This window comes from Haliotis asinina, chromosome 11, assembly GCF_037392515.1.
Source record: "Haliotis asinina isolate JCU_RB_2024 chromosome 11, JCU_Hal_asi_v2, whole genome shotgun sequence".
NCBI lineage: Eukaryota > Metazoa > Mollusca > Gastropoda > Lepetellida > Haliotidae > Haliotis > Haliotis asinina.
Window position 1 is genome coordinate 38,771,400 of NC_090290.1, and position 72,089 is coordinate 38,843,488.

A 72,089-nucleotide genomic window follows, 5' to 3' on the forward strand; every position below is an offset into this window, starting at 1 on the left:
GAGTTGCTTATCCTTACTTAACTCTTCTAAATATAAATATATATATCCATCTCATGTCAGTATTTGGGATTTCACTTTCTTAGTAAAGTACAAATTCTAGTACTTTTTTTGGGTTGAGTCCCATCCGAGATTCGAACCCGCACCCTCAGCGTCAGGTCAGGCACCTAATCGCCAGCACACAAAGTCAGCCAAAAAAAGTACTAGTATACTAGAATTCGTACTTTACTAAGAAAGTGAAATCCCAAATATGACATATGTTGACCACTTTCTAAATGGCATCTTGTTATCATCCAACTCAACCGACCACACGTTTTAACTCATTGTCATATTGCCAAAGTCATTTCTAAATACTCAACTTGTGACTATTTGAGTAAATCCCGGGCAGTGGCTGCGGCTTTGATGGTATATGTGTATAATAAGCATCGCCTGCCATTACCTAATGCTGTTGTAGAATTTGGGCGCCGCGACGAATTATCATTCGCAAGCCAATTTGGTTAATTGAATAATGTACGCAAGGTATTATAGACCTAATGGGTTTTAAGTGATTCTTGTGCGGTGTTTTTGTACCCCCAGATTTGAATATAATTGAGTAAATGTGATTTTTTATTGAGTAAACTACGCAAATACGCTCCTTATCTGGACCTCTGCAGGTATGCTTCACACAAACCTCGAACCGTAATATGGTGGAACCGGATTTGAACCATCGATCACAGCGTATCCTTGCTTACTCGGCGGATGCATGAATGCTTACTCGGCGGATGCATGCATGCTTCCTCGGCGGGTGCATGCATGCTTCCTCGGCGGATGCATGCATGCTTCCTCGGCGGATGCAACTCTGCAGAGCGAATTGCGGCACTTGAGATGACTCTGTCGCTAGTGCCGCCTTGAATCATGTGGTTATATTGTCAGATGAAAAACTGTTACCCGACAACTCATCCGAATTCCGACATTTTCTGTTCCTTGATCGAATCCACTCTTTGCAAACAAACAGTATGTCTTGGTCGGGCGCATTATGTGATGACACACAATCTAATCTGATTACAGTCTAAGTAAACTTGGTCTCAGTACTTTTAGACTCAGTGGTGGAAAGTAACCAATAAACTGAGACTTACTTTACTTAGACTGTCGGAGAATGAGATCTTATTTCATCATAAATGAAAGAATGACCCTGTCCCCAGGACACAAGACAAGACAAGACAAGACAAGACTTAATTATCCCGGAGGAAATTATTTTTGTATCAAAAAACGGCCTCAAAATGAATGTATACAAAATTCACAAATAAATGTATACACTAATTAAATACACAAAATGAATCCCGATGATAAATGAATGCTGATTATAATTAACCACATAAGCAAAGAGTTTAAATTAGTGGTCATCGCATGCGTGATGACCATTCCAGAACATTTTTTTTGGGTTTAATAACAAGAACGCTGGATGCTATATGAAGGACTCTCGACTTCCTTTTGTTTTAAGTGAAGGTATCGAAAACTGAGTTCAGGTGGAGGTAATGTTCAAAATCGTGAGATAAAGTATGGGTGCTATCATTGCTTATTTTAGTTGCCTTTTTGACAATCTGGCATCATAAATACAAGAAATATACTCAGTGGACAGTAATTTTGCTGGCAATACATGTATTACCAATTTTGTAAAGTCGCTTTTTGTTGCTAGTGTAGCGGCCACAAAATTTCCGACTCCTGCTGGGATTCGAATGACGGACCTTCTGATCCGAAGTCGGACGCCTTGTCCACATGACCAAAGAGGTTAACGCCGTGAGCAAGCTTACAAGGTAAGGATGTAAACTTTGGGATGACTCCACGCCCTGCTACACTAGCATACAGACCCTCACACCAACATTCATTCATTCATTCATTCATTCCAGAGAGCCAAGGGCAATTATTAATTTTAGGGCCAAGCCAATCTATAGACATGTCGAAATTTTCTAGGCCTGTGTCTGACTGCATTCTTACTTCATCCTCTTGGGTTCTCAATGACTACTTACAGGACATTAACCCAGTACTTGGCCTAGTTCGTTGTTGGACAGACACTATTAAACTGTTAACTAGGTGAAGATAACAACTGATTGAAGAGACATAAAATATATTATAAATCAGTCACTGACGATCAGTCACTGAACAGCCTTCATTTCTGAATACATCAGATCAAGCATTCTTTCAAATTAAAACGATATGGAGAAATATAAAATCTCGATCTGAGGTATGATATAAAGATGTAAAGATTTCGACATTCTTATACTACCTAAAACCATAATTCGTATTTGTCAATGACTAGTTTTGTAATATTGATAGTTCATTATACTCGATAAAATGAGTATTCGTATAGTACAAAGTGCCTGTCAAAAGAAGGATATGTTTACACACAATGTTATATGTAATTGTAACGTAAATGTAGAGTAATCACTTCGCTGATATAAATATCGACTAGTGTATATTTCAATGATAGCAGCCAACATTCATCTTTTATCCATTTGACATCCTCCTTGGTCCTTCCAAAAATGGCGACACAGGTAAACAAGAGTTCAGCTGAGAATCAAAACATTGTTTGACATCGCAGATCTAGACATGTGTCATGTAATTTGAATGCTTCTATTGAGACACTTTGTGTTCGGTTGCCTTGCGATACAAGATCTTTACTTATGACTTTCAAAATATGCTCTTTTTGATAAGTCGTTTGACTCGTTTGCATTCGTGGAACATGACGCACTCGTCTTTCAGATCTGAGAGCGAGATGTTTTTATTTACACCAGTCCTAACATACTATGTGATCGTAATACCTTTCATCGACAACACGTTTATTTGCATGAACTGATATTCATGTTTATTTCCACATCTTCGATTTCCAGTTCTTCAAACTCGCTCGTAACAGAAATGATGATAAACATCATACTTGTCCACGTGTGAATCTGATCCATTTCCCCAAGACAAATTGTTGTAAGGCATTGTAATCAATGTAACTGTTAGAAGGGATTTCCTCAATATCTGTATCAGTAATATACTTAGAGGACATGAAGGATGATCATCTGTCAGCATCCTGGAGAATTAACTAGTCTGTAGTGTAAAGCTCTGTTTTGGCCAATTGCTGCGTATTCACAATTGTTCACTATTCTGTTCAAAATCTCCCATGGTAGAATATAAATGCTACTTTAGCAACATGAACATTGTCAGTAATCTAGTTCAGGTAGACGGTAGGTAAACGGTGTATGCCTTGACAGGAACAAGACATTTAGCTAGCTGAACTATCCGTAATCACGATAGATGAGCAACTGTCCGAAAATCCCATCCCGAAATGCATGGGACAAGTCAGTTTTCATTTCAGGCAATCAAATAATGGTATCTTACATGTCCATTGACTATTATATAATTACTACTTATAGATTTAGACTGCAAGTTAACTCGGATTTTATTTCATATCTGCTCAAAATGTAGCTATTGAATTTCACGAGGAATAGAACATGAAAGTATCTTTCATTGCTATATATCCTCTTTCCAATAAATAGTCCATTGAATTATTAGTAAATACTGACATCAAATACCATATTGATTTATTCTTTCATACTTACATCATCATGATTATGCCATAAGAGTCAGGGCAAGTGGAAAATTAGCCAGGGCAAGTTACTTTCATAAAGTCACTTGCCCTGTGGCAAGTGGCTTGTAGAAAACATTTTTGAACCCCTGATGAGAGCATTGTTACACATGGTAATTTATTGGTTGATTCGATAAATAATTATTTTTTTCTACATTTGTTCACAAATTGGTTAGTGATACTCTTGGGCCATATGTTTTTCTCTGTGAAATGTCACAAAATATGTTTCAAGTTCACTAGTAGAAAGGCTGCTGTTAACATGAGTCAAGTGTTAGATTTTTTTTGGAACCTGCTCTAAGGTATTTAGTCTCTGCTTGAGCACACATATTACGACCAATTATGTAGTGACCTATGTGCCAAACATGCTAGGATATTATATTTTATTACTAGTATATTATTTTTTATTTTTATATATAATGTTATATTTTTTATATTATGTTTGACTTTTATGCTAATGAGCAGCTTGTATAAAGTCCCGACCTACTGATTCCATTTCAGACGGTGGATGACATGATTGTCCAGCTCATGGCCATGGGTTTTGAGCTGCCTGACTGCCAAGATGCTGTACAGTATGGGAAAATCTCAGTCCAAGAAGCCGTGGAATGGTAGGCATTACATTGAAGTTAGAGTGTATATTTAGTTATATCATACGAAATCATACATCTTAACATTTTACTTTTGTCTACAGCATAGCTTTGTGGCTTTCATACAAGCAGGGGGACTGCTTCTGTGGTGTAGTGGTTAGAGTGTCCACCAAGAGAGCAGAGGGTCATGGGTTCCATCCCCGGCAGCGTCATACCAAAAGACGTTAAAATATGATCGTCGTTGCTCCCTGCTTAGTGCTCAGCATTAATGGGTAAAAGAAGGACTGGTTGGCTCGGAGTCAATATAAGAGCCTGAGTGGGGTATTCATGCTTAACTGTGGCATGTAATTGCAGTGAGCCGGCACTATAAAATTAGCTTGTTGGGCTAGTACTAACAGCCACAAATATAGAGTATAATGGACACGTGCACATTGCCATATGAGCACAATATTCTTAAGTAAGAAGTCAATCCCCATTTCGACATACAATCAGGAAATGTTTGAGGCATATGGCACTTCAACCTTTCTTCCCATATGAAACAGTGACCCCTGCATGACGGTTGAAATCATTGTTAAACTTGGTCCTTCTCACTTGCATTAGTGCCAGAGCGATTTTACACAATAATGCCATGTGATACGCATCCAGTCGTGACATGGGTATCATGATATGTATTGATTCATGAAACTTATGTATCATGACATCCCCACTGTTTCGTTTGCACAATGTTATGATTAAGTCATGTTATTGCCCACTTGAGTTTCATGGAGGTTTATATCTTTGAGTCTTTGATCGATTGCTCAGCTCCGATTATTGTTCTGATAAGCACTCAAATTGTGAGTGATAAGCACCACTAATCAGCATGATGGCTGCTCTCAGTTATTTTCATGCATGTTGAATTTCAGGATAATTGCTGGCAAACCTGGAATGACCAAAGTGACACAGCAACCAACGTTAAAGTTGTCCAAGGTAGGAACGTAAACCTGTGATCCTTGACTAGAGACACAAGTATGTAGAAACGTAATCAACAGAATGGCAGTGGTTCATTTGTTTTCAGTAACTTTGATGCAATCACATCTGAAGGGTCATACTGTAACACTTTCATTCCAGTGATAGTTCAATATATCCCTGTATTTATGTGCTATTGATACAAAAGCTTGTGATAATAGTTACATTTTGCAGTAAAAAGCAGTGCAACTGGAATTTTGCTGGTGCAGTTTGGTTTTTAACTTAGGTTGCACCTGGTGCAAGGAGGTTAACATCTCTTAAACCATGCCCTGGTTTGATATAATTTATGAATTATTACCCTAATGTGAGTGACATATTGTGAAGTGTAACACGAAGACAAATTCAGCACCTATATGCTTTGAGTATCAGATACTGTGTGTGAATTGCATGATCATTGCAGGCTGTTTCTGTTCGGACCTGTGAAGATCCGTGTTAGAATGTATGTTCAGTAAACTATGCATGTTGTAAGATGTGACTAACGGGGTGGTCAGACTCGCTGACTTGGTTGACACATGTCATTGCGTGTCGTCGTATCACAATTGCGGAGATCGACTGGATAATGGATTGTCTGCTCCAGACTCGATTATTTACAGACTGCCACCATGTAGCTGTGATATTGCAGCGCAAAACTAAACTCACTCACTCACTGTTTTGATTATGCCCTTGGAACAATACCACTTTAAGCAATTAGCAATAACCGTTAAGATGGATCTCACTAGTTTCTTGTTAGTCTCACCTACCATACATCAAAATTGTTAGAAGCAAGTCTTAGGTATGTAGCAGGGACAAATGAGTAATTAAATGAATTCATCCGCTATTACTTTCTTTTCAGGATGCCAATGCTACGGGTTTGGCAACTTCATCAAATCCCTTCGTCAACCCTGTTTCTCTAGCTGAACCTTCTATGAAGCCTGAACCAGTCACCCAGGAAGCATCCTCGTCAGCCAGTGATATTGATAAAGAGGTAGAGGACCCAGTGGTCAGTCGCCTCCATCTCACGTCACAGCAGAGGAAGGTAAAGAACAAGTTTGAAGAAAAAGTGAGAGAAGAAGCACAGAAGCAAGCGAGAGAGGAAAAGATGAAAGCAAAGCAGGTAGATGTGACTTTTTACCATTGTGTTTAGTTTTGGGAGCATGTTTGGATTTTGTTACCAGTTGCTATATTTTACATGGACATGTTCAACATCTTATGGGTGTGGAGGGTGTTATTTGGTGGTTGTTTTACATCGCACTGAGCAATATTCTGTAAATGATCCATTTTGGACCAGTTAGTCCAGTGATCAACAGCATGAACATCGATCTATGCAGTTGGGATCGATGACATGTTACCCAAATCAGCGAGCCTGACCACCCAATCTCGTTAGTTGCCTGTTACAACAAGAATGGATCAGGGCTTTGGTGAGGAGGGTGTGACTCTCTCTCTGAGGCATTTTTTGACATGATGGGGGTTTGGTAGTATGGCTGTTGAGTGGCCTAAATGGTTGTATGGCAGTATATTTTGATATAGTTTTGTGTATGTTATGTATTTTGTACAGTGTAGAGAGCTAAATGTGTGTGACAGTGACTTGCACTGACTGTGCATGCAGATCCTTCCTACAAAAGTAAACGTTACAATGTCAAGGTCACTTATCACAAGTTAGTTTTCATGAAGAGGGTTCATTAGTTTTGAAATTTTCCCATGGGGTACATATGAACATTAAAATGTCCAGTTTTAAAACCCTATCCCAGATGGAAATTATTTTGAAATTTCTGAGTTGTCTGTAGATTTAAATAATACAAATAATTTTTTTAACGGTCGTGTAATGTTTTAACTCTCAAATCCTTCATGCAGTTTCCCAGGCATATGGTTCTATATGATATTCATGACATCAAATACTCCGCACCTCTGGAAAACTTAAGACTCTCTTTCACTTTCTCTCTCGGTCAATGGTGTAGACTAGTGGTTAACATGGTGAAGACATTCGCACATCATGTCAACAACCTGGGTTCACTTCACCACAATGTGTGAAGCCCATTTCAGGTGTCCCCGCCTTGTTATTGCTTGAATATTGCTGAAACTCATTCACTCTCTCCATCAATCAAGGAACGTGCCAGAATCCTACAGCAGATTGCTGAGGACCGAGATAAGGTGAAAGTCATGAGGGTTCATGGCCCATCATCAGAGAACAGTGCTGAGTGTGAGTCTCCCAACAAGAAGGCTGCAACAGATAGTGCCACAGGAAGTGCTACAAGTCCTGAGACCAAACCAGCTGACAAATGCATGCTGCAGGTATAATGAGTTATGTTCTGTTGTTGAACGATTAGGAACACAAACAGTTTAGAACTTGCCTGTTCATGATCTGTCACTTTGGTTACTGGACTGTTTCAACAGACTTGTGTTCACTACTATACCTCTTTTATATAATAGGACATCTCTACCCACAAAGGCAATGCGGAGGTGTATCCCTCATGTTCCATGAATTAAGATAATTAAATTATTTTCTTGGAAGTAATGCATGACAGAGTAAATACTGATGTGACTTTTGGGTAAAGTATTTGTGACGGTTTTGGTTCTCCAGTGAAATCTGTCTAAACCGGCACCTCATAAGACCGAAATAAAATGCTGGTATAGGCAGGGTGCCGATTAGAGATTCACTATCATGTTCCAACACGAGTGCCATTTGCACATGTCAGTCTCTTTACCTCTATAATGCCTTTGATCTTTTGTTATTCAAAGTAAAACAGTTTTGATTACAAATCAACCTTTTGGCAAGAAAAAGTCAAATTGTCAATAGTAACGTCTTGGTGTATGGTCAGTGTGTGAATTAGTTTCCAAATTTTGCTAACCAGTCAGGCTAGCTGTGCCTTTAAGTTACTGGCCCTCAAAATAGTTCACTAGCTCAAAATATGAATGTAGAAACTAAAATAAAGATTACAAAAATGTAGATTGCAATAAAAAAACCAAATGACCCCACAAATATTCACTTGCCACTGTGACAGTGGAGATTTACTGGCCCAACTGGATTTTTACTTGCCACAGGCTAGCAGGCAAGTGGCGATTCTACACACTGTTTTCTGGTATATATCTCCGAAGTCAAGTCAAGTGTTTCATGTCATGCATTGTGTTGTGTCAAAATGTGCAGTGTGTCAAATTTACACTGGTCATGTGGTCCCTGGCTGGTAGATATTCACCAGGACCACAAAATGCTAAGTTTGCAGTGGTCCTTGTGCCCAGTGAATTTTGTATTGATAGTTAAGTAAATCTACGAATGTAATTTTGGACCAGTGAAGAAATGACAGGACTTTTAATTATTTTCTGCTCACTAGTCCTGTGGTCTATTTTAAAAATTATTTTGGAAATTTTAAAAGCTTTCTTTCCCTGATGTGTTGTTAAGCCTCAATGTGTGGTAAGATTTGTTGTTGTGAATTTGTTTCAGATCCGATTCCCCGATGGTCGAGTCCTGCGTCAGTCCTTCCAGCCTAATGACACCCTCAACACTGTGTGGGACTTTGTCTACAGCAAGAACAAAAGTATGACCAACATGACTTTTATACAGGTCAGTATTTTGTAGTGCATGTCCTAAATCACCCATGAATATGTATGTTAGAATTGGTTCTCAGGAACACGTCGTAAAAGGCGACTGACAGGGTCAGGTGGTCGGGCTTACTGATCAGTGTGACACGTCATCACTTCTCAAATGCATAGATCGAGGTTCATGCTGTTGGTCACTAGATCTCAGACTGGCGGCGGAAGTGCTGGAATTAGCCTTATTAAGGCTAGGATGGTTCATTGATGAACCAGTACATTGTGATACATTTAATGTTTGATACACCTACTGTATCGTTGACTGGTGTATCAATACATAATGATACACACATTTTTTTCAAAACAGTATTATCTTAAACATGTTAAAGTACTTATTTAGAGAAAAATGTGTACGTATGATCGAATAACTTGCTTGTTTATTACAATAACATCATTGTCATACACAAATACCTTGAAATAAATCATTTTAAATCTTAATACTGTGTCATTCTTTCAAGGTGTATGTATCGTGATATGTATCATATTGCAGGTAAAATATCCCGATATGTATCGTATTGTCCAAGCCCTGAAATACTGTCTTGTCAGTGTTAAACACCAAACAAACAAAAGCATGTCAGGAGTGCATCACGGCAGCCGTCATGCTAAAATCTGGATTTCACCATCCATAACCTGTGGTTTATGATGTACTAAGGGAAAGACTTCCACCAGTATCCCCCTAAATTTTATCATTGAGAATAACATTTTTAGAGTGTCATTTTTATCAGTTGGATATGTATTTCAGTTAAGATATAATTGAAGAAACAGATTAAAACGCATTGTTATCAGATGAGGAGTATATATTTGTGTGATATGATTTGACTAGAATGAAATTTAAGGGGGGATTCGGGCGGAAATCTTACCCTACCAAGCAGTAAATGCCTGAGACCTGCATCACTGTGATTTCCCACTACATTAGGTGTCATGCGGGGATACAACTGAAATATTGAAATAAAAAACCTCACCAGATATGCCTAGGGTCCATATCACAAAAGGGTCCAAATTCTAGAAATGTGTTGTTATGTTCCCAAGCCTTCCTGTGGCCAGACCAATTATATTTCTTGGTGTACAGATCCTTCTGCTATATTTTTTCAAGAATATGAAAAAAGTCTTTGCTATAAGATATAATCCTAATGTTGTTCTGGCCAAAAATCTAAACATTCATGATATTTTTTAGACTGTTTTTACCCCATATATACTTTTCACAAATCTTCCAGAAGTTTAATACTCTGAATATTTAGAAGGAGTAATACTTTGATTTGTGATTATCTTTTAAATTCTTTTTATTCCCTCCAGCCTTTAGGTGTTCTGAGGACAAAAATCCGTAAATCTAGAAATAAAATTGGTCTGGCCTAAAAAATGCGAAATATGCATACCTTAAACCACTGTTTTCACCAAAGTGGTAACCATCTGACACCTGCATCACTCCATCCCTTAGTTCCTCACTATATATATACTTGTAGGTAGAAACAAATTATCCATGTTTTGATATTGACCAATGTACAGTTGTACACTGTTTATCCGAACCTCACATATCCAGAAAACCCGCTTTCTGAACAAAAATTCCCTAAAATGAATTCACAACATTGTAAACTTACTCACCTACTAGTGTTTTGAAATCCGGGTTCATAACTGGGCGGTCATTTTCACATACAAAAAGCTAAAGTATATGCATTTTTGTCTCGCATATGGGGATGGCTGAGCTCATATCAGTATGTTTACACACGCAAATACCAATTGGCCTAGTGCGCTAACATGAAAGAAGACAGCAGTCTTTGAAGTGTGAGAAGATTAACTACCTGTAATTAGCAAGGTGACACAGGGTAAATTTGGAGGCATGTCAATTTGGCTGTCAGTGATGAAATGTTGATTGAACAAGCGCATACCTTTGGCGATAACATGGGTATGATAGACTTAAGCTATTCTCGTTGCTGGTTAACATGGTTTTAGTCTAGACATAGCGTATCGTGCAGGAAATATGAAGTTGAAATGTCGATGTGTTATCAAGATTACGCCCAAGGCCTTTGTTTCTTTGTATGTTTCTTTGTACATGTTCATGTGGTCCGTGGTTCAGATATCTGGAAATTAGTTTATCCGGATGGTTTTGACTCGAGGAAAACGCAAGTGTTCAGATAAACGAGCTTGACTGTAATGTAATGTTCCAATCAGTTGAAATAATCAGAGATTGGTCACAGTGGCCCAATGACCAAATAATCACATTTTATCATAATCAAACTCAAATGATTGTGGAAGTAATGTTTTAGTGTTTCAAACACTTCACGATGGAACATATCTTAGAAAGTGTTTGAGCCAGAAAATTGTGTAATTGTTAGAAAACTCACTTCACTTACTGACAAGTCATGACTGAATATTTCTTAAGGACTCCAGGAAGTTTCTGTTGTCTGCACTGTTAAGGAGCAAGTTGCATCAGTTCACGTTGAATATGAAATTTGCAGTTTCTAAATAAAACAAAACAAGAGAATATCCTGAATAGGGAAATCTGAAAAATGATGGTACGTTTTTTCTTTTAATATTTGTTATGGTAAGGAACCAAATGTCAGTTGTGTAATTCCCTTTGCTAATGTTTATGTTGAATAGAATTTTTTTCCATGCTCTCTATCTGTACAGCCATTTCCTCGACGAGAATTCAGTCAAGAAGAACAGAAGCAGAGCTTGTCAGAGCTAGGTCTGACCCCCACAGGGTCACTTGTGCTGCAGTGTAGAAGTCCAAATGCCTCTCAGACAGCATCACAAGCTGAACTGGCTAACAATGTCATTGGTGAGTGCCACAAACTGGGCTGTTATTCATACACTACATAATTTTGTATAGTATATTTTTTAGGACTCTCAATTCAGTTCATGTATATTCTTTAATAAAAAGTGAAAAAGTACATTGGAAACTGACCACTCTGGCAAGTTATTGATATCAGCATAAAATCTGATCATTTAAAAGTTCTGCAATGCAGCAGCTGCTAATTCTCTATCTTGGCAAGAAATGAGCTGCCCTAGTATGTGTTTGTACTGTAATCAGCAGTGTCTAATCTGATATGTTACGAGGGAATCTCATGTATGTGTCTTGTCACAAATTAATCATGCTCTGAAACTACACAGCCACTGACAGAGATAATTTAATCTGTTTTTTCTTGTCAGTGTGTACAGTAATTGAGAGAACCATGTGATAAAACAATGCGCATTGTGGGATAAGAGTGACAAAACTGGTTTCATTTTTGTCAGAGGTAACATATATACTAACAATGTCATGACTAGTAACCTGCACATTTATTTACTGGATTATTTCTTCAATCCCAACAAGTGCTTGTTTAGACAGCTTCCACTGTACTCATAAAAGTTTTGCCATGAACATTGTCTTGTGCATATGGTTCATATTCTTATTCACACTTATTCAATACTGATAATAATGTTTTGAGATAGATATATGTCCACATAACTGGTGGTGAAAGTGTTGACTGATCATGCTACAAATCCAGGTCTGATTCCCCACATGGGTACAATATAAGTTGTTCACAGGTCACAAGGGTACATGAGCCCATGGACCCTGTGGGACCAGTGAAGAGCGTATTTATCTTACCGCACACCTGAATTTTAATTTTGAACTGTTGGAAGCACTTCTGTTGATTGCGAGGCGAATTGCCATTTTACAGACGACACAAGGTCAACAGATTTAGAGTTATCTCCCTTCCATTGATTTTCAATTGTAAAACATCAGTAATTGCCGTGCTTGATACGTGATTCAATGTTATTCGAGATAAAAAAGTACTACCACGAAGTACCAGAAGAGTTCGGAATTCCCAGCGGTGTACATTGAAAATAATACATTGTCTGTAAGCGGGGAACATTGAAAATAATACATTGTCTGTAAGCGGGGAACATTGAAAATAATACATTGTCTGTAAGCGGGGAACATTGAAAATAATACATTGTCTGTAAGCGGGGAACATTGAAAATAATACATTGTCTGTAAGCGGGGAACAAAAATAATAAAATAGCAATTGTCCATTTCCGTATCGATTGATATTGGTCAAATATTTTTATATATGGCATAAGAAATTAGTCACTTTGTTTTACAATGAAGCGATTTTTAAGCAATGAGACAGTAGGGCTGCAATGATAAACTCAGACCTCTAGTTTTTATATTGGACCCTCTATTTTTTTATCTTGATAATTTTTTATTCAAATCTTTATTCAGTTAAAGAAATGAGATTTCATTTACAACAGAATCAGCATTGGCATGAAATCCAATTCGGCAGAGTGTGCTACAATTGTCATGGATAATTAGTCTGGCATCAACCAATCATGTGTCGCCTTATTCCAGAGCTCGAAACTGCTTGAGCTGGAGTCAAAATTATGTGCGACTGTTTGAAAATATTTAAATAGGTGTTCAAATATTGAACTGAAACAGTGACAGTGGTTATTGAAAATCAAATCAATGGTGTTAGATTCCATTGTCAGTGAATCGAATGAAATCATTCCAGCCTTACATGACCGCAGTAAATAAATAAATGGAAACTAGTAGTAAGGAGACTTGGGCAGACTAGTAGTGCATAATCATTCATGTACAATGCATCAATTAATACATTACAGTAATCATGAGTTCCTGACGACCATTTCTTTGAGGGAAAATCTTACATTATATTTTACAGGACCACCATCAGTGAACCCAGGAGAAGCAGTTGGCGATGCAGATGCTGCTGCAGATGCAGTTCCTGGGGAGGAGGAAGCCATGGAAGATGAAGATCCACCTCCTGTCCCTCCTCTTGTCCCACCCAACATGCCAGATATACTCCAGAACCCCGCCTACAGATGGGGTCGGGGCCAGAGGCTAGACAATGAGGAGGAACAAGGGGCAGGTAACTGGAATATATTAAGCTTTAAGTTTGTGTGTTGCAGAAGCATGCGTCTAAATCTTCAGTGCTCCTATTTTGGTAAATCTCATAATAATGATTGTGAATTTGTATTGTAATGCACCTTTTACATGTACAAGGCACATGCTTCAAGAGCTAAGATGCAATCTCATCATTATTACCCAAGATACCCCAAGCTGCCTGTTAGGTGCTGGAAGGTTACTGTCCGACCAGGTGTCCCACCGGGTACCCATTTTCTGCTGGGTGATCAGAGGCAATTTTGAATAAACTCACTTGCCAGCATTGAGTCCAGATGTATCACATGTGCTTCATTGTGGGACAGGACTGATGTCCAAGGAACTCTCACTCAGGTGTCAAGCTGCCAAACACAGTCACCAATCCAAAGACTCTCCATGTAAAGCATTGCTGAACTTGACTTCATTTATGAACTGAGCTCTATGCACAGGGCCCCGTTCCTCAAGGCAATCGTAGCACTACAATAGTTGTGAGTCAGTGTTTAAGTGTGGGAGTTACGACTGTCCTTGCACTTCAGTTGCCTTGAGGAAAGGGGCCTAGGACTTAAGCCTATGAAACACTGATGTAAGGGTAAGGGAGGTAACTTGTATTCCCAAGAAATCAAGGCCACACACTTTGATTTATGAAGTTCATTTTGGCTAAAATTTTACATGTTATGCCCATGAGTACTTTATATGTTAAAGCTATTGGTGTAGATGAAGAAGATGAAGATGAAGAAGAGGATGAAGACATCATGGGGAACATTCTTGGTGGTATGGGAGGGATGCCAAGAATGGGAGGTATGTACTTGTCTAGACCTTAGTTGTTCCATGCATGTTTAAACCTGTTGAACCTGTTTGTACTTTGTGCATTAGTTAGACCTTAGTTGTTCCATGCATGTTTAAACCTGTTGAGCCTGTATGTACTTGTGCATTGTTTAGACCTTAGTTGTTCCATACATGTTTAAACCTGTTGAGCATGTGTGGTCTAGTAGACAGAGGATCTGCTTGAAGAGCTACAGGCTTAGTGGTTCAATCCCAGGTGGTGTCATGCCAAAACACCTTACAAGACATTACTGAAGGTTGTCGGTAGGGAAATAGTTTCAAAATGTTGCTTGTGTTAGGCTAGCTATGCTTGAAAGTTACTATCCCCCAAAATAATTCACTAGCCTAAAACTTGAATGTTGGAACTTAGCAAAAGATTACAAAATTATATCAGATGTAGTCGGCATGGCACAGGTTTCTCCATGAATCTGCTCATATGATTAACACTTTTATTTCACCATAATCTTGCTTGATTTCAAATTGTATTATAACTGAAAAGGCCAGAGAGTGATATATTTAAAAAATGACTCCATGGAAATTCACTAGCCAGTCAGAGATTGTGATTGAGCCAGTGATTGTGAAGATTTACTGTCCCAAGCGGAATTATATTAGCCACGAACCACAGGGCCGGTGGCCATTTTGTGCACTGCATGTTATTACACACTGATGTTTGTCATTTAAGGGATATGACTTGAAGTTGGTTGAACTGTTGTTTAAATGAGAAATAGTCCAGCTAAATTCCGGTGGTCTGTAGATAATCAAGTCTAGACCAGACAATCCAGTGACCAACAGCATGACCATCAATCTGCGCAATCGGGAAGCGATGACATGTGTCAAATAAGTCAGTGAGTCTGACCACCCAATCCCTTTAGTTGCCTCTTACGACAAGCTTGGGTTACTGAAGACCAATTCTAACATGGAACTTCATGTGTTGATATGATAAGGAATATTAGCTTGGTTTCAGTATATTCTGTCTGAAACTGGTATACATGCTGAACTGATGTGTGGCAACACACATATCCTGAACAGCAGAAGAAATGCAAGTTTAAAAAAAATGAAGTCTCATAAAAGAAAGCGTTCATGTTAATGTGTTGTGTTTTAAAATTTGAAAAAAAATAAATTTGCATTTCTTTTGCAGTTCATTATGTATGAATGCATATAACAGAGTAAATTAATAATGTTGAGAGCCCATTGTGAGACTTTACAACTGAGGAGACCCATATTGTGTGATCTCAACTAGTGTCAGAGAAAGTCTCTGTTCATCATAACAGGTCACCATCATATGAGACAACAGGCATTCGGAGGAGTTGGTCAGATGCTGGTGGCTGATGGACGCCCAGCAGATGAAAGGGAACATCACAGCAGACCAGCAGCCCAACTAGCAGGTAATTCTGCTGGATTTACTGTAGACCAGCATCCCAACTAACAGGTAATTCTGGAGCACTTACTGTAGACCAGCATCCCAACAAACAGGTAATTCTGCAGGAGTTATTGTAGACCAGCATCCCAACTAACAGGTAATTCTGCTGGACTTATTGAAGTCAATTCTCATAAAATAAAATCTCTTACATTCAAAAAGTGACTGTCACTAACGGATCCTTGATTTCCGTCTCCAGACAGGAAATTTTACAAATGAACCAACAAATGAACTAAATCAGCACATAATTAACTCACATGTCTGAAGAAAGCTTTGATCTGCCGCAAATTGTGTGAAGTGATATGGAATTGGCAAATGAAAATGGCCATGCTGTTTTGGATGTGATTTTAACTCAAAAGTGTAGGCTCATTACTGTTTCAACACCACAGACTGCATGACAAAAATCCAGATATCTGGATGTATAGTTATATGGAAAATTTCTACAAAAACAGATGTGTCTCGATATCTGAGGTCTCATTGTATATATGAGTATATGAGTCATCAGACCAGCCATCCGGGGATAGTTCTGGCTTGTTTAGAATGAAACAACATTTCACAGGTTAATGTGCAAGAATTTGTCATATCAGAATGTTCATTACCTCCCAGGTATGTTTTCATCAACAGCTGAAGCAGCTCGCCACCGATACGTACAGCCAGGCCCTGCCAACCATGACCCTGAGGTGTGTCAAGGTCAACATCTTACCCATGAAGTGTCGTCATTACTTAGTTTGTGTATCCACCGTGTTTCCCGCCGTCTGTGTGACCCACGCCACCCCCTCCTATCCCTGGGAGGCATTGCAGAGGAGTTGGCTCAGAAACTGCTTCAACAGCTGATGAAGGAGGGCAAGCTAAAACCCAAAACACTCCAAGTATTTGTGCCATGGTATGAAAATTGTGGTAATATTCGTAATGATCTAACCTCAGGGATGAGAATTTTCTGCGAATCCACGCTATTCGGTGTATTTGATGCTACTGGTGTCATTCATGATATAAGTTATATTGTTTCAGTTAAGGCAACTCCAAAAAGGCCTGACCTGTGAAGGTTTGCCTAAAAGGCGACTATGCTTGTCGTAAGTGGCAACTATTGGGATTGGGTAGTCTGGCTCTCTGACTTGGTTAACACATGTCATCGGTTCCCAATTGTACAGATCGATGCTCATGTTGTTGATCACTGGATTGTCTGGTCTAGACTCGATTATTTATGTACATCATCCTTAATCCCCAATCATGTCTTATGTAAACATCATCCACCATTGGCTTCCATCCTTATCCCCAATCATGTACATCGTCCGTAACATATCCCATCATCTGTAATGTATTACCATTGGCTTCTATGTTATCATAACTGTCGGGTTCCAATCAGCTCTTGTTTATACTGGCTTCCAGCTTTCGTTAATTCATTCCACTTGTTACTTTGTTATTGTTTTACCTGTACATATAAATATAGCTCTGTACCCCATCCTCAATCACCTGATGAAAGAGTAAGCATTAACTCCGAAACGTTGTGTTCTCATATAAAGAAGTTGATATCCATAAAATCTTCATTCTTATGCATTTCACTTCTAAATGCCCTTCAAAGACTTAACCTCTGCATGGTTTGTGTTGACAAGTTTAGTCAGTTAGATAATTTAAAAACGAAAGTGAGTTGTGAATGGTTTGCTCAAATTCCCAGTGTAGACACCTGATTGGATGAAAATACAGTCAAGGGAGGTAATAAATTTATCGGGCAGAGCCATAGATGTATCCTGGGTATAGTGGAAACTTAGCGGAATGTATAACCTGGAGATATCGAGGATGCTACGTGTAATGAATGTGCAAGCCCTTAGTAAGCTACAAATTTATCACTGTGTACAAAAATATGAAAACAGCTGAATAATTTTATCTCCTTCCCCATTCCCTTTTCCCCTCTTCCTCCATTTAGTTGGGAAAATGTTGGTACTGCCCCATATTATCTATGTGAACTCCTGACACAGTACCAGTCAGCTAGATGTCTCCTGTCCAGTTCATAGCAACTCCTCGACATTCCCTGATATCAGCTGAAAACATGTGGAGGCAGATCTATCAGTGTGACAGCATCTGTCAAATGGAATCAGCTCCCAGACTCTCTTCCATCATTCAAAAGCCACCTGAAGACCTTTCGGTCTAGACTTTCTTTGCTATAGCAATTTGAGCATGCATAAATGTGTAAAAAATGCTCTACAGATTCAACTATTATTACCTACCCTCTTTCACTGTCATATTTTGAGGACCTCCTAAATCCTTGAATTCTATTGTTTCAATCCTACGTTTGCGTCCTGCATATGTTTTCAGTTATCTGCGGAAGTTGATGTTTGACAGCTACCCATACACCACAAATGAACTGTTACATGCAGTCAGGTCAGTGTACTTTCTCTGCATGTCCCATTAGTATAAACAAATTTAGATTAAACGATTCAGCTGGATTAAATTTTATTGAGCAATGACACTTTCTAAGCCAAGCATAAAATATATCTGTTTTCAGAGTATATGTGGAAGTAAATTTCAATTTGATGTTACTAGGCTATTATGTTTTTCACAGCTGATTTTCGCAAAAAAAATCTGTAGTATACAGAAAATGGAGGATTTGGCATGTATGAATAAGAAAGAGTTTTTGTTTCAGATACCATGTGAACCTTGTACATTTAAGTCTCTCCTCGTGTACCCTCTTCACCGACAATGGACTTAAGCCACTATCTGGTCAGTGGGAATACCTTTGTTCATTTGAAATATCGGCAAATAGGCTAGTCTACCCCATTGCTCTTAAAAGGATTTGAGAAAGGATAAGAATTTATGGGAGAATCCATGGTCTTAAGAGGTGACTAATGGTATCAGGTGGTCAGGCACATGTCATTGTGTCCCAGTTGTGTAGATCAATGCTCATGCTGTTGATCACTGGATTGTCTGGGTCAGACTTGATTATTTACCATGTTTACAGACTGCCACCAGATAGCTGTAATATTGCAGAGTGTAGAATAACACAACAAACCATACCAAACGTAATGATTCCCTACATGGGAACAATGTTTGAACCCTATTTCTGGTTTCCCCCTCCCTAATATTGCTGCAGTACATGCCCACATGATTTATTTTTAGGTTTGAAGAAACTGAAAGTGTTGAACTTGGGATCATGTCGTCAACTCTCCAACAAGTGTCTTTCTGCAGTTGCAGGTATGTTCAACACTGAAACAAGTACTGGTCACCCTCTGTACTTGTGACTGTTTATGATTATGGTCTGTAATTTGAATATGTCAGGATGTTGAATTTCTATGTCACTTAGATTAATAATCTAAATATTGATGGTTGCCAGCAATAAAAGGTTTAAAAAAGAAACACTGAACAAAAACGTAATGTTGCACTCATGTCTGTAGTGAATTACTAAACGCACCCTACATGAAATGTATTTCCATCATGAAATTGTGTATCACGTGGAGTTGGAGCCTATGACTGCAGGATTTAAAAAGCCACATTAATGATACTCCACATGCATTGCTTTAAGCCATTATAGACAAGAGAATTGAATGAACGACACAATGCCATCAGCTGTTGACAAGAACGGACATCTGACAGACCATCTCAAGCCAATAGAACTTGGTGCAACAATACTGAGCGTGGTAATGACAGATCCAGGTCAAGTCGACCTGGAGTTACCACCGCCACCCTGGATCACCAGAACCAGTTGAGACATCTTCGTTCAAACACCACAGCCACATCATTCACAACAATCAAAATCCCTGGACTGCACTGAATGTTTAACCAGACAGTTGGCTATGTATAGGTGGAATATAGCTGGAATGTATCTGAATGAAGTTTTGTTTTAAAATTCCAACAGGCATGGCAATTTTGCATGAATCCATCGAAATCTGCGGATGTAAATGCAAATCGATTGATTCTGGACTCATTTGAGGGTCAGTGGCCCCCAGACCTCTAGCTGATTTTCAGCTGAAATCACATTCACCTGTTCTCATCCCTGTTCCAATATTTAGAGGATACTTTGGTATTGCTAGAGTGTAGCTTAAAGAGAAAAGAAATTCTCCATTTCAATTTTGATTTGTTTCAGAACTTCCAAGTCTTCAGAATCTAAACCTAGACAACACTGTGATAACAGATGCTGGGTTTATCGACTACCTCAAGAGCTGTTCGCATGAACTGTTGCACTTAAACTTGAGCAGAACAAGTATCAGTCATCTTGTCATACCACATCTTAAAGGTGAGTAGTTGACAAACTACATCTTAGAACGTGAGTGGTTGACAAACTACATCTTAGAACGTGAGTGGTTGTCATACCACATATTAAATGTGAGTGGTTGTCATACCACATCTTAGAGGTGAGTGGTTGTCATACCACATATTAAAGGTGAGTGGCTGACAAACTACATCTTAGAACGTGAGTGGTTGTCATACCACATATGAAATGTGAGTGGTTGTCATACCACATCTTAGAGGTGAGTGGTTGTCATACCACATATTAAAGGTGAGTGGTTGACAAACTACATCTTAGAGGTGAGTTGTTGTCATACCATATCTTAGAGGTGAGTGGTTGACAAACTACATCTTAGAGGTGAGTTGTTGTCATACCACAATTTAGAGGTCATACCACATATTAAAGGTGAGTGGTTGACAAACTAGATCTTGGAGGTGAGTGGTTGTCATACCACATATTAAAGGTAAGTGGTTGACAAACTACATCTTGGAGGTAAGTGGCTGTCATACCACATATTAAAGGTAAGTGGCTGTCATACCACATATTAAAGGTGAGTGGCTGTCATACCACATCTTAAAGGTGAGTGGTTGTCATACCGCATATTAAAGGTGAGTGGTTGACAAACTACATCTTAGAGGTGAGTGGTTGTCATACCACATATTAAAGGTGAGTGGTTGACAAACTATATCTTGGAGGTGAGTGGTTGTCATACCATACCTCAGAGGTGAGCAACTGCCATACCACGTCTAAGTGTGAATATATGTCGTGTCACATTTTAGTGTAAGTAACTGTCATACCACATGTGTAAGTAACTGTCATACATTCTAGAGTAACTGTCATACCACATTTTTGTAGCTAAACCAATCTTGTTGTCTGAGAAAGGTGAGTAAACTGGTAAACTAAAGTTCAAAAATTTAAATGACACCCAGGTGATTATATATTGTCTGGTTTTTCTTTCAGTGTTATCCAAATTAAAGTCCTTGTACCTGGAACAAACAAAGGTAAGAACATGTATGAAGTTTGATTTGAGAAGAGTAAATAACTTAATAAGGCTTCTATAAATACTGTGTCAAACAATGCAGTAGTATAGGGAATGATAGTCCGAAAACACTTTTCAAAAACCCCTCTAAAAAGCCTCATTTACTAAATGAGGCTTTGGTGGGACCATTAGCTCTTGCTATTATTGCCCCTACTACAAAGCTACGCCATCACGTTTACCGTGACTTGGCAGGCGGTAACACTGTGCCGTACGGTACGATCAATAATTCTTCTCTTACAAATCCCCTACCCGGCCCATCCCTCAAGTAGTACAAGTTAGGTTCGTCGGCTTTCATATCCACTTTATCTATGTTGTAAGTTTTGACTGACCATATAGGATCGGTGGCTCGCTTACGGTTATGTTATGTTTATATCGAGGAAACAGTTTAACGTGAACCGCCTATGATCTCTTTGGTGTTCGTAATAAAGGCTTGTTGGGCTTTTTGTATCCCCTGTTCTATGTACTTTTTTTTCTCGTCCTCGCTGATAGCAGACTTACGAGACTTGGATCGAATATCTTGTTTCATTCCGTTATATTTTTTGAGTTCAGAGAGGATTGAACTAAACTCCTCTTCTGAGATCTTACTGTCAGAGAGTGCCGTGGAAATTCGCTCACTCACTGTGTTCAGCTTTGCTTCGGCCAGAACCCTGATCTCGTCGTGTTTCAATGCCTTACGATTAAGTCTGCGTGATACTAACTTAAGCGCCAACCCTACCAACCCTGTCACCCCAGCCGTTATTTCAATACCTAGCACTATAGGTGCAGCCACGATGGTGGTTAACAACCCAACGCCTGCCGCCCCTAGTCCCATGCTGGTTGCCATAAGGGTAGTGTCAGCCCCGTCCACGATATTGAAAGCTCTATTGTACTTTTTACATAGTGCTTTCCGCGTGTCACGGTCTTGTTCTAGTTGACGTTTTACATCACATAACTGCCTCAAGCGGAACCCATCTACGGTTTCCAACGTCTTCGCTACTTCCTCTACGACTGGGTACAGACCCATCCTATAATATATATTTTGAAAGATATTTTAATTGGGGTTCAGTTAAAAATCTATCAATGTATTTGAAGCCTATAAGTTCTAGACTATTAGTCAGGGTAATAGGTGAGAGGCTAATAGGATTTATTGGCATAGAATGAACCCCACTGAGGCTTATTAAGCGGTTTATAGGACCCGTGGTATCCTGTTGTATAACAATACGACAATATTCGCCTTTGTGTATGCTAAACCAGCCTATTGCCACCCCGGGTAAAATTTGGTGTCTTATTGGGCGGTCTCCATTGTCTGAATACTCAAAGAAGACTTCTATGATGAGTGTGAAAGGGGGGGTTATTATTTCAGGATTACTAAATGTTAATTTATTTTCGAAGAAAGCTGATAACCCATTTTTGTAAGTTTTTATTAATCCCCTCTCCGGAATGAAATCCCCGGCCCAGATACCGTTATTCCTAATCTTAGAAATACGTCCCGTATCTGCGTCTATTGTGATATAAGGTGAGGTGAGTGTTAAGTTGATCAGCCATTTAGGTTTTTTAAAATCTGGTAACGGTACACGTCTGTACACGTTGTCTTTGAAGTGTAGGATGTATAATTCACCTTCCTCACCAGGCTGATCGAATCCCTCCGTGTCTCCTAGGTCGTTAAGCGTAGTGTTGGGATGATGACTAGTCATTATTATACTATTATGATATAATTTCCAACTGGTTTTCTGATAATAATTCAGGGGTTAACTTTATACCCATGAAGTGTATGTTGTCAGGCAGGAAGATATTGATTAGTGATATCTTGTTTTCTACGATCACGTTGACCCCCTGCAGACTGGTCTTGGAGTCGACACCCACCCGCACGTAAACGTTGCAAACTTGAAACTGGTGTCGTTTCACCCACCCGAGTTTGATCCCCTTCACGATCTCGACATCATTCCCCGATGGTTCCCCTAGGTAGACTTTGATGAACAGTGTTGAGTTTGCCGGTAGACTCTCTAGTATCTTAACCACGCCTTCGAATTCAGACACCAACTGCAATTTCACGTTTTGCATGGCCGGTTTACTTGATAGCATGTGGGCTGCTATAGTGTTGACTGGGCTGACGACTATGCTACGTCTCTGAGTTGGGATGTAAGCCACGAGCAGGGTTCCATTGTTCACGACTTTGTTTAGGTGGTTGTCTTTGTTATCCGTGAACACGTAAGGGGAGACGAGTCTAATATTGAGAAACCATTTGTTATCGGGTAACAACACCCACTTGTCATCTTCGGTGAAGACGAGCATATATGGTTTGTTTTTGACGACGGTAGTGCTCTCAACATCGTCTAAGTCGAACAGTTTACCTCCGAATGATGGGTATATTCTCCAGTTGTCATCACCGGTGTTGACGAGGGCGTACTTAGTGTTGGCTGTTGCTCCTGTGGTATCTATCATATCACTTAGGGCTCCACCGGAGGGGATTTCAACGCGTTTGTAAATGTTGTTTTTTAGTTGCAAGGCGTATGATTTACCATCTACTCCGGGAGCGTCGAAACCGCGTGTGTCTCCGAGGTCGGAGATCCCGATATTGACGCATTTTTTCACTCCGGGCCCTTGTGCGCTGGTCATGTTACGTGAAGCGTTAAGCTGAGGTATCCTATATTTACAGGATTATGATTTATATCTAACACCGATATTGTCAGTTCAGGTATGTTACCCTGGGTTAATCTCTTATACTGCCGTGGTGAAAACGACTCGGTTCTACCGTCGTTGAATTTCTCAGTTTTCACCGGCACTGCTCTCAGTATAGTGGAAGGGTGGCCTCCTTGAATGTTATACGTTGTGCTCACCTGACCGAGATGAATGTATAGCTCTCGGTACGGTACTAGTTCGGGTAACTTCGTGCCTGTGACGGTTGTTGTTGGTTTTATCTCGTCAGGAGACATACCGAGTATCCTCGCTAATGGTCGGCCGAGCCTCAAGGAGGTTCTTCCGTTGTTGATTAACACCACTGTGCCGTTTGAGTCGTTCATCTTGAGTTCGGCTCCCAGGGGTTTGAAGACCTCGTCGTTTAGCGAGCACACGCTGTAGTAGCCGTCAGTTATTTGACTGCGAGTTCCACTGACGAACAGCTTATTGTTGCTGATATTAATGTTAGTCCATTGCGGTAGGTAGGTGATATCGCAGAGTGCGACTTCGAGTTGACCTGACGTGTTATCGATCGCGTGCGTCAGCTGAACGGCCTCACCGCTAGTTATTCCTGGAAGTGTTATGTACATATTATAATATATGAATTATAAATTATAATATGGATTTAGCACACTTGAAAATCGTGGTGAATGCAGATGGTACTGGGTTTAAAACAACCTTTATTGATATCTTTGAAAAGTATGTCGTGTCCGTTAATAACGCGCAGGCGGTGGTAAACTGGAATCAAAACCCAATGCAGTTTTGGCAGAACCAACTCAACTTTGCTGTGTGGTGTGCGACGACAGGGTCGGGTGTGACACCAGACTATGGTATAGACGAACTGAGTAAGGCGGTTGTTTTGTTTCATATTTATTATCAAACGAGACGAATATTGAAGGAAATAAGTGCTCCTCTTCCCCAAGATAAAGCGTGGAGTATGACGAATAACCCCTATGATAGACGCGCTTATGAACGTATTTGTGGGGAGGTTGAGATTCCAACGAATAAAGACTTTCGCCTTCCTGGTGTGAACCATGGTCTCGGTATAGTTCTCGTGTACTTCTACAGGTCCGGAAAATATTATGCCGGTTCTAAAGATGGTTCATACAACCCAAACCGGCATACATTTACAGGCCCCACAACGAATGAAAAGATCCATGTCAGCTGTATAAAACAAACCAGTCCTGATGCAGCCACAGCCTGGACTAAAATGATCTCAAAAACATCGAAAGGATTCACTCGTGCTGGTACAATACGCTTGAACGACTCGATTCGAACGTATGTGTGGTCGCTGTTGGGTGCGCAGTCGATGACGCGTTCTAACATCCTCGGTAAGGGAACTGCTTACGACGCTCAGAAACAATTCGTTTCCAACGTTGAGGATGCTATTAATTCTCCAGTTGATCTCCCGCGGGCCATCGAACGCTACCAAAACGTGTTAGAATACGCCAGATCGAAAGTTAACTACGTGTTCGGTGTGGGGCTGTATATGTCTCCGAGTGATATGCAACTGAGAGTAAAAAAAGTGGTGGGTTATAACAACAAAATAGTCATAGCCACGGCGGACCAAAAGTTGGGCATCAACCCCGATATTAACACCCCACATATCCCACACATCCCACCACGTGAAAAGGGTATAGTGGCGCCACCTCCGGAGCCTAAAATTCATGTGGAGGTACCCCCTGGGGGTGTGGGGGTTTCCACCACCTATCAACAGCATATTGATAATAAAACAGCCCTAGTGGTTGGTGGGGTAACTTTGGGACTTATTTGGTTAAAGATTTCTTAGCCGCTACGTACACCAGACCCGCCACGGCGACGATGGCTGCCCACAGGTTTTGACTGAGCCACATGGCAGTTTTAGACAGAGCGCTCAACAACCACGAGACGATGCTACCCAGGATGCCGGGAAGGGCTTCGGCGGCTTTACCAGCCAGTTTAGCTAGGCCTTCCCCGAGTTTTTTAATCCAGTCTTTAACACCACCACCACCGCTGGGAGTTCCACCGCCGGCACTTGGGGGTGTGGGGGCACCCCCCACCAGTGACACCACCAGGGTTGATATGATGAAACCCAATGCAGTTAGAATGCTGGCGATGGTGATCCCTTGCTCCCGGAACAATATCCGAATCCTGTTGGCTAAAGTTGTATCTTCGTTCAGTATTCTATCGATTGTTTCCCGAATGCGACTGATCTGGGATCGAAGATGTTCACGATTCGAGGAAGCGGCTTCCAATCGTGTACGTCTCTCGTCTTCTAAATCACGTATTCGTTCATTGATGCGACGCTTCATATCATCGTCGTCAGTTTCGGTGAGTTTGGTTTTTTCCCTAGCGATGTGCTCGTCGATTTCGTTCAGTTTCCCCATGTTGTTCACGAGTTCTCCACGCACGCGTTTCACGGCTTCATCTAAGCCGCACAGTTCCCTTACCGGAAAGTCAAATCCCGGTAACGGTTTGTCCCAGTAGGTGCTCAACAGTTTTTCTATGCTGTCCGAGGCTTCTGTAGCACGCTCTGGCGTCATTTCATCTATAGTGGTGAGGTGGGATCTGGTAGCTTGCAGATCTTCTTTAACGGTCTTAGGTATTGCACCACCGTAATCACGCATGTTTAGATGTTCACGGATAAATTCAGCACCACCATTGCGGCTGGCTAGAGTTGACAAGGCCAGTGGTTTTTTATTAATCTTGTTAAAGAGGTCAACCCCTGGGGCAGACTTAAGACGTAGAACACCCTTTGTATCAACAAAAAAATTCTTATGGTATATACCCTGGGGTTCAACGTAGTTTTTATCGCTTTTTAAACTTTTGTAATAATCATTTACCGTTGTTTCCAAGAGTTCTTGGCTCAATGGTGAACTAGTAAATGAGGTCTCCTGCTCATCATCGAATGCCTGGGCACTAGCGCCCGGCATCTCCGTCATATCTATGTCTTCATCCATTAGTATTTAAATATATTTTATTTATATATAACAATGTACGGTAGAAAATTAGATCCTTTCAGAAAATTGAGAGAGCCATTAGGTGCCAGAGCCGTGCGACAGTCGGTGACCATCACCAACAATCCCAGCAAGATAGACCAGAACCAAACTCTGCTGGTTAGATTTCCAAACCTTGGTGAGAATGACCTCATTGTACCAGGCACTGTTCGACTGGCGTTCAATATCACGTTGACCTCCGACAACGACAAACGCGAGCTAGTGCGGAACGTGGGTCGAGCTATCATCAAGAAAACGACCGTCAAGATCAGCGGTAACGAGGTGCTGAGCATCGACGACAGCGACGTGTTTCACTGCTACAAGGATCTCTGGAAAAGCGAGAGAGAACGAGTCAATGATGTGTACCAGGGTATCAGCAAATCAACCCGGGCGCGCATAGGATACGTCTTCACGCAAGACCAGCAAGACAAGCTATCGGACGGTGAAAAGGCCATAGCTCTAGCATACGGGAATCGATTCTGCGTGCCGCTCGACTTCGAGTTGCTCACGGGACACGCGCCGTTTTACCAGGCCGCGCTGGGTGATAGGCTAGAATACGAGCTCACGTTTAACGACTATAGCAAAGTAGTGCGTACGCCGAACGGTGATGAGGCCAGTTATGCCATAGACAACATCTCTCTGGAGTTCGACATGGTCACTAGCCCGGAGCTGGCCAGGCAGGTTCGAAGTCAGTACTCTGGGAAGATGGCTATCCTGTACGATCGCGTACTGAGGCATAGATCAGTCGTGCGAGACAAGAGTGACACTGTGTGGAATATCAACCTGAACGTGCCGGCGCGATCGATGAAAGGTATCCTGGTCGTCCCCGTGGAGGATTATGATCCATTCCGGAGGGACAGCGAGAAGTTTTTCAACCCCGAGATTGAAAAGGTGGAAGTTACCATCGAGGGCGTGCCCAACCAGCTGTTCAGTCATGGTATGAGACCACACCAGCAGTGGGATGAGATAAAAAAGCTACCAGTGGGGGATTACATAACAAAGGACCTGGACCTAGGCTCCGTGCAGATCGGTGAATACCTGACCACCAAGTACGCCCTATGGTTGGACATGCGATCCACGGATGATGATAAACTGCACGGTAGCGGGCGCCGTATAGATAACGGCAGCGAAGGGATAACCATCCAGATTACTAAGAAGGCTCAAACCGCTGGTAAGTTGAAATTATATCTGTACGTTATTATGGACGCGCAACTTAATATAGACAATGGGAGATTCGTGCAAGCCATCTACTAGTGGGGGGTACCCCCCCATACCCCCCAATAAACTACCAACCTCTGGGGGGTGTGGGGGTCTCCCCCTCCCCACTGACCCACACTGCGCTATCATATGCGGGCAGACTGGCTGTGGGAAGACCGTTTTCGTGTTGGATATGTTGGAGGGTTACTACAAGGATGTGTTCGATAACATCGTTATCATGTGCCCTACTCTGAGTATGAATAAAACGTACGCGCGACCTTGGGTGATGACGGACCCGGACGTACACAAAATCGACCCTGGAACACGCCTGCAGGACTGGTTGAAAGCTCTTCACGAGAAATTTAAAGGGGAACCGACGCTGTTTATACTGGACGACTGCAGCGCTAATCGCGAGATAACAAAAAAGAGAGACATGCTATCGTACCTGGCCTTCTCCGGCCGGCATGCAAATCACAGCGTCTGGGTGCTAACGCAGAAGTTCAACTCGGTGTTGAAAGACCTCAGGGAGCAGACGCGATGGGTGGCCTTATTTCACTGCAAGGATAGGGATTCGTTTGAGGAGTGTTTGAGAGAGAACGATGTGATGAGTAAATTAGAACGGGAACGGGTGAAGAAACAGCTCGCTGAAACTAAACACGCTAAGCTCGTTCTAAAGACCGACCAACCAGTAGCATATATAGTTTGCTAAGCAAAGCTAAGTAAAAGCTAAGCAAAGCTAAGCAAATGCTAAGCATAGCTATGATATTTGAAGTATTTGTCGTGTGCAACTTAACCTTCATTTCTCTGTGTTTTGTTTGTATCGGGTATTATATAGTTAAAACTAAATCTTACTTGTTATATTATAAGATGGAGTGTGAGGAATTGCTCGAACAATTGTCGCCCGCAGGCCCCACTGATGACAAGCGAGAGAAACTGGTGGCGTTGGCTGTTGGCGGCAAAGCCAAACATTACTTTGGAGACTACACCCCGGATAAAATTCACAAAATGTCAGCCGAAGAAATCGATAAGCTGTACGCTAGATACGAGTCCCGGCTCGGAGCAGAAATGACAAAGACAATAGGATCGGCTATGACCCAGATATACACCGGTATTGTATCACAATTCCTTCCCATTCCACCAGAGCGCCGACTTTACCTGTGGGAAGACCTCGAGAAAGACCCTTTTATCGAACACGCCGTGAGCTCTATCAGCTGCGGGCTGTACCACAAATATGGTATGTTGTTGGCTCCAGTGACGGCGGCGATTATCACGGCAAAACATTGTCAATTTGAGAGAAAGAATAATAATAATAGTATAGATGGATGCTGCACAGGAAACAGTGAGTCCCGAGGTGACGGTGGAGACCCCTTCACAGGAACCAGTGACCCCAGTGGTGGTACCCCCAACAGTAACCAGGCAGAAGAATCCTAAGAGAGTAGCTGCCGGTAAAAAACGGTGGTGTAACCAACATAAAGTGACCAATCCAACCCGACTGTTGTTGGCTGTAGGTGTAACTGCTGCCGTGGTTATAACATGGTTATACGCCTCCCACAGTGAGCCACAACCCAACAGTGAGGTAACCCCCAACAGTGGGGGTATGGGGGTATCCCCCATGGTAGACCCGCATATCATGTTATAATTTAAAATATTTTATATCATATACATAATGTCTGAGGGGAAAACGTTCGTCAACGACGCATACCACGCCACAGTGGTAGCCAGTCTAGCAGTAGGGTACGCTCGGTTGACTAAAATGGTGCTTAAACAACCAACTATCAAGCTAGATTTCAACCTGCAGGATATGGGTATGCTCATAATGAACCTTGGTATGGCGATGGCCACAAAAGACATCCTAGTAAAACAAGGGATCATACCTGATAATATAATGAAATAAATATAGGGATGGCCACGATAGCTATGATGGTCGGTGGGGCGTTAGTGAATGCCCTGGCATTTTCCGGGAGTAATTTCCTCTTCTCGAAACTACGAGATGATCACGCGGCTGAAATACAGGAAGAAAGGAAGCGACACGATCTCGCTACTGAGAAATTACAAAGAGCACAGGCCGAGTACGCTAAAAAACGCCTCCAGAGGATCGATTTTATTAACGAACAACTCAAGCGTGAAAACCATGCCATTAAAACATTCTACGATGTCGATGAAGCAATGAAAGAATACTATCTACTAACTGGTAAACGATTGGAAGCGCTCAATAAACCCACACTCGCTCAGTACTACACACCATCCAAGGGACAAATAAATCGTGAACTGGGCTTCATAGTGTTGGGTATAGCAGCTACTGCGTTGGTTGCTAAGCAATTAAACTAAAATACCTATATAAGTAAACATGAGACCCGCTCCATACCGATGTGAATATATACTTATGGGGAAGACCGAGGCCTGTGGTAGGAAATGCAGGAATCAGGGGTTCTGTTGTTTCCATATGGGAAGTCCTAACTACACGTGTTCTGTGTGTGGTATCGGGGTTAAAGGGCACTACTGTTTATGTAAAGCTCACGGAGCGAACGTAGTCAGACATCAACTCATATACGAGAATAAAAAAGGCTACATAAAAGAACGTAGGCGACTGCTCAAGATAGACTCCAATTAGAGATTATACACACCTACGTATAGCTATGTCTGTGGAAAACATATTCAAATATGAACTGGCCTTATGGGGCAGCTTCAGATTTAAGATAATAGTGGACGTGGTATGGATTAAAGAGGGTGTTAAGTATACTCACCCCTTCGAATGGGAGCGGGATATCGCGTCTCAATACCATATAGAACGTTTTTCGAGTATAAGTGAATACAAGGAATACTATAACCAAGGTGAGTACTGGATTGAAACAGCCACACTATATATTTTACCAGGTACGTGGGACGATTTGACAGAATGTCTAGAATTGTACCCGGCCACCAGAAAATATTTTTTAAGAGTTACTGCCGACCAATTAGACATTGATTCTCTTAGGTGTAAACACTATGGCTACTGTGCGCGAGCTCAAGCGGGCCGCAAAGCAGAGAGGTGTTATCGGGTATTCTAGAATGCGGAAGCCAGCATTGTTGAGATTACTAGGTTTAGAAGTCCCTCCTACGGTAAAACAGTTAAAAGCTCAAGCGAAACAGCTTGGATACACGGGTTATTCAAAACTGGGGAAAGCCGGATTAACCGCATTGTTATCACATACCCCTGTACCCACTGTAAAACAACTGAAAGCCGAGGCACACGATTTGGGTTTAGGCGGGTATTCTCGTATGAGAAAACCACAGCTTGTAGAATTATTACGACAGAATAGAGCTGTTGACCTGCAGTTCGTGCGCACTGAGCACGCCGTAGGCAATTATTTGAGAGGTTGGCGCATGCACATTGATAGAAACATAGACATTACAGATATTAAGCCTCTGATAGCTGATAAGGTCAACCAGGAACTAAATAATCTAGGAAGTATCAAGTTTCAGATCACAGTGAAAATGTCACTCGATAAGCAGGTTGGGAGTACCACTGAGTATGTTCAACCTTACTTCCGAGGTAAACAAGAGGTCGTCACACATGCAGAGACCATTGACACATCAATCGATAATAGTTTTCAGCAGATACGAGAATACCTAGAACGCTACACACACATGGGGTCCGGGTGGGTTGTAGATAAAATCGATAATGTCTATCTAGATATAGCTAAATACGTGCCGTTCAGAGGTGGGTCATACCTAGCCTTGCCTCCCTACTATAAGAACAAACAAGCCATAGTAAACGTTAAGAATAGAGGAAACGATTGCTTGAGGTTATCTATCAGGTCAGCCTTATTTCCAGCTGCCACTAATCCGAACAGGCCTTCTAATTATCCACAGGACGATGGGCTCAACTGGGATGGTATAGATGAACCCACCCCAATATCCCAGATCACTAAAGTAGAAAAACAGAATAATCTGGCTATAAATGTCTTTGGACACGAAGGTAATACAACAATAATACACAGGGTCAGCCCGGTGAAGGATTGTCAAGTTATTAATTTATTCATGATTCAAAAAGGTGAAACGTATCACTACACGTGGATAAAACATCTCAGCCGGTTGTTGCACGACCAGTCGAAACACGTTGGGGAAAAACACTTTTGTGTACGATGCCTACACTGTTTCAGTCGGGCCGATTTATTAGAATCCCACCTGGAGGATTGCCAAGGTGTTGGGCAGACGGCCATACGAGTCGACATGCCTAAGGAAGGTGAAAATATCCTAAAATTCGACAATCACAAGAATCAAATGTCTGTGCCTTATATTATATACGCCGACTTCGAAGCCTTAATTGTGGGTGGGGATTCCCCCACACCCCCTAGTGGGGGGAGTTTCACACACAAAACACAAGAGCATAAAGCCTGTTCGTTTGGATACATTGTCGTCCGTTGTGACGGGGAAACGAAAGCTCCGGTAGTGTATAGGGGTCCTGACGCGGCTGAAAGGTTTCTAAAGTGCTTGCAGGAGGAAGAAAAAATTATTAGGAATGCATTGTATAAAATCGCTCCAATGCGTATGACCAGAGCCGACATGCTAGCTCACGCCAGTAGCACTAACTGTCACGTGTGCGACTCACCACTTAACGGTGATTCGGTGAGAGATCACTGCCACATAACTGGTAAGTATAGAGGCGCCGCTCACAACGCGTGCAACCTCAAGCTTAAAATCAACCCTAAGACAATAAACATCCCCGTTGTCTTTCACAACTTGAGAGGATACGACTCTCACTTGATCATGCAGGCCATCGCGAAAATCGATGGTAATATATCGTGCATCCCAAACAACATGGAGAGATACATCTCCTTCAGCTTAAACGGACTTAGGTTCATTGACTCGTTTCAATTCCTCCTGTCGTCACTCGACAGTCTGGTCAAGGCCAACAATACCTTCCCTATCACAGATCGATACACAGACGCCGAGACTAAACACCTGCTCATGAGGAAGGGTGTATATCCATATGAGTACATGGATAGTTGGGCTAAGTTCACAGAGACCAGACTACCTCCTATCGACTGCTTTTATAGCAAGCTGAATGAAGCGTCCGTCTCACGAGACGATTACTCACACGCGATTAACGTATGGAATAAACTGGGTTGTAAGAACCTTGGCGATTATCACGACCTGTACTTGAGGACAGATGTACTGCTGTTAGCCGACGTGTTTGAAACGTTCAGGCGGACCTGTTTAAAGCAGTATAAACTCGACCCCGCATGGTATTACACCAGCCCAGGTCTGTCGTGGGACGCCTTGCTTAAAAAGACAGGAGTTAATTTAGAATTGCTCACAGATTACGACATGCACCTATTCATTGAGAAAGGCTTGCGAGGTGGGATTTCCATGGTATCCAAACGATACGCGAAAGCAAATAATCAATACGTGAAAGGTTACGATCCTAACAAACCAACCAATCACATTCTCTACCTCGACGCAAATAACCTGTACGGCTGGGCCATGAGCCAGTATCTACCTACAGGAGGATTCGAATGGGTACCCCACGTTGATGTTATGAGCATTGCATCAGATTCGAACAAAGGGTATATCCTCGAAGTTGACTTAGAGTATCCCAAGGAATTACACACATCGCACAACAGCTATCCCCTTGCACCCGAACGTATGAAGGTTAACACAGACTGGATGTCTGAGTACCAACATAACTTATCAGGTGGTCGTGTGGCGGACGTTGAGAAACTCGTGCCTAACTTAATGAATAAGACCAAGTACATAGTTCACTATCGCAACCTACAGCTGTACCTGTCATTGGGTATGAGGCTGACCAAAATACACAGGGTGCTCATGTTCGACCAGAGCCCATGGATGGAGCCCTACATCAGAATGAACACAGACCTACGAAAAAAAGCCACCAGTGATTTTGAGAAAAATCTCTACAAGCTCATGAACAACTCGGTGTTTGGTAAGACTATGGAAAACCTGAGGAAACGCGTAACCGTGAAACTGGTTAGATCTAGTGAGGAAGACAAGCTCAGGAAATTGATAGCCAGTCCGGCATTCAACCGTAATAAAATATTCACAGACGACCTAGTTGCCATACACATGAAGAAAAGCCACATAAAATTCAACCGACCTGTTTACGTTGGGATGAGTATCCTCGATTTATCCAAACACCTGATGTACGACTTTTACTACAACGAGCTCAAGAAACAGTACGGCGACAGGTGCGAAGTGTTGTACACTGACACGGATTCCCTGCTGATGGAGATTCGAACCGAGGACGTGTACGAGGACATGGGGAAACACCTCGATTTATACGACACCAGCGACTATCCTAAGACCCATACTATACACAGCACGGTAAATAAAAAGGTCCTAGGTAAGATGAAGGACGAGTGTGCTGGCACGCCAATAGCTGAGTACATAGGTTTGAGACCTAAGATGTACTCCATATTGAAAGCCGACAATAGTGAGATCCGGAAGGCTAAGGGGGTTAAGAAGTATGTGGTGAAACAACACATCAAACACGCCAGATTCAAGGAGGCTCTGTTCAAGACCCGTACCTTTAGGCATAAGATGAACACGCTTAGAAGTGATGGACATAAGATATACGGACTGACTATAAACAAGACGTCCCTATCGCCTATGGACACGAAACGTTGGATAGCTATTGATGGTATAAACACATACGCGTATGGACATGAAAAAATTTGAGGCTATTTATTACAGCCCGCGTGGATATTGGAAAGGAGCTAGCGCAGTAGATAAGCTATCTAAAATGGCACGAGTATCACCAGAGAAAGCCAAAGCGTGGCTTGAAAAACAAGCCCTGTGGCAGATCTATTTGCCGGCGCCACGCTACGTACCTAGAAGGAGTTTCGGAATTAACATACCTAATAGCATTCACCAGGCAGACCTACTGTTCCTACCTCATGATAAGAGGTACAAGTATGCTTTAACCGTAGTGGACGTAGCCAGTCGTTACAAGGAAGCCGAACCCTTGACCACGAAAGATTCGGCCAAAGTAGCCAAAGGATTAGAACGTATATACAAACGCAGTCCGCTGACGTGGCCAACAGAGCTGCAAGTTGACCCCGGACGGGAGTTCATGGGTGCCGTGTCACAACTGCTAGCCAAACACGATACGAAGGTCAGGCGTGGCACGGCCGGAGCCCATCGCAGCCAAGCCATAGTTGAGAGATTTAATAGGACTTTGGCTGAGCGCTTGTTCGGTTATCAGTATGCTAGGGAGATGGCCACCCCTGGAAAACGATCGACCGAATGGGTAGCGAGGTTACCCGAGGTGGTGTCGGCAATCAACCATGAAGTAACCCGGCTCACTGGTAAGAAACCGGCAGACGCTATCAAACTAAAATCAGTGTTAGCAGAGTCGTCTGCTCCATTGCGTGGAAAGGAGAAACAGATACCAGATAGGGCCTTAGTTAGGTATCTATACCAGCCGGGGGAACACGAGGGCGATAGCCGTAAGCGAGCCACCGATCCTATATGGTCAGTCAAAACTTACAACATAGATAAAGTGGATATGAAAGCCGACGAACCTAACTTGTACTACTTGAGGGATGGGCCGGGTAGGGGATTTGTAAGAGAAGAATTATTGATCGTACCGTACGGCACAGTATTACCGCCTGCCAAGTCACGGTAAACGTGATGGTGTGGCTTTGTAGTAGGGGCAATAATAGCAAGAGCTAAGGGTCCCACCAAAGCCTCATTTAGTAAATGAGGCTTTTTAGAGGGGTTTTTGAAAAGTGTTTTCGGACTATCATTCCCTATACTACTAATGCCATGAGTTATGGGTAAAAGTAAGGCAGTTTTATTGTATAGGGACACGGTTGTTAACTAGACCATTGTGAGAAAAATCAGTCTAAAGCTTAACCAATAGTTTTGAGATAACGATACTCTGGAAATCAGTCAAATTATGATATATGCTCATAAAAAGACTTCAAATAATTCCAAAATGGTCCTCACTGACTCACTCATTCACACATTCTCTCACTCACCCTCTCATTTGTGCACCCTCTCACTCACCCACTCACTCATTCACCTCCACTCACCCTCTCAATCACCTGTTCAGCCATCCACAAACTCACTTACTCACTCACTCACCCCTTCACTCACCCATCCACTAACTCAGTCACTAGTTCACTCACTGTTTCAGGTGTGTAGTTTATCAGGAATCCAGCACCCTCTCCCTCGTGCACCCTCTCACTCACTCGCTCACTCACCCTCTCGATCACCCCTTCACTCACTCACTCACTCACTCACTCACTCACTCACCTGTCCACTCACTTGCTCACTCACTCACTGTTTCAGGTGTGTAGTTTATCAGGAATCCAGCACCCTCTCCCTCGTGCACCCTCTCACTCACTCGCTCACTCACCCTCTCGATCACCCCTTCACTCACTCACTCACTCACTCACTCACTCACTCACTCACTCACTCACTGTTTCAGGTGTGTAGTTTATCAGGAATCCAGCACCCTCTCCCTCGTGCACCCTCTCACTCACTCGCTCACTCACCCTCTCGATCACCCCTTCACTCACTCACTCACTCACTCACTGTTTCAGGTGTGTAGTTTATCAGGAATCCAGCACCCTCTCCCTCACTCACTCACTCACTGTTTCAGGTGTGTAGTTTATCAGGAATCCAGCACCCTCTCCCTCACTCACTGTTTTAGGTGTGTAGTTTATCAGGAATCCAGCACCCTCTCCCTCGTGCACCCTCTCACTCACTCGCTCACTCACCCTCTCGATCCCCCCTTCCCTCCCTCACTCACTCACTCACCTGTCCACTCCCTCACTCACTCACTCACTGTTTCAGGTGTGTAGTTTATCAGGAATCCAGCACCCTCTCCCTCGTGCACCCTCTCACTCACTCGCTCACTCACCCTCTCGATCACCCCTTCACTCACTCACTCACTCACTGTTTCAGGTGTGTAGTTTATCAGGAATCCAGCACCTAAAGGAACTGGAAATACTAGACTTTGCCAACACTGATATTGGAACAGACTCTCTGTTGTGCTTGTCTGGTCATCCATCCCTCACATGTCTCAGTGTAGCCAATACAGAGAGTGTGGTGGGAGATCTCGCCCTGCAATATCTCACAGGTGAGATATGAGGAGGTATTAAGTGATTTAGTTAATATGTGTGTGTCTCAGTGTGGCCAATATAGAGAGTTTGGTTGGAGATCTCGCCCTGCAATATCTCACATGTAAGATACAAGGAGATATTAAGTGATCTAGTTTATACGTGTGTCTCAGTGTGGCCAATACACAGAATTTGGTTGGAGATCACACCCTGCATTAACTTACAGGTGAAATGCAGATGAGTTATCACATGATTTAGTATGTCTATGTCTTGTGGCATCAGTACCAAGAATATGGTGCAAGATCTTACCCTGCAATGTCTCACAGGTGAAACATATATGAGATACGATTTTTTGCGATCTAAGACTATTAATTGATGACATACCTTTGTAAAACATAAAGATATTGCTGTTCTTTTCAGGTTTAAAGTTGCACACATTATATCTTCCAAGCCGACACACTACGACAAGCCAAGGACTTGCACATCTTGTAGGTAGGTTGACACTCAAGGGTGTATTACACAGATGCTCCTTTCCCACAGTGTCTTACTCAAGTTTGTTTGACATGCATGTGACACAAAGGAGTCAGCAGCTTTAAGAGAGCAACAGAGATGTCTTCATAGGTGTCTTAAGCTGTGATGTCTTGGGTGTGCTATATCAGACTTTTACAGAGAATTGTTGCACAGGCATATTACATAGATATGACTCTGATGTGGTACACTAATGTTTCACAGGTGTGTTTTACAGAGGTTTGTTGCACAGTTATGCCAAATAAGTATGTCTCTCTGATGTGTGGTACATGAATGTTTTACATGAGTGTTTTACAGAGGTTTGTTGCACAGGTATGCCGGATAGGTATGTCTCTGGATGTTTGGTATATAAATGTTTTACAGAGGTCATAGTGGTTTGTTTCACAGTTGTGCCAAATAAGCATTTCTCTGATGTGTTGTACATGAATGTTTTACATGAGTGTTTTGCAGAGGTTTGTTGCATAGGTATGCCAAAAAGGCACATAAATTTTTTACATGAAAGATTTACAGAGATCTGTTGCATAGGTATATCAAATATGTATGTCTCTCTGATGTGGTACATAAATAAATGTAGAGATGCCAACCTCTACCATTTTATCGTAGTCGCTACGAATTTTAACTTCAGACTATACCAATATGATTCCACTAGAATCCTACGAAATCTGAATAAAATTCATTAAAATTTGGCTATATAGACGAAAACATATATTTTCAACAATGAAATACTTTTTCGGAGTTCACGTACCTTCCATTCATCAAATTTATTGACATATTTGAACTGCAATGATTGCAAGTAACAAACCTAATTGTAGTGAAGCTGATTTCAATACCTTTGCGATTTGACACATTTGGTTCTTGCTCAAATAATGCTCACATGACCGTAATATCATTAATTGTTTTGTCGAAATCCATCATGATTTTGTTTATTTAGTTGACTACTAATTTTATGGTCAAACTACTTATTTTGAATGTCGAAACTACTATGTGCAACACTTTGGGATTGGCATCTCTGTGAATGTTTTACATGAGTTTTTCTACAGAGGCCTTTTGCATAGGTATCTGATATAGGTGTTTATCCCTGAAGTTGTATTTCGTCATGGTTATGTAGAAATGATGCATTGCGCAGAACACGCTCATCGATTGAATCAGTTCAGTAACTTGCATTTCAGATTGTCACATTTGGTCTCTTTGTGATCAAAGTGAGCAAAAAATAGGTCCTTTTCGTTTCCAAAGCTGTATGCACATGTTTGACTTTAGTGGTATGTGGACATGTGCGTAGAGTTTAGGTCACAAATCAGTTGAAGTTAAGCAACTTTGAGTAGGGAGAGTGCTTGGATTGGTGACCTTGTTTGGCAGCTTGATGCCTGTGTTACCAGGACTTCAGACCTGCCCTACAACATAGCACATATGATACCTGTGGTCTTACCTAGGCAAGTGAGTTTGTTCAAAATTGCGTCTGTTCACCCTGGAGAAAACGGGTACCCGGTGAGATAAGTCATTTGATTAGTCAACTGAAGTACAAATGGATATTTCATCCCTGCATTAGCTTGTGCTTGACAAGTGTTTGGGTTGTTTCACTCTCAAAAGTGTGGGAAATCCATTTAGATATGTTTGTAGATATGATGAAAATTAACTGTATGCATTTTTATGTGATTTTTTTGTGAAAGGATTGTTACTCATTCCATAATAATGGTGTAGATGTCTTAACAAGTATCCATCTAAAGACCGATTTGTGTTAATTCAGTATTTATACCATTGACACTATCCTTGACCCCAGGTTTACCTCTAACCAGCCTTGACCTTACCAACTACATCAAAGTTGGGGATGAAGGCTTGATACACATAGGCAAGATAACAAGGTATGTGATTGATATGTCTGCTAAACTGTCCTTGACCCAAATTTAACCTCTGACCCACCTTGACCTCACAAGCTGTATCAGTGTGAGATAGCCAGGTAGGTTGTTTATTGATGTATCCACTAAACTAACAAATGTGTGATTGCGAAATGTCATCATATGTGAATAATTTATGTGTGTTCTTTTGCAGTCTGAAGAAGCTTCTGCTCAGTAACACGAAGATTACGGATGAAGGTTTGCTGTACTTGGAGGGTATGTGCTTTGAGGATGGTGGTGGTGGTGATGGTGATGATGACGATGATGACGATGTCGATGACGATGACAGTGGTGGTGGTGATGATGATGATGACGATAATGATGATGGTGGTGGTGGTGGTGATGATAATGATGATGATGATGATGATGATGATGGCAGCTTTAAAAATTTTACAGTAGTTTCTGATCTCATCCCCCCATGAAGATTCATGTTAGAACTGATCTTCAGCAACCAATGCTTGTTGTAACAGGCAAGTAACAGGATTGGGTGATCAGGCTCACTGACTTGGTTGACACGTAGCATTGTATCCCAGTTGCAGAGACCTGTGCTTCTTTTGTGGCTCTCTGGATTGTCTGGTCCAGACTTGATCATGTACAGACCATAGCTGGAATATTGCTGACTCACTCACTAATTACAAGAGCAAATGGGATTTGGTCGTCAGGCTCCATGACTTGTTTGATATGTGCAACTGTGCAGAATGATGCTCATGATGTTGATCACTGGGTTGTCTGGTTCAGAGTTGATTATTTACAGACTGCACTCACATAGTTTGAAAATTGCTGAAAAGTTAAATGGGGTTACTTACACAGAGACTGACAGTCAAAGAATTGAAATATGTGATTTCCTGGAAAACCTTATAAGGGCTATTCAAAAGCAAAATATGATCACAATTTAGGCAGTATGAATGTATGTAATCTGGAGTCAGTAGAGCACTGAAACATGCAGTGACATAAAAAGCATATTTGAGCACACGTCAGTGAAAATGTAAATGTCCCCTTTCCTTCATCAATGTACATTCATTACTCACAGGTCTGGTGAACCTGGAAACACTCTTTCTAGACCGAACATTGGTGTCAGATGTTGGTGCCACTCGAATGAAAGGTATTGTCATTTCAACATGGAATGAAAATAATGTTATTTCTATGCCATGATGTTATCAACTCATTCTTCAAACAGTTAATTTGGTGTTTATTTGGTACGTAAATTATGTAAATAAGAACCGTATTTTTCCAATGAATACATGTCTAAATTGTATGGGAAACTGAATGCATGTAGGGACCCCTGTTGTCTTTACCTTAATGACATAAAGAATTGTTTGGGTACATTTGTGTCAATACTGCAGAAAGTCATGGACAACCAGCACTATGACATCACTTGTATACTCTCTTACCCATGAAGATCCGGGTTAGAATTGATCCTCAATAACCCATGCTTATCGTAAGAGGTGATTAAAGGGATTGGATGGTCAGGCTCGCTGACTTGGGTAACACATGTCATCATATCCCAGTTGCATAAATTGATGCTTGTGATATTGATACCTGGACTGCCTGGTTTCATTATTTACAGTCATGCCAATTTATACATGTAGCTGGAATAGTGTTTAACAACAAGCCAACCAACCAACTTACATATTGTATACAAACTACCTCTACAGAAGAGTTACTCCCCTTTGTACCTGGTTTACTCATTATGAGAAAACTGTTTAATTCTTAGTTGTTTGTTTTTAGTAGTCTGTGTACGAATGTTTGTTTCATATCTTTTGATGTGTACTTTCACCATTTATTTCTTTTTTTATGACAGCTTTCACCAAATTGGAAGAGCTTAGTATTTCATCCACATGGTAAGTATGGAAAAGACCTCTGAAACATCTGGATTTAGGAGAATATGAGCTATTAGTAAAGAACTATAAGAAATATTCAAAATTTTGAATTTCTAACCCAAATCATCCTCCATGTACACATACTTTGGCATCCATTCCAGGTATTGTAGGTCTTCACCCTTGTGCAACATTGCATGGAACAATTCTGTTTCAGTATTACAAGCCAGTTCCTGTGTAGTGGGTGCCTCAACTCCTGCCATCTTCTCACCAAGCTCAATCTCAGCAGGACTAGCGTGTCTGACAAAGGTAAATCTAGAGCAGTAGTCCAGCTGTCGCCTAGCAACAGTTTTCAGTTCTGTGTTTGATACCATGTCTTGTTTCTAAGGTTCCTTATGGTTGACAGATTGGCCTGTGTGTGAGTGAGTGAGTTTAGTTTTACACCACTTTAGCTATATATTTTAGCCATATATCAGGGGATTCCAGAAATGGGCTTCATGTATTGTGGGGAATGGAACGTGGGTCTTTAGCATGATGAACGAAAGCTTTAACCACTGGACTATCAACGTGCACACATAGTAGCCTATGGATGTAGACAGTGTGTACGAGATATACTCTTTGATGTTACGATGTTGTGTGTATAGAACAGCAGTCCTTCACAGTCAGCCTGTTGGTCCATAGAGGCAGACAGTGTCGGCAAGATGTTTTTTTAGAAAGACTGATCTTACTGCTCCTTCTGCCTTACTGCTCCTTCTTGCTCCATAGTGCCTCAGTCCCCTATACTAAGTGCAAGTTCAGGTTAGAACTGGTCTTCAGTAGCCCATGCTTGTCGTAAGAGGCGACTTAAAGGTTCTGGTGTTGAGACTCAGTTGGCATGTCATGGTATTCCAGTTGTGCAGATCAGTGCTCTTCATGACAAATGGCAGTGGGGCAGCCAGGTGGTTAAAGCTTTGGCTCATCACAATTATGTGGTGTCCATTTCTCGTGTCCCCTGCTGTGATTTTGCTCAAATATTGCAAGAAGTGGCATAAAACCTCGCTCGCTCGCTCACTCACTCACTCACTCACTCACTCACTCACTCACTCACTCACTCACTCACTCTTCGTTACAATCACTGGCAGACTGGATTATTTACTGACCACCATCATATAGCTGGAACATTAAACTGTGAAAAAACACAGCCCCCAGACTTGTAATTCTCTACTTCCCCTACCCACTAACCCTGTCAATCACTAACTGGACATCAGTAATTTTTACCTGCTTCTGGATTATTTGTCATTTTGTTTGTGTGTTGTCCCGCTAGGAGTCCGGTGCCTGAAGTTGATGTCTTTGACTCTCCTGAACCTGGATGCTACGCACGTCCATCCCGAGATCGTTTCCGTGGTGCAGAGTAACTGTCCAAACATCCGCAATATCACTGTGGCCAGTCTGAACCCAATCAGAGAGGAGGAAGATATGGAGATGTGAGGAGTTATGAGATGACTGAAGATGCGGGTTGATGGAAGATGGGAGGAGATATGATTTGTGAGGCAATATGGAAAGATATTGAAGGATACATGAAAACATGCAGCAAGAAAATACGATGTGAGAAGTTGAAAAGAGACACAGGAAGATGTGAGGAGATAGAGAAGATTTGGGAGAAAGAGGAAAATGTGATATGATGTGAGAAGATTTGAGGAGATACTGGTAGAGTATGAGGAGATAAAATACTAGACTAAAATAGTTAGGGATGTATGTAAATTTTGAAATTATGAGTGATGATGTAATTATTCATTGACACACTCATGAAATATCAATCATAAAAGTACCAATATCCCTAACTTATTTTGTCCAGTATTTATCGGAAAGTTGAAGTAAAGTTTGAGGTAATGCAAGATGATGTGAGGAGATAGTAGATTTTGAGGAGATATGGGAAAGGGAAAAGATTTGGGAGAAGACGGAAAATGTGATGTGATATGAGAAGATGTGAGGAGATACTGGTAGAGTGTGTGGAGATATGAGATGGAAAAGATTTGGGAGAAGGAGTTGTAGAGTTTGGGAAGGTATATTGTAAAGTTTGGGGAGATGATGTCATGTTTGAGGTAATGCGAGAAGATGTGAGGAGATAGTAGATAGGAGAAAGTATTGTGAGATGTAGGAAATTGTGACATGATACGAGAAGGTGTGAGGAGGTACTGATAGTTTGTGCTGTATTGTGTGACATTGACATTGGATGTACAAATATTTCAGTTGATTATGTGAAAGAGTTTCAGGTACCAGATTTTTGTCAAAAACATGCAAATGGTTTTCCAGATGGCATTGCTGATGAGGCCAGTCATACGAGCTGCTATTTTAAGTTTTTTTGCATGATATTGTTAAGGCAGTCTCTTTGAAATAGGCATCATTTATAACTTGTAAAGGAACTTAAGTGCCAACTGTAGTGTGCAATACCTCAGTTATTTTTCAAAATTTTCTTTGATTTTTGGAACATTTCACCAATTTCCAATTGTTACAGGGAGTTTCGATGAGGCAGTTCTCATGGTACCCTTTGTCAGTCATTTTGAATCAATTTATTATCACTTGTTATTATTCTCAGTGTGAGACTCTTTGATTCAGTATCCTTGAAGGCCTTCGTGTTCTGTCTTTTATGTAATTTACATCAATGATGAGACATGATTTTTTTTAAATTTCTAGATTACTATGCCTATCCGTGACCTACCCATAATTGTGCAGCTTTAGCGTACTACTCTCTTCCTTTCCACACCCCACTATGTGACCTAGTCCTACCCTTCTCTCTTGTCCCACCCCTCTCTGACCTTGTCACGCTTCACCCTTTGACCTAGTGACACACCACTCCCTGACCTTGTCCCACCCTACTCACTGATGTTCTCCCACACCCCTCTCTGACTTTGTCTGACCTCACTCTCTGACCTTGTCCTACCCCACTCTCTGACCTTGTCCCACCACACTTTTGGCCTTGTGCCACTCCACTTTCTGACCTTTGTTATTCATAATATGACTGAGACTATTACTATGATATTTATTAAATGCAGGGTGAGTAATATGCTGGATTGATAACCTATAGAGATGTATGTGTGTGCTTGTGTATGCGTGTGTAGTATCCAACCAAAATAATTGACATAATTATTTGTTCCCAGTAGCTGAAACTTGTAATGAAATTTATTTGACAGTTGAGACATTGTACATAGAAATCATTATTCCCTATGCAGAGTTGTGTCCCTTTGCTCATGCAGGATCTTGTTGTTGTGGGTTGGATTAAGATCCAGTGTCAGGGACATGTATCACTACAGGCTTTCCACATCTATTACCCTGATATACAATGTCATAACTGAGCATGTGTTCTAAAGTGTGACTACACCAAGTCAAGCACTTGAGGATCAATGTACTCCTTTTTTTAAAAAATCAGCTTACGCATTTATGAGCACATGTTTGACCCTCTAATTTGAATATATGAAGATTTTCCACATTGACATTTCTTACAACAATGACTAGTATTTTATTATAAATATTATGATTATCATTGAGAACTCATTGATTCTGCTTTGTAAGTCAACAGATTTCAATGATTTTGTCACTTCAGAATTGCTTGTTGCTTGTGATGGGAGTTTGGTAATAGGGCACTATGCAAATGTGCAAAATATTATCACGAAAATCCTGCAGTCCTTCATGGAAACTGAATAAGTGGTTTTCTTTTCAATTTCTAATTAAGACTTGACCCTTATCTTCCTCAACAGCCCCAATTTGGTTGTTCGGCATGTTTTGTCTTTTCTTTGTATTTTTTTTGTCTTCCATTGGGTTGGGCACCCTCAAACTGGATTGAAAGACTCCTTTATTAAACTTGAAACATTGTCAACAAGGACTGTTTTATTTGTTTGTTTTTTATATATTATTACTGTCTTTGTAGTGATAGAAATATTATTATAATTATTTAATGTTGCTAAATTGTTATTATATCATGTAAAATTGTTAGGGTTGGGTATTGCACAAAATTTGGACATTGCAATATATTGCGATTCGAAGGCATATATTGCGATACATATTGCAATATGTTCCAAGAATTATTTTTTTCACAAAAAAAATACTTATAATCAAGTTAATGCTTGACTTAATAAGCAAAAACACACTGAAATCACTATGCTTGGTTACGCTTTAATACAAAGGTTTAACCATGTCAAAACAAAGGAAATATGGCAAAAAACAATTTCACATCAACACAGTGGTTACTAGTTTCTCCACTCTCACAAAAACCCGGGGATTTTAGACAGCAGCTTGACCTGGGCAGGACATATCAGAGATCAGTGGTCATTAATGAGTAAATTTTTAAAACATTCAGATTCTAAACATTGTGAAAGACGAGAACAAAGATTAAGAACATAACTTCAAACCCGAACTTTACTTGATTTCCAGTATGAAAAGTGAAAATATGTGAAGATTTCAGAGTGTTACAAAGTTTTCTGAATGCATGTCGAAACACCTGTTTTCCACCAGGGTATCGCAGTACATACCAATTTCATGTCTGAATCTGTAAATACCGACAAACCGGTTTCATTGCACAGCCCTAAAAATTGTATATTTATTATGATTTTCATGAATCTGGTTAAAAATGATTTTGAAATGTCATGGTTTGAATGTCTTTGAGAGGCATATAAGCCTTGTTTATTTTACAAAGGAAAAGATGGCATCACTGATGAACATTTTAAAAAATATTAATCGATTTGCTGATGCTAAATTCATCAGGTAAAACTGACATGCCTACCAGGAATGTAAAATGTGCTGACATATCTGAAATATGCTTTTGCTTCTGGATGGTGGATACTTGTCTTGCTTTGTCATCCTACCAGCACCTTCTAGTCTGATATTTTATTAGCGGATCGAGAGGAGGGTTCAGGGGGTTCGAAACCTTCTCCACCCCCACACCATCTCTGAAAATTCTTTGAAACGCCTGTCTTCAATACTGACCAAAACTGAAAATGCTGAGAAATATGGTTAATTGTCACCATATGTTTTATGTTATATGATAGTGTATTATGAACCACACCCGATATCATATTGAAAAATACAACATTTCATATGGATCCTGTTTGCATTCCTAAAACTGGACAAGGTAGGATATTCTTTCCACCAAGCTGGAAATGTATAATTGTAAACTTGTGGATATTTCTTAGATAGTTATATGTAAATTGAGACTATTCCAAAGCCTGGCAGCAGGTGCTTGGACTTCTGTCACATTTATGCAATTACTTCTGAAATATGGCGAGACCAATTTTACATTCACTTTAATTTTTTTATTCTTATTCTTTAAAATAAACAGCAGGCGGATCCATGAAATAACAAGAAATAAAATTGGTGTGGCCTAATATCAATACATAAGGATAGTGTAGATAGTTAGATTGAGTGGAGAAGGTCGATATTTCAACATCAAGAAAGCGACTAAAACTCAAGTCTAGATATGAAGGTACATCATTTTTTAGGTCAGTGCTCATGATGTCAATCCCAGGATTGTCCAGTCCTGGTGTGTCAGGCTTCCAATGCATATGATATCAGGTGCTGGCATTTATAGGTCTAGACATCTCTAGGATGATAGGCCCCTCTTTCCGTGTACATGTGTATATCTTCTACACAACGTTTTATAAGGTTAATCAGATGTGTCAGATCGGTGAGGATACAGGTTAGATTTGATCATAAGAGGCAAGTTAACGAATCAGCTGGTCAGTATCACCCAATTTGTGTCACATATCTTTGTATCCCGATTTTGTTGTTCGATGCTCATGATATCAATCTCTAGATTGTCATTTCCAGACTTGAATATTTATAGACGACCATCATATAAGGGAGTTAATGGTGGGTGTAGCATTAACCAACAAACTGACAAGCTGTCAGGTATACTCACATATCCACTAAACATCATTGTTTGTCATGGACAGATACATGTATACAAAACAAAAGTGATGAAGTATAAATTTCGTTGACTTTTCCTATAAGAAGCAAACATATATCAGCAAATAGCACCATTGTTTTCCAAAGGACTTTTATCCTTTGACTGTCTAAGACGTGATAGTTTGGTGTAAGCAGTTTTTAAGGTTTTTGTCATCTTGGTCTATTGTTTGACTAGCTACGCCATTACTGTGTATATAGGATGCGTGTTAGATATACAATGTTTTGATCTGGTTTGCAGCAGGATCAACTTCGGACAAGCTTATATGTGCTGGTATTTATGAATCTGATTTGTGTTCCTTTTACCATCATAAGGTAAACATTGTAAAGTGCCGATGACTACTCCAAATTTTAATCAGTGATAGTTTGTACAGATGTGGCAGCCGTTTTAATACTTTGTTCTTATCTGGAGTTATTTTCATTAAAACATGTTATCATGAATTTGTTACTGTCCTGTATGTCACAGTTATCATGACCTATAGATTCCCAAGTGATTCAGGAATTGAATAGACCCACAACAACCTATGCCGTCCATGAGGTGCAACTCGGGGGAGATGTTTGTCAGCTTTGGTGACATGGTTGACTACATGTTTTTGAAGGAAGGATGACAATATATGGATGAACTGATGTGGGAGCGACGTTTCGGTGTAGGTTCTAACACCGTTATCAAACAAGTCACTTGCTTGATAACGGTGTTAGAACCTACACCTTTGGAACTTTTGTAGTCCTGTCGCTGGGAGAAATCGGAATCAGTTACTGATATGTCTGTTACACCAAGTCTGGTGAGTAGGTAATGACTGCGTTAAAACGCAAAGTCAGTAGAAATTTGATGTTTACAGGGGTTCAAAATGTTTTTAAAAGCGACTTGCCACAGGGCAAGTGACTTCAAGAAAGTAACTTTTCCTGACTGATTTTCCACTTGCCCTGGTTTTATGGCATTGCTTGATGTTACTGTTTATTGGACTATTTATCAGTGTTAAATTTCAATGAACAATAGCTCTAAATTACTATTATTGCGAAACGTAATAGCTACATTATGAGCAGATATGAAATGAAATCCAAGTTTATTTACAGTTTAAAACCATATGGAAATTATCTAGTAGTCGTTGGACAAGTAAAATACCATTAATTGATTGCCCGAAATGAAAACTGACTTGTCCCCGACGTCGGGCGATGGGATTTTTTAACCCCCGCTGTTTGAATTAAATGACAATTGGTGTGCAAGGTCATCATAGCTCTCAGAACCAAAATGAATGGTGGAGTAGGGTTGTGGATAAGGCGTACGCTCGTCACGCTGAAGACCAGGGTTGATTCCCCACATTTCTGGTGTACCCCGCCTTGGTACTGTGAGAATATTGCTACTTACGACTATCTTAGAGCTCAGAACCTGTTAGCTTCACTAAGCCACCAACTCCAAACCAAAAATTTGTTGTCTTAACTAGGCCATCTTCACACTACCGCAACTGCTGCCAACTTCACTTAGCCACCCAGCCTTGCCAGTACTTGGTGCACCAAAACATCGATACACTGGGTACATGACATCTACAATAGACTCCCTACATAACATCATAACTTGTTAGCTGCTCAGCATCACCCACACTCCCACCTAACGTATTAACAGCAATAGCACACCAACACTTGCAAATGATTACTACAACTTGATACATGCATCAGAACATCTATACACTGTGATATAGTATGCTATGATAGGAGACATGACTTGACTGGTATTGTGTACTATCTATCGCCTTTGAGGTTCTGACGTCTTGGTCATGTGAACGAGACTCGCCTTCACTTGATTTACCTTGGCATCTGATCGACCGTCCTTTGTGCAAGAAATGAAGCATTCTGTAACGTTCATTTTACATTGGAAATATGTATCCTTATGAAAACCCACCAACTACAAACACCGTAAGATGTATGCTTCTGTCGAGGGTAATACGGTCTGACGAATGCCTCTGTGGCAGGGTCACACGAGCCGCCATTTTGTTTACAGGTCATATAGTCAAAATAACTGCAATGATATTTTGTACAATTAACATGGCGATAAGGTAAACACGTTGCATGACTCTGCAACGGGCAATAGGTCTGAGGTATACCTTTTTGCCTGCTTGGGTGACACTGCAACATGTGCTAGGGTTATTTTCAGTAAATGAACTGGTCGCATTACGCTTCCTTTGGTTCCGCCAGAAACCTATGATTGTGGGTTCGAATCGTTATGTTCGCCCGCACCTTATCGTTGGTAGGAGGTTTTACCAAAGGTTGTGGAGTACATTACGTTGGAGTAATCCTCATCAAAATGTGCTATAACTGGATTACTAACCAAAGCGGCCAGTTCACCCACTCACTCACTTAACAAAAGTACACTTCTACAAATCGCATGTTACCCTACGAATCTACCCGTGGATATTCGGGTAAGAATTAGTCTATACAAACCCATGCTTGTCGTAAGAAGCGACAAACATGTTCGGGTGGTAAGGCTCGCTGACTTGTGTGACACGTCATCATATCCCGATTGCATAGACCGATGTTCATGCTGTTGATCACTGGCTTGTCTGTCCCAGAGTCGATTATTTACAGCCCCCCAACTCGAGTATTTACAGACCGCCGCCATACAGATAGTATATGCTATGTGCGGTGTTAAACTGCGAAAAAAACAAACAAAAACAAAACAAAGCAAACAAACGCCGGAGAGAAATAAATCATTGTTCTATTTTATCGCTCGCTTGATGTGTTGCCTTCAGCATTGTCCTGTAGGTCACCGTGACCTGGCTGAAGATTGATAGCCTCGATGTGGATCACATCTCACTTACGTGTGACATACGGGTGAGTCAGCTGCACATTACGTCTCAACCCAAGGTAAGGGCTAACATCAAACTAACGGACCCATGATATGTGAGTTAAGATTGTTGTCTACTGCACCATAAACTGTGCCCTCGTCCATGTCGAAATCACATATCGTCATCAGAAAGCCCTAGCTAATCGTAGCCGCCTTCCTGGCGTTGTTTTAATTTGGACAAATGGACTCTCTGTGATGTTACAATGTAATGAATTCCAAATCAGTGATGAACGATTTGACCACAATCGTTCACAAATCCTTTGAGAAAATGTCCACACACGCACAGTGCTAAGTTCTAACCGTAAATCATCGTTCCTTTGATGTGTCCATGTCACGAGGTTTGTGAAAACACGCGGGAAGTCTTCTCAGGATCATATTCCAGAAGCGCCAGTGGCTCCATCTGATAAAAGGAGGGCACAGGAATATAAATCACATATCCCCCAATCTCTGGTCCTGGTTACTGTCACTTTAGCCCAAGAGCATTGTCTCGCATCTGGGAACAGCCGTTGATGTGGTCGATATTTGTACAACGTTCTGCTATTTCAGTCCCCTCACATTTCATGTCACATGTGAGCTCGAACGTGTGTGCATGCGTTCGTGCGTGCGTGCGTGCATGCGCGCGTGCATTTGTGTAGTCTAATGTCATCATGCGTACATGTAGTTTTGCCCATAAGGATACCACGGTCATTTTGACATGGTCACTCCTTACAGACACAGAACAGACCAAAACGTCTTTACTTTTCTGTCCCTAAGCATGACAACGAGCACAAGGAGTATATACATTTTGGTGACAGGACTGATAGACTGGAACGTAAACCATATAAAATAGACATGATAAACAGTAGCACATAGTGCTTCCTTTTACACAGATTACTTAGATCTGAATTTTCACATACGTTTTACAGAAAAGCGTGGCTTCATAATTTGTTTTCTCTAGTGGCTTTTACCAGGATATGAGAATGTAACAAAAACTATAACTTTTTCGTACTTCACCAACTTTTTCATTTTGAAACAACTGACAAAGTTTGGTCTTCATGAAATGCTTTCAAGAATCAACAAAATAGGGACATTACTTACTCTAAGCCGATCAGTCTTTGTTTTATCCTCCTAATGCCACATGCCAGGCAGGGTTTAAACAATTGTCTTGAGCCCTGAGCTGAATTCAATGTGTGCGCAATATTATAAGATGTACTGACACATTGCGTTGACGGTAACGTACAAAACACGGCGGCAAAGAGAACACATGTATTGACAGTTTATCGTTTTGCGAGACTCTTGTCTTCAGAGCTACGAGGATCCTACGACTGTCACTGTGGACAAATTGCCAGTGTATTACCAAATCCGAAGTTCCCAGTCCCCCTTCACTACAATGTTGTGGTCAAATTGTCTATCACGGGGGTAAATAACCATGGCTCGCTCAGGATCTAAAGACTTCGATTCAGTATTTTGTATTGTGTAAAACGCATGTCATCAACTGGCTCTGTGTGGTTTAATGCCATGAGACCACTTGTCCATGTTCCTTATCTTACCAGTCAGCAGTGAATGTGAAACGATAAATCACTGCATGAACATAGTACACTAGGCCATCCTCAAGCCACCCCCGGAGTCCGAGACAAAATTTGTACAAGAAACCTTTCTGTGTTGATATTTCAGGTAACAGCGTCAAGTTGGAGATAATCAAATGACCAGGATGCTAATCACCAACAAGCAAACATAAAGGGAAAGATTATTCTTGTGCCATGCTTTGTTTCTGCCGACTATGGTTATACAGCTCTTTGGATGGTCGGTAAAATATGACACATGAAATAGTCTGTTAATCCTTTGTTTGGTCTTCGAAGTGGATTCCCGATTCCTTTGCTTGTTGTTACACCAGTAATGTGAAGGCTGGTGAGGTTTGGCAGTTTGCGTTGCTATGGCAATGTTCGATGGCGTCTTCATGACAAGTATTGCAATGGTTTTCCAGCTATGCAGAAACAGAAATGTTCGAGTATTTTTTTCCATCGTTGCAGTATAACGCTGCTATCATATCATTGTGGTGGGAATTAGAAACGAGTTTTCACATTTTAAATGCATCTAGGAATTGAACTAGATCATTCATGTGATGGATCAACACTCAAACAACAAGCTTACATCGCTGGTCGTCTGACATCTGCACACATAGGTCTGCTCCATGCCTTCTATCTCTCATCCACTCACATTCACGCTCACTCGGACAGCCATTCATTACTCACGGATCCATTTACCCATTTACCCAGCCACTAACTTCATTCCACACTTTGAACACATTTGGAAACAGAACTAGGAACTCATCGACTCAATCAACCATCCCTTCGTTGATCACTGCCTATTAGCTGACTCGCTCAACGATCAGGTCGCTGACTCGATCAAGAGCGGGGATTCCAGAATCACCCAAGACACCGACTAACTACGTGGCTGAAGATATTTCGGCGACTGCAGCCTTTGCTACAGAAACTTACCTATCGGTGTGTAGAACCAGGTTTACAAAAGAGGCCCAGATACCCCAATCTGATCTCCTGTCGCTTTTGTCGTCTGATCGGATGTGTGAGTGAGTCGTTGATGTCAAACAACACTAATATTGTCTACAAAGTCAAGCAAGACAGAAACCCACAAATAAAAATCTTGTGTAAGAAAAACAGCTTAAATCTGCCGTTAATGCCATTTAAATGATAGACCTTAAGGTCTTCGTTCTTAGAACAACTGAGATTGCAGAGATCGATAATTACCCTGGGATCCCAAACGAGATGACATCCGTGCACTGCAATGGACAATATCGTCACACTATTGATGGAATCAATATCGTCATACTATTGTTGCCATTGATGGAATCGTATAAATAAATGTCCACTTGTGATAGAGTATGGATATATTCTGTGTATAGTTATGTGCCTATATATATATTTATCACTGTCTTACTCAACCACAGTCCAGTCACCGAGTCACCACAGGTTCATTGAATCACTGGACACCACCCACTTACAGACTCACTCACTGAAAAAGTAACTGCTGCTCTGGACTGTACCCTTTCTGAAGAAGCTGTGATGTTGAACAGATCAATTTGTATATGTTCCCGATGGAAAGACCGACGGCATAAGTGTGACAGCTTTAAGGATTATCTGAGCATAGGACAACATCCAACAGCTTGTACATGTTTGGTCACCATGTCAGGCTTTTTTGCGCACACTTCCCATGACAACAGACGAAAGCATACAGACTGCTACTCTTTGTTATGTTCCTGTATACCATATTCAAGAGGTTGGGACAACATATGTCCAACGTCTGAGATCATGTTCCATTCCAACGCATGGAAAGCATGCATGCTTTGTCTAGAAGAGAACTCACCAAGGTTATACATGTAAGTCCCTTACTTTCATCGATTTGAGATGTTCTGCTTAGCACAACAGACTAATTACTGCTGGACTGGGCACGTATGCTGGAACACACCGTGCCAGACTGACCAGCATCCATCTTGAACGCAAACACAGAACGTGACAATAGCTCGAGGACATTTCATATGGGCCAACACTGACCAGACTATAAACGGCCACTTCAGACGTACCCACTGTCATCAAACGAAGAATGCCCCTTTTCAATGTCAGGTGATTTTGTCTGTTAATCCTGTTGGATTCAATGGTGGCATGGCAGGATTTGATGAAGTTGTTCAGCAGATTAGGAGAAACACATCCAGGACATGGATGAGGCCGGAGGCCGTAAAACAGAAAGAGTTTCAAATGGTAAATTTGAAAATGTATATTGATGTGGTCCTTTACTTGAGCCTTTCCATGACCAGAGTTTAACTAGGGGGTGAGGTGATATGGTGCCACAAGCTTTCTTTAAGTAACTGGTGGATAATGCTCGAATGGTCTCACTAAAGCTTTGATACGATCGCATTGAATAGCACATTATTCATTGCCATGCTTTTATGACACGTGAATGCACAATAACATTCATAGTGATATGTTCAAGTGGGCTAGCGCAGTTACCATATCTGATTAGTGTAACTGCACGTGTTTTCCAAACAACCATATGTGCATAGCGTCCATATTCTAATCCCTGCTTCCAACAGGACCAGAAAGCCGAATCGGTGTCAAACTGAGATATTGTAAAACTGAAACACATTATAAAGTAAAGACAAATGACAAACTGTTGTTTCAACGACACGGATCAGATTTTACGTCGTTAATCAGCGAGGCCAAGTCACGTTTAAGCAGTTGTACCAACATCCGGAACGGCCAAATACAAACACACAGCATATCATTTGACATTGTTTCATCTTTTTGTATACTGAATGGAAGGTTCGTTATTGCGATGAACATTCCTATTTGTACGGTTCTTGTCAGCGACTGAGCTTTCCTCAGGAAACAAATGGACATTAAATATGACTTGGCAAACTTAATAATTTCCAATTTTCAAAAGCAGGTATCTTTTGTGTTTAGGTACACAAACAGAGCTCTTGAAATGTACCCATTGCATGCAAGTTAGGAATCGAAATCGAGTATTCGGCATGAAGAAAAGACCCCTTAACCACAAGGCTAACTCATCGCATGTAAATCAAGTTCAACGAAAAGGAATGTGAAGATCAACTCTAAAATACAATTTCTGCGCTATACAGTTAACCTGATGAAACAAGTTCATAAAGTTCGAGAACATTACCTGTTGACTTCATGAATCATACAAGGATCCAATATTACATATTACTAACAGCACGGTCAGGTATGAAAATAGAAATGAGTGATGGATCGAAAGCGGAGAAGTTAGGTTTTTACTGAGCTGACAAGGAATGCAACCAAGTTAGCACTGTAATTTGATACATTAATTCCCCATTTTGGCTTTTACTTTCTCGAATTAGTTAAGGAGAGCATATGACAAGACTTTGCATATGTTTGTGATGGGTACCATCCGTGAGGCAGGATTCGCTTACCTTTTTGCGAACATCTTGGATCATCACTTTCAGTGTTTCATAAACACACGCTCTTCGTATCACATGGTGACAATCACTGGATTGTCTGGTCCAAATCAATTTGTTTACATACTAACATCGTACAGCTGTAATCCTGCTGAAATAATAATATACTCATAACACATTCATAACTGTACAATCGACACTGCCTTCAGCAGTGTTCTTATGGATGTGGAAAGGGTTTTGACGAATCTATCATAATTACAAATACGTCGAAACTCACTGACACAATATGGGCGTCATCTGATGTCCAGACACACATTTGATAAGGCACGACACATAGGGTTTGGATCACTAGTATAAATGTCATATCCAGACAGTCATGTCATTATAGATGTTTTCAGAACATCGTGCAAGGCAGGCGTTGTTTGTAACAATAAATGTCGTAATAAACGGTCTGAATGATAAGGAAGAGAAGAACGGAATGGTTAAAGAGCTGCAAATGACAAATAATAATAATAATACGAGATTCCCCGTAACGTAATACCGCTTAGGTAAGTTTTCTCGATATGTCACAGTTTGTTTTTAAGGGGGCGATATACCTGGTATACATATGAAGGTGGACACCAAAACATCCCTTGCGTAAATTACTTGCGGATCTTGTAATCACAAAAACATCTTCCATTTGTCTCTTGAGCACCAGCTCATTAGGAAAGACGAAGTGAATAGTGGAGAATTTGACGCCAGAGCTGCAAATGAGAAACAACACTTCCAGCTTTTCTGGCACCATGTACCGCTTTAAATAGTTTTGCTGGTGTATTACGGCATGTCGTTAAGGCGATGAAATACCTAGAATATATTTGAAGGTGGCCTCAAACCAAGCTCACTTATTCAATAAATACATTGCCTGTGCAATTACTTTGTGGATCTTGTAATCACAAAACCATCCTCCATTTTATCTCTTGCTTCATGTGTTGGCTTGACCCTGGAGGTCACCTTGACCTGGCTGAGGATTGATAACCTCGATGTGAATTTCATCCCAACTACGTATGAGATACGGGCGAGGCAGCTGCACATTACGTCTCAACCCAGAGTAGGGACTAACATCAAATTACGTGAGTTTGGATTGGTTTCTATTGCACTGTATATTGTACTGTATATAGTCCATGCCCGAGTCACATATCGTCACCACAAAGACATCGTTAATCGTACCAGCCTGGTAGACCTTGTTTGAATTCGGACTAATGGACTTACTGCTATGTTACAGTGAAATAAAATTACAAAACAATGATGAACGTTTTGACCAAAGTCGTTCTCAAATTTAGGGAAATTAACCACTCATGCAGAGTGTTAAGTTCTAACCATAAACCGCCGCTCCTGTTTCCATGTCACGTGGTTTGTGAAAACACGTGGGAAGTCTTCCCTCGATCATGTTCCAACTGATAAGAAGGAAACAAGCAGAAAAATCCGATGTCACTCTGTCTCTCATTTTGGTTACTCGCATGTTAGCTCAATGGCACTGTCTCGCATTCCGAAACAGAGACGTCATCGTTTGTACGTCAAAATCAATAAGACTTGGTTGGGTGATGTGTCATTGAACTATTTCTTGGTCTCTGAAAAGACAAACTGTTCTCGGGTGTATCACATGCTTATATCAATAGTTAGACGATTATTTATGTTAATAGTCAATTATTTACGGACCTCTTTTCGGCAACGTCTATCACTATTGAAGACGTATACATGTTTTACTCAATCATTTGAGTTGTGGACAGGTTTTGAAAGTTATACAATGTCCACAATAGGTTTGAAGGCAATGCGGAAAATAAATATGGCTTCTCTTTGGCTACCTCTAGAGCCTTTCGTTTAATTGCCACGCCACCATTTGTCCAAGTGCTTCATCGAGCCAGTCAGTCTTGCATACTTACCGGTAAATCACTGCATGCAATATTACAGTCAAAGCCATTCTCAAACCACCCCCGGTTCCATTCAAAGAGCAAATTTGTAAAATAATTTCTTTTCTATTGATATTTCAGATAAGATCGAGAAGTTGGTGTTAGTCAGTTTCCAGGGTTTTTCATCACTGACTAGCAAACACTAAAGGAGAAAATATTCTAGCGTCATTCCATGTTTATGTTAACCATGTTTATACAGTTCTTAAGGTGGCCATTGAAGTATGCTACATGAAATAGCTTGTTAATCCTTTGTTTGATCTCGGAAGTGAATTTCCGAATCCTTTCGTTGTTATCAGATCGGTAATCGCCGGACTTGTGATAACCTGCAGCAGTTGATGCTGTTACAGTCGTGATCGATGCAGTCCTTGCAACAAGCGCTTGAAGCCCAACAGTACTTCACAGAGGCTCTCACGGAAGAGTGAGTCTTGAATTAAATGCAAACTGCAACAAGCGAGGCCAAAACATTCACTGAAATGCCTGATCGTCCTCATTCCTGAGGTGAGGTAAAGTCTTCCTGACATGCTTGTTCTGATTCGTACTGTCTCTTCGTCCGTCCGTTCGTCCGTCTATTTGTGTTTGCCAGTGATTGACAGGTCGCGTGGATTTTCGTTTGATTATAGAGTTCGTGGTTTTGACACCATTTGTGCATAAAATAAACAATCCACATGCCACATCAAGGGATTCCTTTACCTTTAACGTTTGTCAATTTCGTAATTTCTGTGTACATTCAGTTTCATAATTGTTCTTAATCAAACTGATGTCATATTTTTTGTGGAAACCAGGGTGGCAGGGTTAAATCGTTGTTTTGTGTGCCTGACTGAGAGTGTAAGTTCGAATTCTGGATGGGACTAAAATTAATAAAAATATTTGAAACTGTTCATTTACTGCTACATGCTCTGGTCTTTGTCCATTGGTTTACTCTGTGATTTGTCTGGTATACTGAGGTATAAAAGGGAAACCCACATGTCAGGGACTTGCACAGTTTGCACTGTAGACTTTCGATTCAAACTCAGTATACAAGGTCAGTTCCTAAATATACTATTCTGATGAGTGAATGAAATGCCGATGGCCTGAGCACCTACAAGAATAGTGGAAAAATGGGAGTCAAATTGGGGCTATCGGAAGACCAGAAAAAGCTTCAGTGGAGTGAATAAAGTATTCAACCTTCACGCCGGAGACCCAGGTTCGATTCCTGACATTTTTATACAACTGCATTGTCAATGAATCCACTCACACATCTCAGTCAGATAATCATATGAAAGTTCTGAACATGAAAACAACGGAGACAATTTGCTGACATGATTTGTTGTGATGCAGGCCATTATAAGTCATGTTATTTAAAGATGGCCTTGTTTTGTCTTTCATAAAGGTGTTTTTCTTAATACAGAAAAGCCTACTATTGCAACGTTCTTCATGGGCGGAACGGGTTCCATGAATACAGAGACTCTATTGTTAGACTCTCCAAGAAATGTTCAAACTGTTTCATGCCAATGATATATGTAAGTTGAAATTCACTGATAACACCTCCAAAATAGTTACGTTCAATTAAAGAATCATTAAGAACAATTTTCTGTTCGAATCTGCACCTGGAACACGTTGCTTTTATATAAGTCCATTTTCATCTGCAGTGAATGTTCCATCACCTCACAAAAATGTCAAATAGTCAATTATGCCAGTGCAAGCTGGTAACATTAAGATTTAGAATGGTTAAGATCACCGGCTTCTAACTTTTGTGTAAATGTGATTGAACAGTTTTCACTAAATGGGAAGAAGGGGGATTCTAGTGTTCGGAGTCCATTATCTCCAAATCAGGTTTAAGAGACATAAAACACTCTGGTCTTAATCAGTATTCTCAATGTCACATTATTCTATCTTCAGGTCATGCGGTTCAGTACTCATCAGTGATTGGTCTATCACCGAGAACAGTATGGTCCTGAAACATTGATTTAGTGGTGATAAAACAATTTTAAAATCTGAAAATGATACTTCCAGTGCATATTCCCATCAGGAACTGCATCAGAAGATAAAATAACACCACAGCTTTAGTACGATAACCTTAAATCATTTTTCAAAACGTGAATTTGGATCACTCTTGTTTCCAGGCGGCGACATGTACAGGATGGGGTACCGTTATAGGGTAAGGGTTCTAAATATAAGAAGAGGGCGTGTCAAAGCCGGGATCTGAGGTCATGACGATCATAGGTTTCCGAAGGGCATTTAGGACTCCAAATAGCAGAGACATTGCTTAAGCTGAGCATGTGAGTGAGTGAGTGAGTTTAGTTTTATGCCGCACTCCGTAATATTCCAACAATATGGAGGCGGTCAGTGACCAACAGCATAAGCATCGATATGCGCAACTTGGAACAGATGAGTTGTGTCAACCAAGTCAGCGAGTCTGACCATCCGATCCCGTCAGTCGCCTCATACAACAAGCATAGTCGCCTTTTATGGCAAGCATGGGTTGCTGAAGGCCTATTCTACCCCGGACCTTCACGGGTCTGAGTAGACGAAAGATGCGACATGGTTACTGAGGTTGTTTCAAGAGATTCCGCTACATTGGGTTGCACAAGGCAAACCATAATTCGGCTGTTGAGCCGTTTGAATATGACAGGCCGGTCATCTGATCGATCCAGAAGTGCACATCCCAAAGTCTCAACACCCAAGAGGATCGCTATCTGCTGGTTATTCAACTACGCAAGTGGATGTTGTCGATGACATCATCAACACCCACATAATTGGGTCATGGCATGACCCGATTCATAGTGACAAGACAACTATATGCTGGCATAGGGACCTGGCGACCGTTGCATGGAACGGCCTTGACCTTCCAGGAGGACCCGTCTGCAATAGTCATCACTACATCACTGTTTATTGGTACAATGCTATTTTGCAGATAAAACACGAGTATTGGCAGTGTGCTTCACATACATAATTCCACTTCATCAACAAGTTTGGTTATTTTGATCTTATTGGAAGAAACACAATCTATGTACTTTCTTTTGCTCTTCAGTTTAGTCTCAAAGAAATCAATTCACTAATAGATACAACGTTACACAGAGTCTTCTTATACATAGGTTTGGCACCAAATAGCTGTTTCCTTGTTCCAGTAGACCTTGTTCCACATAAAATCTAGAAAATTCAGAGTGCCTTTTGCATGTAGATCACGTCTTGCAACTCGCCTAATGCTCGTCACAGGAGAAACACGAGTGCGGGAGTCAATTCACTACTGGATACAACGTTACACAGAGTCTTCTTATACATAGGTTTGGCACCAAATAGGTGTTTCCTTGTTCCAGCAGACCTTGTTTCACATGAAATCTAGAAAATTCAGAGTGTCTCTTGCATGTAGATTACGTCTTGCAACTCGCCTAATTCTCGTCACAGGAGAAACACGAGTCCAGGAATCAAGTTCGTGTTAGAAGAGGTCAGGTATTCACACGAGACGTCTAGGGATAATCCTCGCAGTCCGTCACAATCTTTCGTGTGGTGTCACTATGACATGTTTAACTTTTACCAGAGCTGTTTATCCACACTTTTGTTTATAACTCGACACAAGGTAGCCAAGTATCTGCAAATCCTCGGCCCGACTGAAACCAGTGACCGTAGGTTTAAATCCAAGAATTTGTTGACCCATGTCACGCTGCCTTTTGTGGTCAGATGCACCTTTTGGATTCCCAAAAGTCTATGAGAGTTTGTTTGAATCTCAGATTCGTCTGACGTCTGCACTGACACACACAAGACAGGTAATGTGAGCGTGATAATCCCAAAGCGACACTATGCTGTGGTGGAGTATGGATACACCACTCACCTCCAAGGTACTCGTGAAGATGCAGGATGGAATAGGTATTCATAACACATACATTTTCATGCGACCGCGTAGCTAGAATATTGCTTTGTAACACAAGAAACAATTTCTAGCGATGACAAAACTTTATGAATGATCAACTTCTTTTTGTTGACAATGGCGAGGTTTCGGTAGAGACTCTTATACCGTTTTCAAAAAGCTGAACATCCAAAAATCTTTGTCATGCTGTATACACCAACTTCTGGAATGCCACTCAAACAAAACAAGTCCTTGTTTCATTCACCCTAGCCAACTCGGAAGGAAGGACAACTTTTTAACATCTTAAAAGGTACAACCTGTCCTGGGTATTGAGCAACCAACGTCCTGCGACATAACCATGGATTCACTTTATTTTACAACTTCACTCAAGTATAGTCACGTTTATTAAGTTTAGTCACAATGTCAGTGTCAAATATTCGAATGAGTCGTTATTTCAAGCTTTTCGTCGGGGATAGGAGATATTTACTCAGCATTTCTCAGTCTGCATTTAACGTATGACAATCAATATCCCGCATTTATGATACCAGTGTTAAAGAATGGTGTTATCTGCAGGTAGTATTATCGACACGTACCTTCAGCACCATGGTTCCCATTCCTTTTTACGCGCACGTTTTCTTTCACTGAACCAAAAGTTCGTTGGATTGCGCTGTTAATCAATGAAAATCAGAACCATATTTCACCTTTGCTTTTCTTTAGGTGAAGAATTACATGAGCAGTGTACGTAGCTGCACATTTGCTAATGCTTTTCATTGAAAGTCCATTCTGATATATTTTACAGTTAATAATGGTATGCTGTTTCACGGTTTCAACGTTTTTGAATAGAAACTGTCATGTAAGTCATTTGAAACGTTGCTTGTCCAACTCTTGAATATTGGCTTGAATGATCGAAACTATTAGGAAACGTCTTTGAATGGCATTTTAGAAGCAGGGAAGTATAATATTAGGAAGCATCATGGATAGCAACTTCTTTTATTAAACGAGTCCGACGTTTCGATGGAGACATGTGGGACATATTCAGTGAAATAAAGTAGATAGTTTTACAAGAACTGTTTAGCCTGAGTTTTACCACAGCTAAGGTAGGATTTGGTTTCAGTTGAGTATTGTCAGATGAAAGTAGAGAACGGGTGATTATTATCAGGATTGGCAACAAGACCTTTGGAAAGAACACGGTGACTCTAACTTCCTGTTCCGACAGTGTTTCGACAGGTTCTCCTGTTCTTGTGAGACATTGGGTTTCCCTCACGGACATTCCAGGAGGTCACACGCGTTATTGACCTCTTCTTTTGCCACAGTTTGTGACTTCTTCTTTGGCTACAATTGTGCTGATGGTATCGACGTGCAGTTCGCGTTAAGGAGTTGGAGATAGGAGTCATGGAATGTCGTCTGTGTTGTTACCTGGATGAGAGAATGAGCTACGTCTATTGTCATAAGAATGTACACCCTGCTTCTGCCTTTAATTGTCATAGTATTGATTTGGTTCAGCAAATTATTTGTAGTGATGTTCTGTGGTTATATATGTCCTCTCACTGAAGAAGGATGTACCTAGGTTTTACGTGAAAGCTGTAGGAAAGAGGTTTCGTCGCGAAAGTTGAAAGAAAGAACTGAATTGAACATACTGAACACCACTCAACTAAGTATATGCTTGACACAATGTGTAGCTTCTACAACCATTAACATTACATTGCAGGATTAAGGTGCAGACTAATATCATTAGTGATCTACTTGGTCAATTATGTGGTCGTAAAAGGACGTGCCTTCGCCATGAATTAAGTAATCGGGAATAATAAATTAATGGACGATTCCAACTGAAACTTATCGGATCCAGATAGGCTCGTGGATTCAGCTGTGCTTTTATCAGTCCCATAAGGCATATTCAAAATGTTATGTGTATAGCATCAATTACTCGAATACCTCTCCTCCGTGTTATGCGTTTGCTAGAATAGCAACAGTTAAGAAATACATCAGTTGTTTCATTTCCTAAAAAGGCCTCTGACACAAGAGTCTTGTGTAATCTGCTCACATCCCAGATTATGAAACAAAGAGAGTTTATCTGATAAAGACATGATACTGCCGTCATCGATGAAAATTCCGAGTGTTTTATGCATTGATAATGACATAACTGTCTAGACAAAACATTGCAGTATTAATTTTCTGGCCCACATGAAGTTACTGCGTTATCAGGCAATCAGACATGTGTCTGATTTCTCTCCTACGCAAAATGCTGACAACCACAACGTTTCAAGTTCAGAAGGGTTTTACTGACACACTGAAAAGGTTAGAAAAGTAACCAGTCATGTGCCAACAGCGCCAGAATGCCTTAAACGTATCCAATTTCATAGAAGCATCGGCATACACATTGGATGTGCCTGCAGCCTATCTGTGACAGCAGCCTTCGGCATGAAAGAGAGACGTCTTCGTGTTCAGGTTGTGAGTTTACAAATTGTTTTTCCTCTGCAGAAACAGTGGATATGACATTTGTTATTTTGAAAAGACATAGAAAAATGGTGGCAGCCCATCCGCGACCCTGGCCACTTTGTCACGTCTTCGTTAAAAAGTCCTGAGATTAGAGTGAGTATGACATCTGCTAACTATTTATGAAAAAAAGTGTAGCTCAGTTTAAGAATTGAACTGTACTTCCTGCAAACATAAATATCCTCTCATCTAAAACTATCTCAGATATCACGGTGCATTCGTCATCTCCTCATCCTTTCACCTGTTGTATAGAATCTTTAAGGCCCACAAGAAAACTATGACTGCGGGATCAAACCCCAATTTCCATCTCCTGAGACCAGATACCCTACATCGATACCTCTTCTTGCGCGTATTATGATCTACAATGCTGAAACTGATGCCAAGAAAGTGTCCCTAAGATCTTCATGTTTAGGAACTTCATCAGATTGTTGACTCATCCTATTTTGTCTCTATGATATTGTTTGATTCACTCTCTCTAATCTGCGATTAGATTCTTTAAACTATATTCCGCTGTAAATTGTAGAATGAGTACACTTAAACATTTTAATGTTTTACATATTCCCTGTAATCAAAATTTGAAACACACACATCAGCTTCACCAGACCAACATAGCCTCCTTTAACGGGAGTATTAAGCCAATTTATCTCATATATCTTGTTTATAAAAATGTAAAATTTTATTTCTTTGCTACTTTGACGGAGCGTTAAACTGTCGATGAGTAATAGATGCCATGCCTCAGAAAACTCGATCATTGAGAACTGCTTTAAAACAAAGATGCAGTTCAGAATACCCAGCCTACCATTTAATGTATAAACGATGACACGCTGCCAAAAGTTAAGATGACCTGGGTCAGTGTAGTCTTCAGGGCTTTATATATATGGTTAGTTCTCTATTTGCTGACATTGAAATACTGCCACACATACCTCTTAACCTTAATTACGTGATTCTCGCCCAGGAAATACAAACAACACTAATGATGAAGGATTTCACTCAACAAGGATCATCTGCAAGCAGATATATCCACCACTGGCGAGGTAATTTAATAGACGAACACTTTCGTCATAGGCGTTCAGTTTAGAGATTAGTCTGTCTGATCTCCTACCAACATATAATCAGGCAGGGGTCCATTGGTAATTGCCGTCAGTGAAAGAGACGACCATGAAGCATTAGCTGCAGGTTTGAAACCACTGTCCGATGAGCTACAAAAATACGCCCCAGACGAATGTGTATTTGCATCTGACCCTTCTCCTGATTAAAATGGCCACGCAGATTGGCGGTCCAAGTAAGCCCAGTGCATGTCGTTCAAACAAATGTCTGTTTGTCTACTGACTTAAAGTTCATTTGTATCAGTCTGACAATGTTTACGTTTCACACTGATTCACTCACCTAGAAGGTCAAATGACTTGGTCGCCGTTCCATTGATGGATTGTGGTGTCAGGAGGGGAACTTCTTGCCTGCTGTAACACTTAGTACCATGGACGTAATCCTACATGTACGTGTCATTAACAGTCCATGGGTTGACGTGTCATTGGAGTAGGCTGTACGTTTCATAGAAACCAGCTGTAAATAAACAGTCGTTGACGTATTCCGAGTTCAGGCTTACTCTTTACATGTCATTCAGTTCAAACTGCCATATAAGCTACTGTATAGATGCAGTGCAGATTCCCTATTGAAAGCTTTGTCTTTGCACAAAAGTCATACATTAGCAATGGTGAAATAAGAAACACTTTTGTCAAGAAGCTGTGCAGGTCATCTGGCAGGTGACAAGGCAGAGAAATTCATTGTAAAACGCATTACAACGAAAGGAATAGGACAATTCACTTTGAATTTAAAACAATGGATTAACAGACTTGTCATGTAGCATATTTTAGCGACCATAAGAGCTGTATAAACATTGGCAGAAACACGGACGACTCCAGAAAAACCTCTCCATTCGCCTTTGCTTGTCAGTGATGAGAACCCTGGACATATGGTTAACAATAACTTGCCGATCTTGTCTGAAATATCAACATTTAAAACATTATTCTACAAATATTGTCACGGACTGATTTTGATTACAAACCAGGAGTCTACTGATTAGCTTTCAAAACTTGGCAATAGCTCAAATGAGAGTAAACCATGGACATTTCTTCAATAGCGAAGAAAAAAAGTCCGGAAAAGCTCGACAAACTGTCTGTACACCAGAGAATATTCTGTCTTTTTTGGATCTAGATACAATGTTATATACTGTACACACTCACTGAAAAAAGACAGAATCACACGAACACATTATGCAACCCACACAGCCCTACGCACGTCGCTAAAGAAGTACAGTTATAGTGGAAGTTGTCTAAGCTGACACTCATTGGGACTGAAGAACTAATCCGGTTTATACAACGGATTGTAGAGCTGATGATAAATATACAAGCCGCGGATGGGACTGAGATTTTACGCCATTGTTCACAACCTGCCGGATAGGACAGATGTCGGTTTGGGCAGCTTCCACTGTGATTTTCACACTGACATTAACACCCATTTAAACTGACACCACATTCTAAATAATTATCATTATCATCTCTGTCGTGCATGGCACGTGAAGGGACCAGACTAGTGTAACGTACAAATGATGACCTTTCTGTTTCTGTTCCCAGATGCGAGTCAATGCCATTGCGTTTAAGTGGCAGTAACCAGGACCAGAGATTGGGCGATATCTGATATATCTTCCTGTTTCCTCCTTTTATCAGATGGAACCATTGGCGCTTCTGGAATAGAAACTTCCCACGTGTTTTCACAAACCTCGTGTTGCGGACACATCAAAGGGTCGATGATTTACCGTTAGAACCGTTGTGGATATTTTCTCAACGAATGTTTGAACGATTGTGATCAAATCGTCCACCACTTTCCTTTCCTGAGACGACTTGACATGTGTTTTCACAAAACTCGACCGAGGACACACCAAAGACACAGAGATTTATTGTCAGAAGTTAACGCTGTGTGTTCATTTATTTTCCCTTAGGATCTGTGTTCGACTTTGGACAAACTATCCATCACTGATTTGGAATTCATTGCCTTGTAACACACTAGCGGGTAAATTTTCCGAATTAAACCAACGTCAGCAAGGATGCTGCAGGGCGTTGTGATGACGATATGCCTCTCAGACATGGACGACAGCATAGTTTACTGTGCAGTTGAAAACAATCCTAACTCATGTAATATACAGCTGATGCACCCGTACCTGACACGTATGTGAGATGTGATCCACGTCGACGCCATCAATCTTCAGTCAGGTCACGGTGATCTACAAGGTCAAGGCAAACATGAAGGGATAACACTGAGATTGGTTTCGTGATTACAAGATCCGCAAAGAAATGTGCGCAAGCGATGTATTGGCGTGAGTCGTCACATGCATACATACATACATACATACATACATACATACATACATACATACATACATACATACATACATACATACATACATACATACATACATACATACATACATACATACACGTATATATATCTTTTTAAAGGGCAGATAGTGATATACCGGCAAGCTAATCAAAGCGTTATTGACCAGATGATGATCACATGAATTCGTGCAAACACCTTGTTGTGGTTACAGTTAACTTGGACAAAGTACCATGACTGTGTGTCCCAGCTGTGCATGGGTACCTGGTAAGGATCAGAAAGCCACATTAACTTGGTGTGCCTAGTGGCTCCAAGAGTTGTGCGCTCCGCAAGGAGCTGACATGGATACTACATCGAAATGTTGTTTTTCATTTGCAGCTCTTTATCGTCTCTACTATTCCCGTCGCCTTTTCAACACAGCTGATACTCAAGATACCAATGCAGACTTATTCTTTAATTGACAAAATTACTAGCCACTCAGACAGTTTATTACAACATTTAATGTCTCAAACAACGCCTGCCTTGTGTGCTTTACTAAGCACACATATAATAGCATACAGCTCTGGACATGATATTTATACTAGAGGTGCAAACCCTGCGTTTCATGCCTGGTCAGTCGTTCCATATTTTGACACCTACATTATGTTACGACGTATGTGGCATTATATGAGATTAAAGATGTAAGGGATATTCAATTTTGCGAGCATACCACTAGCCAGTTTCAATGCATATGGGAAAAAGCAATATCTATCCATACGGATGAAACATTTCCAAAGGAATGGAATAAATTGTCACATTTTCCATGAATGTCCATTAATCTCTCTTTATCATCTGTTTCCTCCTTGGCTTCATCATTTGCCGTTTATTAATCTTTTAAATCTAGTATCCCCTATTTTTTAGTAGTATAAGGAAAGCGACAAAACACTTTTTACACCCACAAGAAATTTCTGCTAAAACTGTTTAATTATGACTAAATATTATTAGTACATATCTGTTTCGGCAGTATTGCAGCCGTACAATGTTGTTGGTAAACAAATCGCGTCGGAAGAGACAATCCTGCGATTGTCACCATGTGACAGGAAGCGCATGTTTTTATGAAACACTATGAAATAGTGATGATACCAGCTGCAGGTGTTTAGGGAAAGGTGAGCGTATCCTGCCTTATCGGTTGAGCCAGTCATAAATATATGCAATTGTTTGCCTAAAATAATTAGAGAACGTTTGGCTTCAAATCAAGAGAGGAAACTTTTTGTGACAGGTGCATCAAATTTCGAAATGTCCTCCACATGTGTATCATGAAAGGTTGTGTAGGTTTTACTGAGGCCTTGAGCGTTGTAACCTTTACTGAAAACCTCTGAACAAAAGTATTATGACGCTCTTAAGCAACGCCCCGAGTAACTTCCCAGAAGAAAGGTTCTTCCAATCCAAGTGCTGGAAACTGTGCCGGTTCTGAAACTTTAAGACTTTACGCGCACACGTTGTCACAATTAGCTTCATAACCAGTGCACTTCAGAAGCTTTAAACGTATCAAGGTGCAAATGAAGCAGTGGTATACAAATTGGAAATGGGTCTAGCCTGTCCGTGCCACTCGCCTTCACCATCAAAGAGAATCGTCTTGAAACACTATGAGAATACAAAGTCATGAGCTTCCACGGGGATCACAGTTTGCTCTGCTAAAACAGTTTGCGTCATATTTCGTTAGCTGTACGAAATAACGCCGTGTTGAGTTAAAACTGTCTTGTCTTGTTCAGCATAGCCGTCTTCTCTCCAAAACAGTTTAGTTACGGTGGTAACTGGGTTTTATCTTCTCTGTCAGCTCAGTAAAACCCTAATAGCTCAAATTTACCTTCATAACTAATTCATAACATTTCTATTTCCATACCTGAGAGTGTACTTATTATTTCTAATACTGCATGATTCAAGAAGTCAACAAAGTGTAGATCATGTTCATGAACGTTATCAGCTTGTTGGGATTTATTTTTGGTGTTGATTTTCACAAAGTCATTCTTCTTCGTTGGGTCACAGGCGACGGGGTAGCGATTTTGATTCCTAACTTGAATGACGTGTGTACCATTCTGGAGTCAGGTTTGAGTACCTAAACTCCAAAGATACCTCCTTTCGAAACGTTGGAATTCAGCACAAGGTGGTAAGTACGCTAAGTCATATTTAATGTCCTTTCATATATGTGTCTCGAGGAAAGCTCGATCGCTGAGTATAATCTTAAAAATAGGAACGTTCATCGCAATAACCAGTCCACCATCTAATATTAACAAAGAGGACGCAATGTAAAGAGTTATGCCGACTTGGGTTAGGTCGCCCTGCAGGCATTTCTACACTTTAGGTCGTCATGTCCTACCATTAAGTAATGCCGTACGTGCAGCTTAACCACAATCATGCGAATATCGTTCGTGAAATATAAATACTAGTTATAGTGGACGTTTTAGCGGCCTACCCAACAATGTGAGTGCATCAGTGTTTCAGATTTGCCTTCAATCTGGTGTCCAGCATATAATCTGGACGAGATCCACTGGTAATAGGAGTCAGTGATGGACAGCATGGTAAAGCATTTGTCAAATTAGCTGTGGTTTGAACCCTGTGTCTGTTCAGCTTCAAAGAATGAACCTAGGGCGATTTGTGTGTTTGTATTTGGACGTTCCGGAAGTTGGCACTACTGCTTAAAGGTGGCTGGATCTCGCTGATAAACGAAGGCAATCTGATGCGTGTTGTTGAAACAATGGTTTGTCTGCTGCCCACACTCTGTAATGTGTTTCAGTTTAACAATTTGTTAGTCTTTCAGGGACTTCATTTTCTGGACCTGTTGACAGCAGACCATTGAACACAGACACTTGTGGTTGTTTGGAAAACTTGAGCACATTTCCCCCGACCGATCGTGTTGTTACAAACCTCACATCTAACCTACTTTAAAACAGCACGGTGAAAGGCATTATGCCGAATATTTGCCTCACGGATGTTCGTGGTGTCATTGCTTCACGTTCGGTAATGAGGACTTGACTCATAATATGACAAAATGCGTTTACAAAATGCAACCGTTTTCCACTGAGAATAGTTACAGAAAGATTTAAATGGAGGACTTCGTCAACTTGCATTTACAAATTATGTAAATCATGACTTTCTGTCATACCAATTTCCTGGTAATTCTTTCACGGACCTGTTGCAATCGTTCATCACATCAGTGAATCCAAAGGGGTTAATAGACAAGACAAAGTCATCTGACTTTTATGTCTAGGGTGGCGGTAAACTGCTTGGCCATTGCTTGATCATTTCAAGTGTCCTCGTGCTATTATCACGGTCTGCGTTCTTGTTGAAGAGCGATGCTGGTGAGCCTCTCGCGGTATGTCCTTAGATACATGTCTGGTCTGGCAGTAATTAGTCTGCTACGCTGAAGAGAATACCTCGACTTAATGAAAGTAGGAGACCTATATGTTAGAGCTACGGTCTCTGTGAGACATATGTTCAGCCAAGATAATTACTGAGGGGTATCAGCTGCCATGTTTGCCATGCGTACATAGTGAAAAGTGACAGCAAGGGTTAATTCCCATTCAAGACAATCTGTTTGACTCTTTTGCTCTTCCAAACAATTGAGGTAGCACGTGAATGCTTAGTTCCTGCATATGAGCTTTTTCGACACAACTGCAAGGGAGCACAAAGGTGATGAGGTCTAGAAACTGCACCATGTTGACTTTATTTTCTCTGTAGTGTTATAGAAGAACCGGGCACTTTCTGCTTTATATCACACAGGCGATTAAGCTCACACACCCTGTCAGGCACACGTGTAGGAGATCAGATTAAGGTGTCTGGACCTCTTCTGTTGCCTGTTGTGCTGGAGAGACTCCATGAAATGTAAACTGTCAGGTGTTATCACAAGTCCGGAGACTACTGATTTGATATGAACGAAGTGAATCGGAAATTCACTTAGGATATCAAATAAAGGATTAAAGGCTATTTCGTGTAGCATACTTGCATACCCGCAAGACGAGTAGAACTATCAATACATGTGCTCTGTTCGGTGTCATGTTTTGTGCTTTACTTATGTATGGCGTGTTGTTGCCCAGATGGGCTTGTGATATACATTCAGTGACAACTGCTTTTGACTGTATTAACCCTGCCTAGCACTCGGCAATCCAAAAAATATTGAACAGAGAGAGAGAGAGAGAGAGAGAGAGAGAGAGAGAGAGAGAGAGAGAGAGAGAGAGAGAGAGAGAGAGAGAGAGAGAGAGAGAGAGAGAGAGAGAGAGAGAGAGAGAGAGAGAGAGAGACAGAGAGCATTGACAATCGCTAAAAATAGTGGACCCACATATATTAGACACAATCGCTAAAAATAGTGGACCCACATATATTAGACACAGTTGAGCTAACGTGACAGTAACCAGCCACCAATAGGGTGAGATGTGATTTATCTTCCTGTGTCCTACCCTTATCAGATGGAATCATCGGCGCTTCTGAAATATGATCCCATGAAGACTTCCCACGTGTTTTGACAAACCTCGAGGTTCGGACACAGCAAAGGAACGTCGATTTACAATGAGAAAATACCACTGTACGTGTGTGGATATTTTCTCAGAGGATTTAGGAACGATTGTGGTCCTATCGTTCATCACTGATTTGGATATCATTACATTGTAACACAACAGAAAATCAATTTTCTGTTCAAATTGAAACAACACCACTACGATTAACAATGGATCTGTGATGACGATACCTGGCTCTAGGATGGACTATAGCATTGTTTATTGTGCAGCTGAAAACAATCCTAACTCACCTCTTATATCGCCTTGGGTTTGATGTTAGCCCCCGGCCTACATTGAGTTGTGCAGCCGTCCCGACCGTATCTCACACGCAAATCAGATATGATCCACATTGAGACTATCAATCTACATCCGGGGCTCGGTGACCTACAGTACCGTGGTGAAGACAACACATCGAACGAGTGATGAAAGGATTTTGTGATTACAAGTAACTGCGCAAATGACGTGACCTGAGTGAGCTTCCATGTGGAATCTGTCAAAACCGTCATCCGTCCAATCTGGCAAATTGTAAACACTAGCATAAAATCTCAGTTCCATCCGTGCCTTGTACATGTATCACCAGCTCTACAATCCAGCACTCTGTCTAGACCGGACTATTTCTTCAGTCCCGATGAGTGCCGGTTTAGACAGCTTCCACTGTATATCATCACCTTTAAGAGGCACAATGCAAGCAGGAACTGGTACTTTTCATTTGCAGCTCTTCAACTTCTCTTCCCGTCGTATTTTTTATACGCAAATAGTATTCAAGGTCATAAGAGGATCTACTTTTAATGACAAAATGACAATTATGTAATCATGCAACAGGGGGCGCGGTGGGCGATCTGGCTAAAGCGCCAGGCTAGTGATCCGGCGAGGTTGAGGTGTCGGGATCCGCGGTCGGGTGTGAAAACCTTGGAGTCAACTTTGTGTGCAGGCTCTTTCCTTTTAA

The 72,089-nt window shown here is 41.0% G+C and overlaps 1 protein-coding gene across 1 annotated transcript; it reads left to right on the plus strand.

Moving 5' to 3' along the window:
* Positions 1-2,500: 2,500 nt before the first annotated feature.
* LOC137255955 (uncharacterized) lies at positions 2,501-43,170 on the plus strand. Its single transcript, XM_067793566.1, has 24 exons — positions 2,501-2,528; positions 4,106-4,212; positions 5,094-5,157; positions 6,029-6,289; positions 7,279-7,464; positions 8,612-8,731; positions 11,386-11,536; positions 13,419-13,625; positions 14,339-14,434; positions 15,730-15,843; positions 16,500-16,758; positions 18,186-18,251; positions 18,514-18,590; positions 18,987-19,061; positions 19,951-20,100; positions 21,055-21,095; positions 36,874-37,048; positions 37,449-37,520; positions 39,334-39,415; positions 39,603-39,664; positions 40,479-40,550; positions 41,250-41,289; positions 41,483-41,574; positions 42,569-43,170. Exons 1-24 carry the CDS (start codon positions 2,517-2,519, stop codon positions 42,730-42,732), a joined length of 2,745 nt encoding a protein of 914 aa, XP_067649667.1. The 5' UTR covers positions 2,501-2,516; the 3' UTR covers positions 42,733-43,170.
* The last annotated feature ends 28,919 nt before the right edge of the window (positions 43,171-72,089 follow it).

What these genes read in the sequence shown, in the direction of transcription:
- LOC137255955 (XM_067793566.1), top strand. An exon ending in AAAAGATGAAAGCAAAGCAG is followed by an intron (nt 6,290 to 7,278) that starts GTAGATGTGACT and finishes CCATCAATCAAG; the next exon opens with GAACGTGCCAGAATCCTACA. An exon ending in TGGACTTAAGCCACTATCTG is followed by an intron (nt 18,591 to 18,986) that starts GTCAGTGGGAAT and finishes ATTTATTTTTAG; the next exon opens with GTTTGAAGAAACTGAAAGTG.